This window comes from Onychomys torridus, chromosome 14 (assembly GCF_903995425.1).
Source record: "Onychomys torridus chromosome 14, mOncTor1.1, whole genome shotgun sequence".
Taxonomy (NCBI): domain Eukaryota; kingdom Metazoa; phylum Chordata; class Mammalia; order Rodentia; family Cricetidae; genus Onychomys; species Onychomys torridus.
In genome coordinates, this window is record NC_050456.1 from 34511497 (window position 1) to 34583585 (window position 72089).

Consider the following 72089-nt stretch of genomic DNA (forward strand, 5'->3'; position numbering starts at 1 on the left):
TCATTTAGCTGAGGATTAGTATCTTTGGTGTATGAAGAATTCAGACACTGATATCAAAGGAGAAAGCCATATATTTAATAAATGGCAAATGAACTACAGATACTTTTGAAATGAAGAAGTGAAAATGATCAATACATACATTAAAATGTGTTCAAAAAATGTGAAGGTGTGGGAAAAGAAGCCATACACATTTTTGGTGCAAGTGTACATTTTTTCAGACATAATGAAAATCAGTGTAAAGCCTCCTAAAATGGTTAAAATCAGACTAGCACATGTTCCAGCAGTTCCACCTCTGGATCGACGCTCAAAGTATTTGAAGTCATCTTATCACAGAGTTCTCTGCACACCCAGCATCATCACTGTGCTATTCAAAATAATTCACTGTTAATTATGAAGAACATAATTATAACTACTCTAAGACCACATTTAACGTTCAATGTAACTCTGAAAAAAAATTTACTGGATCAAGGCTATGACTTTGATGTAAATATGATTATGTGAATGCATATCTTCAGTTCTTCTACAGATAGCAAATCAATTATTTTGTTTTGTAAAAGCTGTAATGTTTTATTTTGTAAAGTCAGTTGGGCTACGTTGATAATGGGCCTATAACACGTGAAAAGTGAGAAAGCACATCCTATTCCTTCTACAGTTGTTTTGCTTATCAATGTCTCTGAATGTTTTGATACTGACCACTTATTCATTAAAATTACAGAGACACTGCAACACGGTAGCATGCACACCTCCCAGCTCCTGCAGTTTTCCTTTCTTCAGCTTCATTTATCTTCGGTAAATGAAGGATCTGAAAACAGAAAAGGAAAATTCTAGAAATAAAAATATAGTAGGAATTTTAAAGGTACTTGTTAATAAAACTCAAACCCGAGGCTGGTTATTGGGGTGATTGCTGGAAGATCAGAGAAACAGAACAAGCCACAGTTTTCTCACCTCACCAGTTCCTCAGCTGGTCTTGTTTCCTCAGACTGCAAGCTTCTGAATCCTCATCCCAATGGCTCTCAGCTGAACTGTGCTCGAAAGCCTGAATGCTTAACCAGCTGAATGCTTTACTCACTACATGCTTTTTTCTCCCCTAATTCCTGGTCCTCACGCCTTATATACTTTTCTCTTTTTGCCCCCACTCCCTGGGATTAAAGGTTGTGTTTCTGGGATTAAAGGCGTGGGTCACCATGCTTAGCTGTTTCTAAAGTGGCCTTGAACTCAGATCCAGCTAGCTCTGCCTCCCAAGTGCTGGGATTAAAGGCATGCACCACCACCGCCCAACTTCTGCTATAGCTTACTCTTCCCATTTTTCTAGCCACCATTTTTGGCTTTGTTCTAGTGGCTGTCTGTTCTCTGACCCCAGATATGTTTATTTTGGGAAACACACACTATTTCAGGGAACACAATACCCACCACATAAAAAATTATGTTTTGAGCTATTCTTTTTAGTTTGATGAAATTTCTCATTTTCTCACTCAATCTTGTCAGTTGTTAATCATCCTTTCCATTCTTCTTTTTTTTTTTTTTATACTATCCAATTGTCTCTTAGCTACCCTTTTGTTGCTGTGAAGAGACACTATGACCAAGGCAACTTGCAAAAGAAAACATTTAATTGGGTAATTGAGAGGGCTTGGTTACAATTTCAGAGGGTGAGTCTATGATGACCATCATAGCAGAAAGCATGGCAGCAGGCAGGCAGGCATGACACCAGAGCAGTAGCTGGATGCTTGCACCTTATCCACAAGCATGTAGCAAAAAGAAAGAGACTGGGCCTGGCATGGGCTCTTAAAAACTTCAAAGTCCACACACAGTGACACATCTCCTCTGAGGGGGCCACCCTTTCTAATACTTCCAAAACTGTTCCACCAACTAGGGACCACACACTCTAACATATGAACTTATGACGGCCATTCCTATTTAAATCACCAAGCTGCTATGTAGCCCTTTTGGTTATTGATTTGGTGTCCTGTTGCTCTGTGCTATGCCATATAACCCCTCTTTCTCACCATGGCCCAAAAGGTAGAGAGTAGTGATGCCGGCAGTTCTGACAAACTTCAGAAGTGGTAAGGAATTCTCTTTTTGTGAAAAGCTAAAAATACTTGATCTGATAGGAGGGGGAGAGGAATGCTGAGGGTGCCATGATTTGGCATTCATTAAATTGTGAAGAAGGAAAACTGGGGATTGTAGTGCATAGTGGGTCAGTTCGCCTGTGTCGTACAAAACATGCCTCTGTTTCGATGAGCTGGAGGAGTCCTCATGTATCCTTCCAGCCTGGTCTTCCTATCTCATTTCCTACCGCAGGTACTGTAAATATCACTCAAGCACAGCTGAACGTCTGGGTACAGAAAGTTTCTTGATTGGTTGCTAAACACCTCATTTTCAACTTCCTTTGCAGGTTGGGTGTCAGTCTTCCCTTAGTCTTGCAGCTTTGCGTAAGCCCAAGTCTTCCATGGGAATCATTTCACTTGAACCCCATTTTACATCATTTTTCTTCTGTATTGCTGTCACAGGTAATTGACTATGTTATTTCCCTCCTTGAGATGTGACAATGACTTAGGATCCAATGGAAGATGAAACTATTCACTAATACACATGATATTTGCTAGTCAGCATTCTTCTTACTCAACTACTGACACCCCTCTTTCCTCTTAATGCTTCTCCAAGCCACTGTGTTCCACAAACTGCTGTCATTGGGATTAGACACACTCAGTGAAGCCACTTTACATCTTTATTTTACATAGCTGCCCTCTATCTTTATATCCTAACTATATCACACTAGTCAGCTGGTACCTGCTTTGCTTGCAACATTTTATTTTCACTTGACATTATCCTATTTTGTACTGGGTAGTTGTAGTCTTCCTTTCCACACTGTTGATAGACATACTTTTGTATTGATCTAGTACTAGCTACCTTTCTGCTGCTATGGTAAAATGTCATGACCAAATCATCTCACATGAGAGTTTATTTGGGCTTATAGTTCTATAGAGACACTAGTCCATTGCTGTAAGGAGGTGGCAGAAATGACCTCAGGAGTAGGAAGCTGAGAGGTCATGTCTTTTAAATGAAAACCAGAAGTAGAGAGAGTGAACTAGGTATGGGGAAATTTTTAAATACCCCAAACTAACTCTAGTGACATACTTCCTCCAGTAAACTAAATTTCCTAAACCTTCACCCCCCCAAAGTAACACCAACTGGGGACCAAGTATTCAAATATCTATCCTGTGGGGACAATCTTAATCAAACCACTAAAGATCTACTTCTATTTCACAGCCCTCTTCCTACTTTATTCTGTCTCCCCTGTCTGGAATTACAAATAAAGCTACAAAGATGACTGGTACATGCCCAGTTCTCTCCAGGGAAAACAAATGGTTCTCTAGACTTTATTCTTCACAGCAATCCATTACTCAATTTTTGAAAGAAACCAGTTGGCTGTCCTGTAACTTAACTCGATTCTAACGCTATCCTAGATAGCATCCGATTCCACGGTTAAAGACTCAGTGTCGAAAGATTCTCTTCCACTGCAGGTGCTAACCATAAGCCAAATTGAAACTTCTGCTTCTAACTGCTCTGCTGTGTAAATCAAGGCTCCTCTTCAGCACTACTCACAGAGCTCAGGGAGACATTCACTTTGCTTACTGATTTTTTTCCTGAAGGATATTGATAACAGATGAAGAGAAACAGAGGCTGAGTTTGGGGGAAAAGAAACAAGGAGCTTCCACACCTTTCCTGGCTAACTATCCTTTCAGAACCTCCATTTGCTCATCAACCTGGAAGCTCTCCAATTCCATACTTACTGGTTTAAATGGTGTATTCACTATGTAGGAAGAATTGATTAAATAATTAACTAATGGTTCTCAACTTAATCTTTAGTGTCTTTCCTCTCCCAGCAGTGGGTTAGCCACAGTCTCAACTCTCTAATCACATGAATGGTTCCCTTGGCAACCATCCTTCAAATCCTAACACATAAAAAGACACTCCTATTCTAAAATTCTGGGAGATATGTGCCAGGAATAAGGGTGTATGAGGACCAAATATATATTTCTTCTTATTTCACACACACACACACACACACACACACACACACACACACACACACACGTGTCTAAAGTAGTCATTAAATGGAGTAAAAAGGGTGAGATAAGGTTAGAAACCAATTAAAAAGTGGTATAATAGAAATGAGTAAACAAATGATAATAAATAGTCATAATAAATGTTCATCAGGTCCTGTTAACTACCCTCCATGCCATTATATTTAAATGGTCTACCATAGAAAGCATGATGTTTGTTTTGTCAGGAACAGAGACTGAATCCCAGGCTCCATGCTGAGATTATCCTCTGTAGCTTCTGTAGATCAAACAGATGGCCTTGATTCTGCCTTGCCACATGTCTGAGTCAGTGTCACAGAGCAGATCAAGTGCAGCAGTTCTACATATTCATTGTACCATGGGATATGTGACCTGTCACTTTCTGGACAAAGCTTGAGTGATCACATATAGCCGAAAAATGTTAAGTGAATAGTTAGGAAAATTTACTTCTACCAGCATCTGACAATATGCCATCAAATGACTAAGGTTAGTATCGTTTTGCTGACCTTAAAAATATTGAGTTTAAGGTTATTAATGGTTACATTTTAAGAAGAATTATGTATTTGGATTTTTCAAAAAATGCAATTGCATTTGTTTTATGTTTTGTTCTATATAATCCAAGGTGACAGTCAATAAGATATTTCTAATAAATTTTTAGAATTGTTCTAGTGAGGAAACTCAACCAATTATTTATAATGAGTATTGTTTTATTTGTCAGTATAAAGCAGCTTCATTTAGCATTGTAAAATTATAGCTTGAAAATAGTTTTGTTCCTATCTTTACTCTTTGATATTCAAAACATGAAGTGCAACTGTGACTTCCCAAGCAAGCTATTTTTTAAACATAAACATAAATTCTCAAGTCTCTTTGTTTGTAGCATTGAGTCAAGTTCATGATTAATAAGTGTGGGTGTGAGGCACGGAAAAGAGACATCATTAGGTTAGAGGGTCACACCATGACATCATATGGTTTTAATTTTCAGTGAACTTGGTCCCAAGTAGTTATTAGTCATATGAACTAATGTAATGAGGCAAGGATCGAGATAGGTATTGATTGGTCTAAAATACTTTTCTAAGATATGACTCATTGCTTTATCTCAAGGATCTAAAAGAACATTCAAATTAGTCATATTTACAAAGATGACTGCCTGTAGTGCTAAATTTCATATTGACAACTGTAACACAAAGGTCATGTATTATTTTAAAAACAAAACATGTCCTGTACCATGGAAAATATTCCTTCTTTGGAGAACAATGGTTACCAGTAGTATTAACTATTTATATAAAGCTGCTTTATCTACTAGTAATATATCCTATGGCATTTTCATTAAGTACCAACTGATGTTTCATTGTAGCAAGTAAAATGAAAATTTTTTTTAAATTTCATGAATTTCCCTGTGATATTCTTTTTTTTATTGTCTAATGTTATTTTTTTCTTTTTTATTAAGAAATTTTTTCCATTCATTTTACACACCAGTTAAAGATCCCCCTCTTCCCTCCTCCTGGTCTTCCAGCAACCCCCTCCTAACCCACCCCACACTCCCCTCCACAAGAAGGCAAGGCCTCCCATGAGGAGGCATACCCAGAAGAGGCGAGTCCAAGCCCTTCCACCTGCCTCAAGGCTGCATGAGGTGTCCCATCATAGGTAGTAGGTTCCAAAAAGCCCTCTCATGCACCAGGGATGGGTTCTAATCCCATAGCCAGGGGGCCTGCCAAGCAGATAAAGCTACACAACTGCCTCGCCATTCAGAGGGCCTAGCCCAGTCCCATGCAAGCTCCACAGCCTTTGATCCAACTTTCATGAGTTCTCATTAGTTTGGTTTGGTTGTCTCTGCAGGTTTCCCCATTATGATCTTGATGCACTTGCTCATAGAATCCCTCTTCTCTGTCTTTGACTGGACTGCTAGAGCTCTGTCTGGTGCCTGGCTGTGGATCTGCATCTGCTTCCAATAGTTGCTGGAGAAAAGTTTTGTGATGACAGTTAGGGTATTCACCCATCTGATCACTGGGTTAAGCCAGATCAGTTCAGGCACCCTCTCCACTATTTCTAGTAGTCTAAGTTGGGGTCATCCCTGGGGATTCCTAGGACCTTCCCTAGCACCTGGTTTCTCTCTATCCCCATCATGTCTCCCTCTATCATGGAATCTATTTCACTGCTTTCCCATTCCATCCCTGTTCCATCTCATTCCCTTATGTTCTCATCCCCCATCCCCTACCCTCCATTGCCCACAATTCATCCCCAGTTTACTCATGGAGATTTCATCTATTCCCCTTTCCCAGCCTGATCCATGCATCCCACTTTGGGTCTTCCTTGTTAGCTAGCTTCTCTGGAGTTGTAGGTGGTAGTCTGGTGTGGTTTTGGTGGTGTAATGGTGATCATATGCCTTCCCTGTGATATTCTTTTGCAAGCTTGAATAAGTCATGTCCCTATAGTTATATAAATGTTATTACTTCCTTATGCTTTTTCTAATGATAAGGTTATTGCAAATACGTAGTGCAAGATCACAGAGAATTAAATATACTGTATGCTGGTGAAGCAGGGATTATTAAAGCAGACACAGTACATGGTAGGCTAAGAGACAAAAGTTGCTTAATTATTTAATTATGCTATTTCATTCTGCATGGCTGAACTTTTTTTTCTTAATTTTTTTATAATTTTTGAGGTTATAATACATATAATTACAACATTTCTCCTTGCCTTCTTCCTTCTAAACCTTCCCATATATGACTCCCTATTCTCCTTCAAATTCATGGCCTCTTTGTTTTTCATGAATTGTTATTGCATGCATAGATGTATATACTTATATATTTCTAAGTACAGCCTGTTCAGTAAGTATGTTACTTATATGTATGTTTCTATGGTTGATTTTTAAGACTAAGTGGTAAAAGAGGCCATGCCAAATAAGAGAATCCTCTATTGTTTGTCTATTATGGTTTAAGTGGCATCCAGCTTGAAAGCAGAAATATGGATGAGATAACAAAAAATGAATTCATTAAGCTGGCTAATGTTCTGTCCTTGGCCTAGACCCATGATTCTGAAAGTTGGCTGCATGTCAATGTCATCTGAGGAGTATTTACTGCTACTAGCCTCCATGCCTAGACATTATTTTATTTTGTCTTTGGATTCCTGATTCTAACATGCAGCCAGGACTCAAAACCGTTGGCTATGTCCCACATGTTAGAAAGAATCACAGATTTTGGAGAGTCTGAAAGAGTCTATTAGAACCTCAACCATAAAGATGATTTAGGAAGGTCAGCGGGGCCCTGGAAAAATAGGCTGCTAAGAGAAAAAAATATTTATGTGAAATCCAGTGTGATATACATTAATGAACAGTATTTTCATATTTTCCCTATGCCTTTCCCCTGTATACTCTGGCTTGGAAGGAAGAGGAGACTCAGGGATGCTGCTGTGACCTTTTGACTTTGTCGTATTCCCATTCTTGTCTGAGGAACACTGCTGCTGATGCTGGAGACAGGGTTAAAGTGATCTTCTACTCCCTTGCTCTGATTTTTGATCTGCTGCTTCCTGCTCCTTCTACTCTCTGGAAAGCCTACACTCACTCCTTCACTCACCACAAAACAAGGCTGTTGTCACTGAACTCACCCCTGTGTCCTCAGTAATAGATTTTGAGTCATCTCCCATATTCAATAGATACTTAGTCATTTTAACTGGATGGATAAAATGAAGAAGGATCTTTCACTAAACATGTTGTAGGTAGCATACAGCAGCATTAAAGTGACTGTAAAGGTGTTGGACTAGTAATATAATTTCTAAAGAGTATTCAGGGAGGTGGTCTAGAAGTGATGTAAATATAGTACTAACATAAGAAATGCTCAAAAACAATAAAATTAATGATAAAAGAACAAATATGTACAATTATATGAATAATTTTGTTTAAATTTTTCCTTTATTTTTTTCTCTCTTTTTTTAAAATTTTTTTCTCATTTATTTTCTTAAAAGATAATTTATATATTCTACTGTTTTATGGTGGATGCAGTTTGTGCTGCTTAATTTTAACTGTTTTCTTAATACAACCTTGAATTTGCAGAAGGGAGTATGCTAATGAGGGTTTGTCTAGATCATGCTGGACGATAGGCAAGTCTGTTGAGTGTTGTTTTGATTACTAATTGGCCCATCCCGCTTGTTGGACTGAATTAGAGTAGAGAGGGCTAGTTGAGTACTGAGCAAGCAGGAAGCATGCATGCCATCACTTCTTTCTGCTCTTGACTCTAGATGTTATGTGGCCAGTGCTTTGCATCCCTGCCTTGACCTCCCTTTAGTATCAGATAAACTGTCATCTGGAATTGTAGGCCAAGAAAACCCTTTCCTCCTCTATGGTGCTTTTGGTCAGGGTATTTTACCACAACAACAGCAACAGAACTAGAGCAGCATTCTAGATATTGAAGCTTGAGAAATAGAAAGAGCGTAGATACTGGAAAAGAGGAAGGGAATACTGTTTTGGGCCTCTTTTTCCTTCACATTCGAAGTCATTGTAGGTCAGAATGAAAAGTGTAGCATTGTCTGGTGAGCAGCACATTCTCCAAGACAGAGAACAGGAGAAGAAAACAGGTGTGGCATATATGCTTAAGATGCTGCTTAAGGGAAGTCTGCAAAGCTAACATCAGAGCTCAGATTTGAAAGTCAAAAATGAGCCAGCCACTTGCAGATCTAAGAGTAGAAAATTACAGGTCAATGAAACTGACAGTACAGATTTCCTAATATGAGTCAGTAGTGTCATGTTCTGTGAATAGTAAAAGCCTCATGTAACAACATAAGGAACAAGGAGAGAAAAGTAGAAAATGAAATTAGAAGATAATCAGGGACCAGTGTAGCTAGAGTTTTCCTGCCTGGCCCACACTCAGGACAAATCTCTCTCACCCACCAGGCTCATAGATGCTCAGACCCAACCAAGTAAACACACAGAAATTTATATTGCTTACAAACTGTATGGCCGTGGCAGGCTTCTCGCTATATAGTTCTTACATCTTAAATTAACCCATTTCTATAAATCTGTACCTTGCCACATGGCTCGTGGCTTACCAGTACCTTACATCTTTCTTGTCATGGTGGTGGCTGGCAGTGTATCTCCGCCTTCCTGTTCCCAGAGTTCTCTTCTCTGCTTGTCCCACCTATACTTCCTGCCTGGCTACTGGCCAATCAGAATTTTATTTACAAAGAGCGATATCCACAGCAGACCAGTTTATGAAGAGCCTTAGAGGCCATGGTATGCTTAAGTTTTATTCTAAACAAGCTATGCGATCATTAAAGTAGTGATGCTTCCAGAAGCTGCAATGTTTATATTTAACCGTATAACAAAACATGACCTGGTTGGTGTAGAGAATAGATTTTCACCATTGCTGGAGTGAGGCGTGAACAAGCCAGTATTAAAGTGAAGGCAAGGGGACCTGATGAAGTTGTGCATGCCAGGATGTGTGAATATGGGTCAAGACCAACTAGTAAGCATAGAAAAGTGGCTGAAAGAACACATTTGATGCTGAACTTAGCCCTGGTGTTTGTAACGAAGTAGGGTTCAGTTGAGAATGTAAACAGTTCAGACCCACTGCCTATACTGAGTCTTTAATCATTGTGTGAAGTATGTAGCTACCTTTGTTGCATCCCAAGAGTTGCCAGTGCACAGGTTCGGGTGATGATTGTAAGCACTTCCCAGATTACAGCCTTGGCTACAGCTTTCAGGAGAGTTTTCTTAAGTGTCAAGCATCTCAACAGCCCCTGAAAGGGTAACTGGAGTGTGAAAGTTTGCAAAAGCTTGGAAGCACCAAAGAACCTGGGAGAGTTTGGTAGAGTGAGAAGACAGGTGTGTAGGGGTTAGTACAGGGGAATAGCGAGGGAGAAACATGGAAAAGAAGCTTTGTTTATTTTGTGAAGAAGGCTGAATGCCACAGAGTCCACATTTTGTAAATTTATAGAAGTAAAAATGGTTGAGAACATATTTTGTGATATGATACCAGGAGTGGCCACACACACACACACACACACACACACACACACACACACACTTACTTACAACAAATGAAAATCTTTAAATTCTCTAATAATGAATAGAAATATTATTTAATAAATATTGAAAAATTAAGAAATACAAGGAATATAACAACATATTATTATAAGTATACTCTAGGGCTTTGAAAATAAGGAGAAATAACTCCTGTCTTTGTTTGAATATAAGAATGTTGGGTAAAATCCTGGGAGAAATTCATATATACATATATACACATATATATGTACCCACATGTATACATAGAGAGACAGACAGAAAGCGAAGCATAAAGATGACATACACACAGAGGGAGAGGAATAAGGAAACAAAGAGGGGAGAGAAAGACGAGAAGAGGGAGAGAGGAAGAGAGAAGGAGAGAGAGAGACAAAGATAGAGACGTAGGGAGAGAATATCCCTAATATTACATAATTGTCAGTTTAAAAATAATGTGCTGGGTAATTATTTGGAAATCATATTTTCAGTAATTTTAGATTTCACCCATATTCCAGTGTCATTACAATACTCAACAATAGAAAGCAATGCTATATTAATGGAAGAATCTTGAATATTCTGATAAAATGAAATATCAACTGTTACATTGATAGGGAGGGCATTTACCAGTCAAATATTATGTTGATTATTTTGCCATGAATCTCACACTTGGTCTATGATAATTATAGGCAGTTGGAGTCTTATAGTCAAATAATGTATTTTTCTTCATGCAGTCCTGGAGTTCTTGCTCTGGATTTTAATTACTCACTAAGTAAACTTCTTAGAAATGAAAGCCATCCACTAAGTTTTTTCTACAGTTGTGAACAGAATTACAGCTGCAGTAATTACAGCCTGGAAGAGTGTTTTTTCACACATTGTCTACAACATCTGCATCCTTAGAAATATCTTTTGCATTAGGGGATATAATAACAATAATATAAGATTTTTTACTATTGAAGTTAAATTTTTCTAAAGACATAGAAAACCACTCTCATATTTGTAACTGGATTTTAATAAAACAGTGATTCATTGGATATGATATATATATATCAACAAGTAAGGCTTGTTTACTTGTTTAGTGTTTCGTACAAGATTCTTTATCAAAGGGTATATTGGTTAATGAATACTTTTGCTACAAGGGTAAGGATCTTGGTTAATTAAGACATGGCATTGCTTTAAAGCTCACTTCACAAACAATTACTTCTTATTCACCATAACCAGCAGGCTGTGTCTCAAGTCAGTTTCCAGGTGAGGGAAAGCAAACACCGCCAGTGTCTGTCTCATTATGTGTTTTTAAACACAGACTACGTTAACAAACCAAAGTTATCACTGTTGGTGTCTGTGAAGCACACGGTTTCAACCTAATTAAATTACTTTTAAAGTTGAGAAAAGATCTTGAAGTCATGGCTTGCAGCAAATTAATAATGCTTAATTTAGCCCCATCTCTTTAACCATTACAGAATATAGAATAAACATAGGTGTTTGCTTGTTTATGTGGATGAGATTTATAAGTCAATCACCATTGTGTCTTAATGTTACAAAATATCACAGGGCATAAAACAGTCCCTATAATAAAATGCAATGAAATAGAGAGTTGATACCATTCTATTTTTCTTGTGTTTAGTGGTATTTCCCCCCCAGAACTGGGAAGCTATTGAGAATGTTAAAACTCAGACACCAGTGGAGACCCTCCATAACAGGTAAGAATACCTTTCAATCAACACTTAAATAAATTAATTCATCCTTCATTAGCTGAAATTGTGACTCATAGTAACACCCAATGTTCATTCATCAGTTTTTTTTTGGTTAATAATTATTCATCAACATAATCCTTAATTCATCCTATTGTTCTGCAACTATTAAGCATAGTTTCATGTCAAGAGAGACAATTTATGCTATAAGCAAATATACAAAGACAATACATTTGATTTTCCCTTAAGGAATCAAGCAGCTTCAAAAATTAGACTATGGACTACATTATAATAGTCACCAACAACAGAAAACCCCACAACACCAAATAGTAAACACAAAATATTATTACTCTTAAGCTTCTGAATTGTATTAACTATTTTCAGAAAATTCAAAATTATTTTTAATAAATTTTTCAAAAATAAACTTTTCAGTTAAACAATATGTAGTTACTAAATGTTTAGAGTGAACATTTTGGAGCTATTAATAATATTATAAATCCTTTTTATTTTTTCCTCTCACCTTTCATAATGTAATTATCAAGCAATGGCAGAATCTACCATGCATACCACACCCTAGAAAATGGTGAAATTACAAATATGAACTAGATGTGTTATTTCCCTGTTCATATGCTACTGGAAAATGTTAAATCTTGTCATCTGCTGTAAATATTCTTGGGAACAAAATACTAGGGAAAATTAATTCCTGTGGATCTGGAAATGCAATTGGGACAGACGCTGTCAAAGAGAAGTACATATGTTGATGTGATGCATCAGACTTCATCAACGATGTCAAGTAGGCCTTCTAAAGTAACCCTTGCTAAGCAAGATACAATTGTACTTAATATCTGAGTGTGGGAAACAGGAAAATAAAGAATGTGGAAGATGATTCCAGGCATGAAAATGATCTTGTACAAAAATGAAGAGTTGTGGCAATAAGAAAGCAAACCTCTGAAAGACTAATGAACCTATAGAGAAATGAGCCATGTAGGTATAGAATTCTGGGGCAAATAATTGGGGTTTCACCCAATTTTTTAAGAAAAGCTACTGAAAGCAAAGAAATGAATTAGCTGTATTTGTGTTTCAGAAAAACCATTCCTGAAAGCAAAATAAGAAAATTGGTTAACAGTTAAATGTGGATGCAGACATAAAGCTAATAAAAGGTTTCAAGAAAGGAGAAACAGCACTTTTTTTAGAATGTTAGTGAATCAGGTAGAGAGAGGTGTGCATAATTGAGATATCTGAGTGAAGGAACATCAATGGAACCTAGTGATGAATACATACAGAGGCAATGAAGACCCCATTATGTCTAACTTACTTAGCAGATTTATAATGTGCTGTAAAATGGTGTTTGGCCAGTGGCCAGGCAGGAAGTATAGGCGAGACAAGAGAGAAGAGAATTCTGGGAAGTAAAGGCTGGGTGGAGAAATACTGCTAGCCAGCCGCCATGACAAGGAGGATGTAAGGTACTGGTAAGCCACGAGCCACGTGGCAAAGTATAGATTAATAGAAATGGGTTAATTTAAGATAGAAGAAGTAGATAACAAAAAGCTTGCCACAGCCACACAGTTTGTAAACAATGTAAGTTTCTGTGTGTTTACTTGGTTGGGTCTGAGCAACTGTGGGCCTGGCAGGTTAGAGAGATTTGTCCTGACTGTGGGCCAGGCAGGAAAACTCTAACTACAAATGGCGCCCAACGTGTTGGCAAGAGTTGCCACCTAAATCCTGAGAAAAAAGATTCTAAAGTGGAGTTAAAAACAGATTCCTAGTTGTCTCTCTCAAGTTAGCGGCAGCCGGCCAATTTGAGCTAGTATGGCAGGTTCCTGGTGTGTGCGTCTGACCTGCAGTGTAGCGGGAATGAGGAGTCTACAAGCGGCACTTTACTCTGCTGCATGGTAGATTTAGCCTTTGCTAGTTTAAAAAAAGAAAAAAAAAGGTTTATGGGCTATGCGCTGCTTTGATAGAACTGCTTCTGATAGTTGATGGTACACATGGCTCCAGACCCAGAGCTGGCGGTAAACTGTACCACCACCATGTTGGGAAGCTGAGGTGGGCGGAGCCAGCAGCCACAGCAGCTTTTCAGTCTTACAAAGATGGATATTCCACAGAGAATCTGGTTTGTCTTGTCTTTGGGATTTTTAACTACAGAAAAAGATTTGATCATAAAAGCTGTTGAGTTAAACAAATATGTAAATTTTAAAGGTACCTTGACTTCAAAATTTGGATATAAGGATATGTTGCTTTGGAAAAGAGCCTCTGCTTTTGTTTCCACAAAAAGCCAGAGGCTGTGGATTTGTTCCAGATTAAGATACATCAGGTTTGATCAGCCAAGACCACCTGAAAAGTCTCCGATGACACCATGGCTCAGATAACCCAACATCTAGAATGGTTTCAAGGTAACTGGCTCAGAGGTTTATCCTCACGGACTACTTCATAAGCCTAAAATTTTCTTTATGTCCCCATAAGATACAGCCCCCCCCCCTCCAGCAGGAAGTAGTAAGAGAAACTACACCCAATTTCCCAAAATTATCAAGCTGGCTTTGGAGATGGAATTGGCTCACTCCTTCTCTAAACCTAGACATATTGCTAAAAGAAAAGGTTAAGAGATTCTTGTGTCCCAAATCAGAAGAGCCCTCTGGTGTGGGACAGAAAAAAAACCAATATTTTTATTTAAAACAGGTTGATTATAAATATGATCTCTTTCTAAAGAAAAGGGGATATAATATAGATATAATAGGATGAAAGGGCAAATAAATGAACTTGCTTTTAAAGAACAACAACTTGTTTAAAATGTTTTACATTGGTATAAATTTTAGTCTATTGAAACAAACTTAAAGTTAATTTTGTTATGCTGTATATATATTTCTACTCTCGTTTGAGGTATTATGTTTATGCAACTCATTTAAATTGTAATGGGTAATTAAAAAAGATTAATAATTAGCCATCTATGATAGTCAAACTTGTATGTAACATGTTAGTTAAGTCTTCTAGATATACACAGAGATATTTCAGATAGATAGGTAAACTTCAAATACTTCAAAGACCTACAGAATATGGCATTTAAAATATTTTTAAAATTTAGACCTTCTGGACAGTGAGACATGTCTGCTCTTGGCAGCACCAATTTACTTCAGAGAAGGGGATAGGCACTGAAGACACTTCATATCAAGTTTATCTTCACCTTGGCAAAAATAGCCATTTGGGCAAGAAACTGTTCTTGCCTGGACTGCTTGATCGACTGGACATGCAGGACCCATAGAAAGGTGACCACTGAACTTTGCTTGACAAAATGGTCCTTCAGGTTCCTACTTCACAGTGCAAACTGCCAGACATTCTACAGGACACTAAAAGAAGTGACTAAGAGACTCTGTGGGCTGAAGACAAATGCCCCAACTTTACAAAGGAACATTAGGTGATTGTCCAGGCTGTCAGCTGTCTCTGTCTACCCTGCAAGACTCCCAAAAGTTGCTTATATCCTTCTCCCATTTCTCAGGTAATATTATTTCCTTCTGAGGTCTTTGATGTGGTTTAAGACTAGATAGTTATAATTTTCTCAGTTATGATAAAAGATAAGTTAGATATAAAACCTTAGACTCACAAACATAAGATAGATAGGATATCTTCTTTAATATTGTAACAGTAATTCTTGCTTGATAATTGTTTTGTTATATGTAATTTTACTATGTAAAAGTTAAAACCTTCCTTAAAAAAGAAAAGAAAAGGGAAAGTGCTGTGGATATCACTCTGTATAAATAAAATGGTGATTGGCCAGTGGCCAGGCAGGAAGTATAGGCGAGACAAGAGAGAAGAGAATTCTGGGAAGTAAAGGCTGGGTGGAGAGATACTGCCAGCCAGCCGCCATGACAAGGAGGATGTAAGGTACTGGTAAGCCACAAGCCATGTGGCAAAGTATAAATTAATAGAAATGGGTTAATTTAAGATAGAAGAAGTAGATAACAAGAAGCCTGCCACAGCCATACAGTTTGTAAACAATGTAAGTTTCTGTGTGTTTACTTGGTTGGGTCTGAGCGACTGTGGGCCTGGCAGGTTAGAGAGATTTGTCCTGACTGTGGGCCAGGCAGGAAAACTCTAATTACAATAATGACATTAATTAAAAACATATATATTGGATTCAGCTGTGGTACTTACACCCTAGGATGGTGCTCATCCTAGCACTTCTGAGGTATAAGAAGGGATACCAGGAGAACAAAGACATCCTTTACTGCATTGAGAGTTCAATGCCAGCATGGGCCACATGGGAGCCTGTGGAGGGCCACAGAGACTCCATAATGTGGCCTTATTCCATCTTGACTCAAGGTAAGAGAGTGTGAGCTTGTTTTGCCCCACAAGGCTGCATAATAGGATGTTTTGGCCAAAGGTGTGGTTGCCGGGTGACTTATATTTCAAGGCCTAATTACAGAATGTTTTGCTGTAAGGCATGGCTACTAGATGTTTTAAGAATTAAGGAAGTGTTTACACTTATCTGTACTTTGTACCTTGAATCATAGTGTCCTTGAGAGAGGGAGCTCTTTTGCCTCTCCCCTTGATGGTCTATAAAAAGCCCATGAGGAATAAACTGGGGTGACAGTAGTATTGACCCAGAGACCTCCCAATGCTATTCTATGTCTCTGTCTTCTTTCTTTTTTCATATCTATTATTTTTTAATCCTTACTCCTCCATTCCACACTGTTCAATAGTCAGGTAGGACCCAGCAGGAACACATTTCAAAGACATAAAACCAAGTGAGTAAATAACTAAATATTGGTAGAGGACTGAGTATAGCAAAACATTCATAGACTATTTATGAGTGCAGCTTTTGAGAAGTTATATCTCACAGATAATACCCACACACATCCCACAGGGAAGGTTTACTTCTTCATTCAAATTATGTGCAAAGACTTCATGAAGAAAACCAGAACTAGATTTTAAATTCATGAGTGGTTTGCACATAAAAAATAATTAAAGTCATAGACACAGATGATATTTGTTCAAGAGGGAAGGTGAAGAGAAATAACAAGATTTAGAATTAGGACTTGTACTAAAAAATATGACCTTAAAAAACTCACATTCTAAAAAGAAAAGAGCATACACACATTCAAATACAATTTTGGCATGGATCTCAAGGTGACCATTGCTACTTGACAAAGTTCCATACTTTTCCAGCACCTTTTTACTTTTATTTTTAATAATTCTCACTATTAATGCCTGTCCCTTTGGGAAATTTTTGTGTGTGCTATAGTAAAAGATGTGTACAGTGGTAGCCTCTCTAAACAAAAATAATTCTTTGGAAAAAGTCCCTGCCACACCACTGTGGAACCAGAAATTCCATTGTGCCCTTCTAATTATACCAAGAATAGAGATTTACCAGACACATTTGAAACCAAGGATGAAATACCCACAATTCAGATCCAGAGCCTGAGGCCATTAAGGGCAAGAGTTTAGTTAATAAACACAGAGAAATGGGAAAGGTATGGTATAATGGGAAAAGAGTAAGACATCAGGATCTTCCCTGACTCATGTAGTAAGACTAAGAAATTGTAATGCAGTGTCTGCTCCCTAGAAGTCCTTTTCCCAAGGTCAGGCATTTGCATAAGGGTCTCCAGTCCCTTGGCAGTGGCTTGAGGAAAGATCCTTCTTGATAAAGCCATCCTTCTTATCTCTAGCAAGAGGAATTTGTGGGCCTCCATTAACACATAACCAGTGTCTGTTGTCAAGGTCAATGCTAGATTCTCAAGCCCTAATCTCAAGCCACAGACCAGCTCACATGCCTCTTCTCTCCCATTTAATCCTGTGTGCAACTATACAGTGTAAAAGGTGTAGTCTTTTTTCAGTTAAACACTGCTAGCAGCCATGCAGATTCATCCTCAGTTTGTGTCCAACCCCCACCCCCCATACATGCTCTTTGGGACCTGAACACTCACCCTTCCAACCCTTGAGGAAGTAGGTCTCCAGCACAATTTTTTAATGTCTGTAAATTCCTTTTATGTGATCAAGGACAACTACACAGCTGGTGTTGTGTAACCTTGGACAGTGATCTGTCCAAAGAAACAGAAAAACATCTAAGAGCCATCAACGCCAGGAAGAATGAGATAGTCTCTGTGGGAAGGGAAAATATTTGAATTAGAGGAAGCAGAAAGATATCTAAGGTGTGAGGACTAGGAACTAGAGGCTTTTAAGAAGTTCAGCTGAGATCCACTCTGGTGAAGATTCCCAGTCTGAGGAAATAAGATCAGCTTATGAGTTGGCAAGCGGGGATTGGCTGTGGCTTGTTCTGTCTCTCTGATCTTTCAGAATTTACCCCAATAGCTGGCTCTGGATTTTTTTTATTAATAACACCTTTTAAAATTTGTGTTACCAAATTGTTTGTTTCTGATCTACTCATAAAATGACATAAGTGAAAATAGAGAATCAATAAAATGAATTTTCTTGTAAGGAGAATTGGAAGATGAGGGAGAAGCTAGCTGTCAGATACAGATTTTTTTTTCCAAATGCACCTGACCGCTTTCCCTAAGGCCTTAGGAAGTGGATAGTCCTCAGTCAGGAATGAGTGGTAGAATTGAGGTGGGTTTGTATGCTATGGGAGTGTTTTAAGCAGCAAAGAACTTACTTTATTATTTTTTTCCATGTGTCTCTGACTCTATTATGACTGTGTGCCTTGACTTTGTCTTCCATAGGCAAACACACTTTTGATATAGATATAATAGGATGAAAGGGTAAATTAATGAACTTACTTCTAAAAGAGCAACAACTCATTTAAAATGTTTTACATTGGTATAGATTTTAGTCTATTGATACAAACTTAAAGTTAATTTTATTATACTGCGTATATATTTCTACTCGTGTTTAAGGTATTATGTTTGTATAGCTCATTTTAAATTGTAATGGATAATTAAAAATAGATTAATAATTAGTCATCTATGATAATCATACTCGTAGCCATGTTACTTAAGTCTTCTACATATAGATAGATATATTTCAGATAGATAGGTAATCTTCAAATACTTCAAAGACCTACAGAATATGGCATTTAAAATACTTTTAAAATTTAGACTTTCTGGACAGTGAGACATGTCTGCTCCTGGCAGCACCGTTTTACTTCAGAGAGGAAGATGGACATTGAAGACACTTCATATGGAGTTTATCTTCACCTTGGCAAAAATAGCCATTTGGGCAAGAAACTGTTCTTGCCTGGACTGCTTGATCGACTGGACGTGCAGGACCCATAGAAAGGTGACCATTGAACTTTGCTTGACAAAATGGTCCTTCAGGTTCCTGCTTCGCAGAGGAAACTGCCAGGCATTCTACAGGACACTGAGAGAAGTGACCAAGAGACTCTAGCCCTGTGGGCTAAAAACAGATGCCCCAACTTTACAAAGGAACATTAGGTGACTGTCCAGGCTGCCAGCTGTCTCTGTCTACTCTTGCAAGACTCCTGAAAAATGTTTACATCCTTCTCCCGGTTCTCAGGTAATATTATATCCTTCTGAGGTCTTTGATGTGGTTGAAGACTAGATAGTTATAATTTCCTCAATTATGATAAAAGATAAGTTAGATATAAAACCTTAGACTCACAAATATAAGATAGATAGGATATCGTCTTTAATATTATAACTGTAATTCTTGCTTGATAATTGTTTTGTTATATGTAATTGTACTATGTAAAAGTTAAAACCTTCCTTTAAAAAAAAGAAAGAAAAGGGGAAGTGCTGTGGATATCACTCTGTGTAAATAAAGTTCTGATTGGCCAGTGGCCAGGCAGGAAGTATAGGCGGGACAAGAGAGAAGAGAATGCTGGGAAGTAGAAGCTTGGAGGGAGACACTGCCAGCTGCCGCCATGAGAAACAACATGTAAAGACACCGGTAAGCCACAAGCCATGTGGCAAAGTATAGACTAACAGAAATGGGTTAATTTAAGATAGAAAAAGTAGATAGTAAGAAGCCTGCCACAGCCATACAGTTTGTAAACAATGTAAGTTTCTGTGTGCTTTCTTGGTTGGGCCTGAGCGACTGTGGGACTGGCGGGTAAGAGAGATTTGTCCTGACTGGGCCAGGCAGGAAAACTCTAACTACACACTTTACAAAGTATTTTTTACATTTATTGTAAGGCATCCATTTTTATAACGTGAAGTACCTTGAGTCTTCTTAACATACAAACTATGTATCAATATACCTAGTTCTTGTCAACAGTGCTCCCAATCTGGCTTCAAACTCACTCTATAGCCAAGGATGGCCCAAACTCTGAAGCCCCCTTGCTTTCACCTCCTGAGCTCTGCAAAGACCAATTTATGTGGTGCTGGAGGTCAAACCCAAAGCTTCATCTATGCTGGGCAAGCAATCTACTACCTGAGCTACATCTTCCATCCTAAACTCTTCATTTAAAAAATAGTAAAGACAAAGAAACACATAAATGAGAAAATTTTTGATTAATTTTTGGAAAGTTTATGAAAACAAATATCCCCATTTATTAAACATTTATCACAAACTAAGTATTTAATTGATTCCGTAACCATTAATTAGCTTAATGCGTGATGCATGGTTATATCATTTTTATCATTCTCAGTGTGTATATGCAAAGCTGACTTGTTAATTCACTTGATCAATAACACTGCACCCAGAGGGTAGAACAAGGTTTCTTTCTTTCTTTCCCTAATATTTTTTTTTATATTTTAGTTAAAATATAATTGCCTCATTTACTCCATTCTCTTTCCTTCCCCGCTCCAATCCCTTCCATGTGTCCCTCGGTCCTCTGGCTCTTACAGTCTACCTCTGGTGATGTCCCTAAGTCTTAGGGGTGAGACCTGTATTGTGTCTCCGGGGGCTGGATGTCCCATGAGAAGTTGTTTTCTGTATTTTGACCAGTTGCAGGTTTCTGTGATGGTTTCCAACTCCAGGAAAAGAAAAGTTGTTTTGCTGAGGGGTGGGAGTATGCTTATCTGTGGGTATAACAACAAGCATTCCAAGTGCAGTTAGAAATTACTCAGGTCTAGTGAAAAGATGATAGAATATTTATTACTAAGATTTCAGTGCAAAACCTAAACAGAACCAAACCACTCCTCAGGAGCACCATGGTCAGAGTGTGTTTGTTTTTCTGCAAATTTCAGGACATTTTAAGTACAATTTTATTACATTTATTTCTGTATTGTGTGTATGTGTTTGTTTGTTTGTGTGTGTGTGTGTGTGTGTGTGTGTGTGTGTGTGTGTGTGTGTGTCTCAGACGTAAGGTCCTGGGATGACTATGCATCTTGCCAGCACACATGCAGTTTTGTAGTTGGGGGAATGGATAGGAATTCTAACAGCACCCACATGTGCAATATGGCACATATATGCAGCAAGTGCCTTTACATGCCATCATGCTGGCCCAGGAGTTGACCAGGAGTTGATTTTTTGATCCTTCCTCTGATAATTTTAACATTTTTTTAAATTTAATTTTCTGTAATAGAAATGCATTCCAGGAGTAACTTGCCTTTCTCATGGGGTCTTTAAGAGACTTACATATTACTGTCCCCTCCATCTCAAACAGACACCACACACTCACATACACACACAACCATGAATAAATCTGTCCCTTTAAATATTAATGAATATTGATTTTTTTCCCATTTTAGTATGTGTGTGGTGTATGTTTGTTTATATATACATATATGTGTGCCTAACATCTACATGCCCTGGGGAGGTCAGAGGCTGCTGGTAGGTATCTTCCTCAGCTGCAGTCTGACTTAGTCTTTGAGTATGTCTCTCACAGAAGCTGGACCTCATCAATTGCTGGGATAGGCTGGCCAGCCAGCTGGAGTTACAGACAAGCCACTAATTTGTGCTCAAGTTGTCCTCATGTATGCATGGCAGACATGTCCTGACTGAACACTCTCCTCAGACTCTTAGTGTATTTTTAATAAAAATTTCATGATAAAGTGGGAGTTATAGGCCTTTTTTGGCTATAGAACTCCCTCAAACCTCCTCTAAATGACAGATGATATTTGAGTTAACATTTTAACACAGAAACTAAAAGCATTTTTTTCTATTCATTTTCCATCTATCTTTCCAAAGCCTTTTTTTCTAGTTCCCTTCACCCATCCCTTTTTAGTTTTAGCTATCACAGATTATGTTTCTTCTTCATGAAGACTAATCCTTTCTCTTCCCTCTGTGTTCTCCCATTTTCAGTTTAAAATGCCTGTCAAAAACTAATTTTACTCAAAATGTAATTTCCTGTGGGGGGTGTGAAAGAAGTAATGGCATATTTGTTTTCTTTTATTGAAAAATTTTAATTTCATATGTGGTAGTAATTATGCCTAATTTGTAAACATTTGGACTTCTTATGAATAAATGTATTCTACTATGAAAACAACTAGAATCATGGTGTTATATCATGAATTATGAGGTGAAACTGTAAGTATAAATTTAGGCTACATGATGAATTTCAGATTTTGAATGAATACCCAAAATAATTATTTGACTTTTGCTCTGGGAAATCAGGAGCTGAGTAACTCGTGATTCTTTTTCAACAACAGTCTTGTGCTTGGCTTCCTTTTAGAATTCCTTACCGAATATTTCTGGAGGTGGAGAAACACATTCTTTGAATAACTTTGTAGCTTTATTTTATTTATAATACCTTCACTATATAATTTTTTAGGGAACTCCTTTGAATAATTGTATTTGTAAGGACACTGTAAAGATGGAGGTAAAAATCCTAATGAAATATGAAATATGTCTGACTTTCTGTACTCTCTCTATATATAGAAAGGTCCAAAAATTATGAAAAGGACTAACAGGCAAATATCCATTTAATAATTAAAAGGACAAAACTAAAAAGAAGGTGCTCAGAAATTCTAATCAGCAGATATCAGTTCATAATTACTACAAGTAATTTCAAGTATTAACTGAAAAGACCAAAAATAAAAATTAACTGAGCATAAACGATTTAAACCTCTTCCTCTGCTTAAAACTGAATAGAACTAATGAAGCTGCATCCTAAAGCTGTTCCTGATACGGCCACAGAGCTTATATGCTAGAGAAAGCTGAGAATTTTTACACAGATGGTCTTCCACACAACCTGCCGAATTTACCCAGCCTACAGGAGTTCTGGGAAGTTCCCTTTGCCAGTAGGCAAATATAGTACCTTTCAAATCTGGATAACCCAAACTCGAAGATTTCATATTCTCAAGTTGCTTCTCTATGATAAAAATCCTAACAAGAACATAATATGATATAGTTAAGATAAAAATGATTTGTGACCCATACCACTATATTTAAAATATAGCCTGTGATGGTTAGTGTCTAACAACTTAACATAAATATACAATATATGTGGAAAAGGAAATTCTGGTTCAGAAACAGCCTCCATCACATTGGATTGTGGTCAGGTATAAGGCATTTTCTGATCTGCTACTTGATGTGGCAGGGCCCAGCCAACTGTGAGTAGTTCCATTCCCAGGCAGGTCTGTTGGAATACGTTGCTGGCTGGTTACGGGTTGCAGTCTGCCATAGCCTAGCGGCTTTCTCTCTAAGCTTGGCAATATGGAAACTCCCTCCCCAACTAGCAAGGCTTCCTATTCTCTACCTGCCCGTATCTGGAGAATGTGCCTGGGCCTGGAGGACTGACCTCATCTCAACTCTGTCTCTAAGCCAGATGCCTGATTCATCTTTAGCTTGGCCCTCGGCATAAATCCCTGCTAAGTAGACTTTTGCCAGGAACTCTGCTGTAGGACCCTACTGCTACATACTAAGCTTTGTGATAGTATATCACTTAATGCAAATTACGGTTTGTCCCCAGGTTCCCCAATCTTATATATTCCTTATATTCTGGAATAAAGTTGAGCTGATTCAGCAAAGTATGTCTCCCAGAGTCATCCCTCTGCCCGTGCTCATGGGCCATGTACAAAACTTTGTCTCCCCTTCTGCCTCTTTCCTGTCTCAGACTGATGGCCAATAGGCCAAGAGGGAAAGAGGACACCTACACATGTCAACCTTGACTGTAGAGGAAAGCTAGCTGAGCAGACCAGGTGGAACAATGCAGAAAGCAACATTCCTCCATAGCCTTGCTTCAGTTTCTTCCTTTGCTTCCTTCGATGACAGATGACACCCTGTAAGATGGAATAAATCCCTTTGACCCAATTGGTCGTGGTAAGTGTTTTGTTCCAGCAACACAAAGTAAACTAATACAGAAGTTGGTACAAGAGAACGGTGTTGTTGCTGTGATGGATCGATCATGTTTTGCAAAGGATTATGGGAGTGCTTGTAACTTTGAGCTGGAAATGTTATTGAGTGTCCAGAGCTTAACGAGCTCTTCTGTGGGATCTTGGAGAAAGGAATGGTGAGAGAAGTACAGGGGATGGGAACCTAGTTTGTGAAGTTTCAGGGGGAAGTTTGAAAGACTCTCGAAGACTCTATCATTGTTGTTCATAAGAAAATTTTTTAAATGAAACCCTTGGTTTACTAGGACAATGTATGCTGGTGTGTTGGAGCTGAAAAATCAAATGTAATTAATAAGAGACCAGCATCATTGATGTGAAATCTTCTGGGAAGTATTGCCTCAGGATCAGAACACAAGGGATATTCCAGCAGGTGTGGGGGGTGGGGAGGAGTAAAGCTGAGTCAGCTGGTAGCCAAGCTTGGGACTGTGTCATGGTCTCCCAGATGGTATTGGTTTTGAAGGCATGAAGGAGTCATGGAGAACAACCAAGGATTAGCACTGTGAGAGGCCAAGAGAGGTCACTGGTAAAGGTGCAGCCTCGGTTGCAGTTGAGACCCCAGGATACTGGCAATGTCAGGTGTGTAGTGAACTGACCTAAGACTTTCAGACGAGCTATGTGCTGTGTGTGGCAGAGTTCCGGAAGTAGAGTTGTATACTTCTTGGACTTCAGTGAGTTCCTGATGCTGGACACTGAGCTAGGACATTGTATTCACTCTACTGATGTTGGATTCTGCTTTGATATTATTATTTTTAAATCCTTGTTCTTCCTTCTGTGAGTAAGCAAGTATGCGACATGTTTAGGATTTTACAGGAGCCGACTGTTAAGAGACTTTAGATTTTTAAATGGGTATTGGGTTTTTCAAATGAATATAGAGTCATACATGAAGTTATGGTATTTGAGCTTATGATGATTCAGACAGGACCCATGGACTATTTGACATAAAGTCCAGGACCAGGCATGGGAAACCACAGTTCAAATTGTTGGTTGTGGGAGTTCAAGTGACTCCCAAAACAATATAGACTATGGCTGTTGTCCTTGACTGCCTCTCAGACATGGAATGCAAGTCTCTATTGCTGAAGAAACAGTTCTCTTCAGACCCAGGACTTAGAAGATTCCAGCTGGATCTAAACTGAAAGACTCCTTCCTGAGGTCTGCCTTTCTTAGCAACAGAGAGTACCAAATTTTGTAGACTGTCAGACTCAGCAGTGTACAAGTGAACAGCCCGGGGAAATGGGAGAAGAATGAAGGCTCTTTAGGGAATGGAGAAAGACATAAATAGGCGGGGGAGAGGGTAACATAATGATAAGGTGTCTGAAAGTCTTAAGGAGCCATGCTATTGACTAGCTATGACAAAAACCCTAAAGTACACATAATTTTGTGAATAAACATACATACATAATTTTAATGAACTTTTCTCATCTGGCATGACAGTGCTTCCTCTAAGAGCCAAAGAATAACAAAACTCGAACACCAGACATAAGAAACCCTGTTTTTGAGTTGTTGGTCAGGGTTGTCCATGAGACTCCCAAAATATTACAGGCTATTGCTAGTACCTCTGGTTACCCCCACCCTCTAAAGGTGGAAGGTAAGTCTCTATTGCTTAAGACACCATGTACTTCAGACACAGGATCCATAAGCTCCTGAGAAGGAATTGACATGAAAACCTCCTTCCTGAGGACTGATTGTCATATTATCAAAAGTGCCCTATGAGCTTCCAAAAACAGGAAACAACCAATAGTCTTACCCTGCTATGATACCTATGACCCACAATACTGTCATGTATGCCTTGGCAGTAACTGACAGCTGTTTGGACTAAAGACCCACTCAACAAGAGGCAAACCTAGCCAGCTGCACAGTGCTTGTGAAGTCATAGATCATGGAGAAGAACTTACACCCATCACTTTACCAAATCAACACGATCCCCACCAACAATCTGAGCATTGGTGCTTATATCCACAGATAAGTGGAGTTGCCAACCTTTATCACGGAAACTTCTTTTGCCATAGATGGAGAGTTGTGGGTCCCAATCCAAAAGGATATATTTACAAAACACTCCTGTACCTAAGGCTCAGGGAAGAAGCAATAATTTTAAGTGCTAAAGGACCAGGGAGTTTTCTGTGAGATTGCGTCTCCTAGTAATGTCAGAAACTATACAAGTGAAGTCTCACCAACATGTCTGCCTAAATGTGAGCTGAACAAGGAAAATAACAGAGATGCCAAAAGTGGATGGGAGAAATCCCATGAGGCCTCAATCCTACAGGTAGCTAAACAATCCTGAGTATTAGAGAAATAATCTTCTCATAGAAAGAACACACTAAGTGGTTATCCAATGCCAAATGATCATCCCTTAAAACATACATATGGCTGACATTAGAGAGACTAAGCTATTTATCTTAGGAAAATATATGCATATGTATATATATGTGTGTGTGTGTGTGTCTGTGTGTGTGTCTTGTGTGCATGTAAAAACAATTAATAACATGGATTTGAAAAGCAAGGAGGAGTTTCTATGAGGTCTTAGAGGAATGAAAGGGCAGAAGAAATAATATAATCATTTTGCAATTCAAAAAGAAAAGAAAAAAGATATTATGGCACTTTTAAAGTTGAACTGTATTTTGTATTATGATAATATTAATGTGGTCTTGGGGATCAACAAGAAAGGAAAGGTTATGGTTTAAAGTAGTGTTTTTCATGAGTCAAAGTATATGAGGATCCCTGTAAAATGATTTAAGATATGTTGAAAACACTAATCAAGAGGAATTGGTGTCATGTTCATAAACAAGGTCATAGTATGTACTTCAGTCTCAAGAAAAAAGTAGATAACCTACTGCTATTAGTATGCTAAATGAGCATAGCAATAAAATTGACTCTGAATGACATATTCTTATACCCATAGATAAGTGTCTCACTCAAAGCTTATCAGAGAAGCTTCTTCTTGTAGTAGATGAGAATTAACACAGAGACTTACAACTGGATAACGTGCAGAGAGTGAAAGACTTTGGAGGACTCAGCCCTAAATGAGATGTCTTTATCAAACCCACCCCATCAACATTCAGAGATCTATGTAGAACAGGTGGCAAAAAGATTGTAAGAGCCAGAGGTGGTGGAGACGTCAAGGAAACAGTGCCTTCCAGACACACCAGGACTGACACACATATGTACTCACAGAGACTGTGGCAGCATGCACAAGATCTGCAGAGGTCTAGTTCGGATGGGATTCCAGCACTGAGTGAGGGAAATGGACATAGTGTTCTACTCCAAACCAAGAAGCTACTTGCAAATGCTACTTGCTGGGAAAGGAAAACGTTATTTTCTCCAATGGAGTGGCATTAGGTGGTTAAACTGCATTCCAGGGCAAGTCCCAAGCTCAGGAATAGTGGATCACACAAAATGAATTCCATAGGATTTTGGATGTGTGAGGAAGGGTCATTTGTTTTGTTTTGGCATTTTGGGGGATCTGATTAGTATTTTCTTTGCTTGTTTCTTTTTTGTTTGATTGTTTTGTATTGTTTTTGAAAGATACAGAGAGAAAGAACATGAAGTTGAGTTACTAGGAAGGTGGAGAGGATCATGGAGCTGTTAGGGCTTAGAGAAAGTTTAGGTACTCACTAGCATTAACTGACTCTCCATGTTTTTGATGCTACTGAATTAAAAAAAATAAATCCTGGCTTTAGATAAGAGGAAACCATTGTTAAAGGTTACAGGAGGAGGAGAAAACTATTGTTAAGAAGCAGGCCAACCCTATGCAAATTGTCTCAATGTGTAAGCAGGGAAGTGGTCTCTATCCTAAGGAGAAAGAACAAGGCTGTCCATAACCAGGTGTTGAGTGGTCCTGGTTTCAATCACATGATCAGACACTTAAACAGAAAATGTCTTTCACTGAAATAGCTGATTCCAGTCAAGGCCTTTAAGAACAGATGAGTCAACATTAAAATGCTTATTTAAACTTAATGACAGGCCAGTTTTAGGGGCAAAGGTGAAAGTGAGAAGCCTGGTTAAAGTATCGTCAGTCAAAATCGGTAAGCACTTTGCCCAAAGTGCAATGGGGACAAGCAGAAGATAGGAACTTGGAGAATATGGTGTTTCTTCCCTTAGTAAACCAGGGACAGGTTTGAGTCTTATATAGGTGGTGGACAGAGGTGGAGAGCTTTTGCACTTGAGTTCAAGGTGTGGAGGCTATTTCCAGAAGGTTGAAATCTATCCTGGGGTGAAGTTCAATGTTGTTAGTGCTTTCTAATAAGAATCTTTTAAAACATGTTTTGGGTTGCATTTAGAAATACAGCAGCCAGCACAGACTGCCAGTGGATCCGATCCCAGACCACATTAAGCCAGTGAATTCTCAACACCCCATACATTATGAGCTGTGGATATCTGCAGCAGATGGGTAGGCTGAGGAGGAGGCTCAGACTTTGTGGCACAAGAATTTTCAGTGTATGAAATATTGTCACTTTATTGTAAAATATCAAAGTTCAAAAATTTATGATTGCTTTGGGAAGGGTTTCTGTGGGCATCCTGATATAAGTGGTTAGAACATAGTTTTGGCAATAATTGTAAGAAGTATTAAATATTTTATGAGAAATACATTAGTGTAAATCACCATTTTAAAAAGTGAAACATGAATCACTACCCAAAGAATTGGACTTTGGAGCAAGAAATTCTGATTTATTATCACTGTTGATACTATGTATGTAAATGCCATTTCTCAGAAGCATAAAACTCTGAGTATAAAATATTGGTTAGTGTAAGCAGTATAATATATATATTTCAAGCTGTGGTAGTTTCATTAATCATATATTTTAAGAATTTCAAGCTTATTTTTATGAGGTATTGCATCCCATGTGGCATTGATATGCATGCCTAATTTATGGCTTGGCAAGTGAATTATCCTAGACTCTTTTATGTTCTTGATGTATTGATTTTCAGTTGTGATAGATCATTTTAGATTGTACGTCTTTACTCATAGTGATTTATCCTCAGAATCACACAGACTGTGGAGCAAGCTGATGCAGCCTCTGAGCACTTCCTGTGGACTATAAATAGAGTTGTTAACTGGAATTCTCTGCCCAAGTAGGAAAGCATATTTAGCAAGTTGAGAGGAATAACTTCCATCCAGGATCTAATTAGTTGCTGAATGGGTGCCATAAAAAGTATTTTCATTACACTATGTATTTTACTTCCATGGATAATCTTGTAGCACACTGTATTTTTTATATACATAGGCAATGAAGCGTAATGTCAAAGAAAGAGACCAAAGTCATCAATTTGCCCAAAAAAACTGATTATATGACTATTGATTGTCTTTTAATCTTTATCAGCTCCAGTACATTCCTACTGATTGACTTGAATTTTAATAACCCCCTTTTCTTATATTCTTCTTATATTTCTATTGATCAAGATTCCAATGAAAAGAAATGTGTAATGCCTAGATACCTAAAGTCTAATGACTAGAGGTAAAGATATCATTCAGAAGAATCAGACAAATGAAAAAAGGTTTCTTTAAAGGATTCAGACACCATTTTTTGAATTTTTGTTAGACTATAAACTGCACAATATTAAGGTCACTCTGAAAAAGCACATCATTTGTCATTGCCCACAATGGACATAAAACACTCATGTTTAACAGAATGCTCCTGTTTCCACAAGCATTACCAAGACATTCTAAGCATTTGGTAAATATTATTGAGTGTGGAGCATGTGAATTAGTAGAACTAAATTTTCAACTGTGTATTTACTATGTTATAATGACCATAAATCTGAGACGCATGATTCTTCAGTATTTCCTAGCAGTTTGGACTTAGAAAAGTGACTTTACTATGTGTGTATGTATTCATATGTAGGAGCAAGAGCACATGTGCACCATGTCATATGTGTGGAGATCTAGTTTCCAGCTCATCTGAAATTTCAGATACAGTGTCTTCAAGAATTAAATGAATTGATAAAGGTAAAGCACTTAACAGCCTTCTCTAGTAAGTTATACTCCCACTAAAAGCACTTGCTGTTTTATGTACATTGTTTAATATTCTTCTCTTAAAGTTCATGATTTTTTTGCATCAGTATGTTGACTAGCTTGATAATAAGCTCTTAAAATTTAGTCAAACTTAGATTTGATTCAGTGAAGTTTGTCTGATGAATTTGACAAATGCCTGTCAGACTTTTTTTTTTAATCTCATTTTGCTTCAGAATACAGTGTATCTGTGATCGTTTTTGTTTTTTCTCTTTTTTTTTTTGTTGCTTCCCTTTTTATTTTAGATTTTATTTCTTTATTTTTTTTCTTTTGAGGCAAAGTGTCAGTTTTGTAGTCCAGGCTAGTCTCAGCCTCACCATGTAGGACAGGCGGGCATCAAACTCCTTGCTCTCATCCTGTCTTAACCTTCCGAGTGCTGGGGTTACAGAACAGGTCCGGTGTTCCACAGTGGTCCTTTTTCATTTGTGTAAATGAAGTAGCTTAAATGAAACATGAGGTTTTAATTTTAATACAGTTCTTTTGACATGAATTTCAATATATTCCAATGTAAGAAAACTCATTTTATGATATGAGAAATCTGATGATCCTATGATTTTTTTTTTCCAGAAGAAATACATTTACTGAAATGATCAAAAAGAAAAAAAAAATGTTCAAGGAAACAGCATGTTAATTAGATGAGGCCTAGGTATCATATGACCATATTTTTCGGAAATAAAACATAATTCTTATTTTTCATATGTATATAACTGAATTGTTGATTAAAACATGTTGATGGCGCATGCCTTTAATTGGGAGGCAGAAGCAGGTGGATCTCTGTGAGTTCGAGGCCAGCCTGGTCTACAAAGCGAGTTCCAGGAAAGGTGCAAAGCTACACAGAGAAACCCTGTCTCAAAAAGCCAAAATAAAATAAAATAAAATAAAATAAAATAAAATAAAATAAAATAAAATAAAATAAAATAAAAAACATAATAAGTCAAGTAAGTAGCTCAAAGTTATTTGTAGCAAAAAGTACTGAAAACAGGATAAACTGTTAAAATATGATGGAGACCCTCAGCTGTTGCTGAAACTGCCACTAGATGTCACACAGGTCTCACTCTGCCTCCTTGCAAAGGGGCTGTGCATTTTGCTAGACACTATCTCCTTAACAATATAAACTGCAGGCCATTGATAGATGTCTTAAAAGGGAACCATTTGTGACTCTCTATATAGAACCTTCTTATTGGAGTAATAAGGAACTTAATAAGACATCTAAAATATTCTTTTTTAATTTTATAATTTAATTTAATTTTACATATCAGCCATGGATTCCCCTGTCCTCCCTCATCCCGCCCCCCTCCCCATTCCCATCTCCTCCAGGGCAAAGACTCCCCTGAGGATTCAGCTCAGCCTGGTAGATTCAGGCCAGGCAGGTCCAGTCCTCTCCTCCCAGGCTGAGCAAAGTGTCCCTGCATAGGCCCCAGGTTCCAAACAGCCAGCTCATGCACTAAGGACAGGTCCTGGTCCTACTGCCTGGAGGCCTCCCAAACAGTCCAAACTATTCAACTGTCTCACTTATCCAGAGGGCCTGATCCAGCTGGGGGCTCCACAGCTTTTGGTTCATAGTTCATGTGTTTCCACTAGTTTGGCTATTTGTCCCTGTGCTTTTTCTAATCATGGTCTCAACAATTCTTGCTCATACAATCCCTCTTCTTCCTCTCCAATTGGACTCCCGGAGCTCCACCTGTGGGCCTGGCCGAGACAACTCGGAGAAAAAGCAGAATAGTAGCTTGTTTAAAAATTAACTTTCGGATCACTAGTTTTCAACTCCTATTGAAAAGAATCTATACTCATACCTTGAGATTGATTATAGAATTTTTTTCTGAAAATGTTGGCAAAATTCAGGGCAGCTAAATGACACAGGACCTCTTTTCATTTGTTAGGTTATGCTCACATCTTACTTAATGTACCATAAATCTCACAGCAATTTATGCTATCAAAATATTTTGATATTTTGTAATCTGTAAGTAGTTCATGTGAGAATACCATGTGATATTAGGTATTTGAAAAACGTATTAACTTCTTATTGCAAAATGAAAAAGTTCTGGCCATTCTCATAGTATCTGTGTCAACAGACGAGGGGAAGCCTTGAATCCACTCCTGGTCACTCAAGGAAAACTTGGGAGTGTGGTGCTCCCTAGGAAGTATGATGCTCCCTAGGAAGTATGATGCTCCCTAGGGTGTATGATTCTGGGAATAGACTAAACTTGTCCTCACCCCTTTTCTTCAAGTCTTTCCCTCTCAGAAGTAATTATAGCTGTCTTGTGCTAAAAAAAGTCAGTGCAATTTCTTCACTTTTGAAGTGCTTCCATCATTAATTGTATTACCACTGAATATCCCTAAAGCAGCTGTAGGATAAAGTACTACAAACTTAAACTTTGATTAAAGATTCCTTGGTGTTCCCAAGCTTCATTCCTCTGAAGTCCACACCATTCCCTGCTTTCCCCCTTTGACCTCACCCCTTCCATTCACATCTCCAACCTATTATTTTGATTGGCTCTATATATTTCTTGTTAATTTCTGGTATGGAATCAATAACATGGCAGTTTTCATATCAGCTTCTTGAAACACAGTTCTCACTTGAACCTGACACTCAATGTTTTTCCAAAAGGAAAATGGGATGATTTTTATTCTGAGTGAAGCTTTTGATGTGCTGTGAAAATTTCATTCCGTTTCCTGTGTTCACACAGCACACACTATCGGAATTGTAGCACTCAAGCAGTAAACCTGTGGGTTGTGTGTAGAAGGTTTCCCAGCCTTACAGCAAGAAAATAAAGCCTTCACATTTTCATAGCATGGATATTGTTTTCTAATGTTATAAATTCGGATTCAGAGAATTAATTCAACTCTCTTTCATTGAATTCTCTATGATAACTTTGAATTATCATGAGTGCTTTGTTTCCTCTCCACATGATTACCTTTTTTCATAATGTTGGGAATTTTATTAATAGCTATCAAACTGTTATCTGCTCATAAATAGGTTTAAATACAAAACTGAATATATGTATATGCATATGGAATTATAATAAAACATATTAACAATACTCTTCTTTTGTTTAAGGTGAGGATGAATGGTTTGCCATATGAAATGTCATTGCTTCTATTTTCAAATTATTTGGAAGTTTGTCTTCATTGCTCTACAAAGGTGTAACCCAAATAATATACATATTTGTCATGTCTTGGGTTCTCCTGCATCAGTAATAAATTGTGGTAAAATGAGGTTTAATATCATTTTTAACTCAGAGTGTTTCTATAAAAATTGTTTAATCAAAGGTAATAATTGGTTTGTAGGAAGTAATCTGAACATAACAAACACACCTAGAGTGTATGTATGTCTAAATACCACACCTTTATTTCTTATGGAACTAAAACTCAAATTTCTTTATCGAGTAATAGAAAAGAGTTTTCTAAAAACTGTCATTATGCTTTAGATTCCAATATTGGGATGTACATCAGTAGTATGTGAAAACCTTCTAAAAAATTCTCCCTGGTAAGGCAGTATGTGCCTGTCATGCCAGCACTCATGAGGCTGACACGGGGAAGATTAGGAGTTTGAAGTCAGTATAGATTACCAGGCAAGGTCTGTGCTAGCCATGGCTGCCCAACACTTTGACCAAACAACAACAAAATTACTGATAACATAGCCACTCTGCTCTGCTGATCAAAGTGCCTGAGGATAGCCGCCTGGTACACACACACACACACACACACACACACACACACACAGTGCATACGCCTGTATATGTGTGTATGCATATATGTGTATGTACATATGCATACACACATATACATACAGGTATATATACACATGCTTCTACATCCACTCATGAGTGTTCACACATGTATCCCAGACATTTCTCCTGGAGTTATTTCTAAATACCAGGTTAAATATGCTACATTTCTGATTGAGCAGACATGAATATGTAAATCTTATACCACTTTTCTTAATCTGAACAAGGTTAAAATCAATAATAATATTAGTGCTGTCATATATGGTAAAATCAAGGAAAAGTAATGGGCATATTTGTTGCAAAAAGCCTGTGTTAATGATTTTTTCCTGCTAATGATACCAAAAAAATGTTGAAATTAAAAGCATCTTGAAATTATTCTTGACCTATTTTTTTTTTCTGTAGGGGCATTAATGATTTCATTCTTTTTGCAGAAAGTATTGATCAGAAAAAAACATTTTCAGATCAATTAGCTTAGTGGTAGTCTATTTCAGATCACTTACATAAATATGAATAATTTCTACTTCCTTAGCTACTAATTGAAAAAGAAATCCCATCCCATGAACTGTTTGGATAAAGCTCCTTAAATCAGAATATATGCTGACCTAAAGATAAAAAAAAAAAAATACTCAAAATTCATCTCAGTCTTTGCTCATTCAGAGAATAAGAGCTTGGTCAATGGAGATAAATCCAAAACAAACTCTCCATTGATGTTTACTTATCTGCTATGAAGGAGGAATTGGCAGGCAGATTTTTAAGTCACTTGTGGTTAAACATGTCATGCTCAGCTTTGGGGGAAGGAATAATCATTCAGCATTTCACTTGCCAATCATAATGTTTTAGCACACAATTCTAGAGCCAAATTTGATGATGTCCTGTGAGTATGTGGATTCTAACTTGCACAGAACTGATTATTATGGATTTGTGCTAAGAATATTTTTGTTAAAACAGTATCTGGGTGATTTCTGAATTGGGAGAAGAAACATTTTCTAAGCACAAATTGTTCAAATGGTATTCATATTTCTTCTAGGGAGGAAGTGTTATTGATTAACCAACAGTACCCTGCATAGATGGGATTTCAGTATTAAGGTGGTGATAGATGACAGGCATGATGCTAAGAGCTATTGAGGAAGGTTACATTCCCTGCAGGTATGGTAAGGGCTTTTTGGTCTCCTATGAAGCTATCAGCAACCTGAAGCTCTTTAAACTTTGAAGGTTTGATAAGGGCAATTGAAAGAATATGAACCAAGTTTAGCACTGTTCCATTTAAGCAAAGAGGGATTAATTAAATTTAGTTCAAAAATCTTCAGCTGTTATATTCAGACTTCACTGTGGCTAGAGAAGGCATGTAACAGGACAAGTGTTGTTTCTTAAACTGGAAGGGAGTGGAAATGAGAGATAAGTTAGTCAAAGATTACCACATGTGATATATGGCTAACCACTGCAGGATGGGAGTTCCAGGAATTCAGAAGGGTCAGTGCACATGTACATACATATATAAATGCACACACATATACATATAGGTATATATGTGTGTGTGTGTGTGTGTGTGTGTGTGTGTGTGTGTGTGTGTTTCTTTCTTACTGGGACTTGGCAATGGGCTTTTTGTTTGTTTGTTTGTTTTTTTAGAGAAAAAAGATGCTTTCCTACTTATTTCATCCCAGCTCACCATTTTCTTTTGAGAGTCAAGCTCTACCAAAACATCTCAGAATGATCCAACACTGAGTAGATTTAAAATAAAAAAGAAAAACCCAGAGAAAACTAATTTTAAAGACTATCATATGTTTAGTCACCTGTAGTTTACTTAAATATTGGCATAACAAAGAATTTTTCAAAAGCTAAGTGTGTGGCACATTCTTCTAATCCCAGCACTTGTGAAGCTGAGTCCTAAGGATTGTAAGTTTGGAGCCAGTCTGGACCACAGTTAAAACCTTGTCTCAAAAATAAATAAACAACAAAAAGAAAACATCCCAATTATATTGAATTGCAATAATGGTTGAAAATTTAATGAATTGATATTTAGGTAATATTTAATTCTAAATGAACAAACTTTCATGCATTTTTCCAAAACATTTTAAACAAATCAATAATTTATATTAAAATTCTGAACCCAAATTTATATTTTCTATGCAGTATCATTTTAATCTTGTGGTATTTGTATGTCTACTAGCACTCTAGCATTGCATTGTTCATTGCTACACTTGTGATGTAATCGTCTTAGCAAAAATGAACATGGGAATATCAACTTTAATAACTATTTTATTGCAGAAAAAGTATTGTAAAAAGCACTTCCATATAAAGTTATTTTAAATTCAAGCATAGGAAAATAATTTTAGAAAGTATACATGTCTCCGATAAGTTTCAATTTGGGAGATCTGTCCAGAGGTGAAAGTGGGGTGTTGAAGTCTCCCACTATTAATGTGTGGGGTTTTATATGTGATTTAAGCTTGAGTAACTTCAACACCCCACTTTGACCTCTGGACAGATCTGCCAAATTGAAACTTAACAGAGAAATAAAGGACTTAACTGATGTTATTATTCAATTGGACTTGATATCTACAGAACATTCCATCCAAACAAAAAAGAATATACCTTCTTCTCAGCACCCCAAGGAACCTTCTCTAAAATCAACCACATACTTGGCCACAAAGCAAATCTCAACAGATACAAAACAATTGGAATAACCTCCTGCATTCTATCAGACCACCATGGCATAAAGTTAGATTTCAACAACAACAAAAACTACAGAAAACCAGGTATATTAGTCAAGGCTGGCATCCATGGTCTCTTAGTGTCTGCATTATATCTGTCCAGGTCCTTCTGGCTTTCAAAGTCTCCATTGAGAAATCCGGTGTTATTCTGATGGGTTTGCCTTTGTAAGTCACTTGGCCTTTTTCCTTTGCTGCCCTTAATATTCTTTCTTTATTCTGTACATTTAGTTGTTTAATTATTATGTGTCGAGGGGACATTTTTGGGGGTCTAGTCTGTTTGGTGTTCTATAGGCTTCTTGTATCTTCATATGCATTTCCTTCTTTAATATGGGAAAGTTTTCTTCTATGATCTTGTTAAATATATTTTTCTGTGCCTTTGAGTTGGTATTCCTCTCCTTCCTCTGTCCCTATTATTCATAGGTTTGGTCTTTTCATAGTGTCTGGCAATGGTCGAGAGAAAGCCTGATCTGACCTAGTCTGGTGATCAGATGGACAAACAACCTAACTGTCGTGCTTGAACTCTCATCCAATAACTGAAGGAAGTGAATGCAGAGATCCTCGGCCAGGTCCCAGGTGGAGCTCCAGGAGTCCAATTGTCAAGAAAGAGAAGGGACTGTAAGAGTGTGAATTGTTGAGACCAAGATTGGAAAAGCACAGGGACAAATAGCCAAACGAATGGAAACACATGAATCATGAACCAAACGCTGTGGAGCCCCCAGCTGGAGCAGGCTCTCTGAATAAGTGAGACAATTGAATAGCTTGAAGTGTTTGGGAGGCACCCAGGCAGTGACACCCAGACCTGTCCTTAGTGCACAAGCTGGCTATTTGGAACCTTTGGCTTACAAAGGGAACTTTGCTCAGCCTGGAAGGAGAAGACTGGACCTGCCTGTACTGAATCTACCAGGTTGAGCTCAATCCCCAGGGGAGTCTTGGCCCTGGAGGAGATGGGAATGGCAGGGAGGGTCTAGGGGGAAGGTGGAGGTGGAAGGGGGAGGACAGGGGAACCCATGGCTGATGTGTAAAATTAAACACAAATATAATTTTTAAAAAAGTAAAAAAAAAAAAAAAGCACCAAAAAAACCTAAAGAAAACCTACAATCTCATGGAAACTGAATAATGTTTAACTGAATCACCAATGGCTTAAGGAAGAAATAAAGAAAGAAATTAGAGACTTCTTAGAGATCAATGAAAGTGAATACACCACATACCCAAACTTATGAGACACTATGAAAGCAGTGCTAAGAGGGAAATTCATAGCACTGAATGCCCACATAAAGAAGTTGGAGAAATATTATACTACTGACTTAACAGTACACCTAAAAGCTCTAGAACAAGAAGAAGCAAAGTCTCCCGGGAAGAGTAGATGCTAGGAAATTATCAATTTGAAGAGCTGAAATCAATGAAATAGAAACAAAGAGAACAATACAAAAAATTAATGAAACAAAGAGTTGGTTCTTTGAGAACATCAACAAGATAGACAAGCCCTTATCCAAACTAACCAAAATACAGAGAGAGAGCATTCAAATTCACAAAATCAGAAATGAAAAGGGGGACATAACAACAGACAATGAAGAAATCCAGAGAATCATCAAGTCATACTTCAAAAACCTCTACACCACAAAACTAGAAAATCTAAAAGAAATGGATAATTTTCTGGATAGGTACCACATACCTAAGTTAAATCAAGACCAGATAAACCATTTAAATAGTCCAATAAACCCTAAGGAAATAGAATCAGTCATTAAAAGTCTCCCAACCAAAAAAAGCCCAGGACCACATGGTTTCAGTGCAGAATTCTACCAGATCTTCAAAGAAGACTTAATACCAATACTCTTTAAATTGTTCCACAGAATATAAGCAAAAGGAATATTACTAAACTCCTTCTATGAGGCTACAATTACCCTGATTCCTAAACCAAACAAAGATGCAACAAAGAAAGAGAACTACAGAACGATCTCCCTCATGAACATTGATGTAAAATACTCAATAAAATACTGGCAAACAGATTCCAAGAACAAATCAAAACAATAATCCACCATGATCAAGTAGTCTTCATCCCAGGGATGCAAGGGTGGTTCAACATACGAAAGTCTATCAATGTAATACACCAAATAAACAAACTCAAAGAAAAAAAACCACATGATCATCTCACTAGACGCAGAAAAGGCATTTGACAAATCCAACACCCCTTCATGATAAAGGTCTTGGAGTGATCAGGAATACAGGGAACATACCTAAACATAATAAAGGCAATCTACAGTAAGCCAACAGCCAACATCAAATTAAATGAAGAGAAACACAAAGCAATACCACTAAAATCAGGAACAAGGCAGGGCTCTCCCCTCTCACCATAATTTTTCAATATAGTACTTGAAGTTCTAGCCAGAGCAATAAGACAAAATAAGGAGATTAAGGGGATACAAATTGGAAAGGAAGAAGTAAAGCTTTCCCTATTTGCAGATGACATGATAGTGTAAATGAGTGACCCCAAAAATTCAACCAAGGAACTGATACAGCTTATAAACATCCTCAGCAACATAGCAAGATACAAGATCAACTCAAAAAAATCAGTATCCCTCCTATATACAATAGACAAACAGGCTGAGAAGGAAATCAGAGATACATCACCCTTTACAATAGCCACAAATGATATAAAATACCTTGGGGTTACTCTAACTAAGCATGTGAAGGACCTATATGACAAGAACTTTAAAAAGAAATTGAAGAAGATGTCAGAAAATGGAAAGATCTCCCATGCTCATGGATAGGCAGGATTAACATAGTAAAAATGGTGATCTTACCAAAAGCAATCTACAGATTCAACACAATCCCCATCAAAATACCAACACAATTCTTCACAGACCTGGAAAGAATAATACTCAACTGCATATGGAAAAACAAAAAACCTAGGATAGCCAAAAGAATCCTGTACAATAAAACAACCTCTGGAGGCATCACAATCCCCGACCTCAAGCTCTACTATAGAGCTACCATAATAAAAACAGCTTGGTACTGGCATAAAAACCAACATGTGGATCAATGGAATCGAATTGAAGACCCTGACATTAACCTGCACACCTATGAACATATAATTTTTGACAAAGAAGCCAAAAATGTACAATGGAAAAAAGAAAGCATCTTCAACAAATGGTGCTGGTATAACTGGATGTCAATGTGTAGAAGGCTGCAAACAGATCCATATCTGTCACCATGCACAAAACTTAAGTCCAAGTGGATCAAAGACCTCATCATAAATCCAGTTACTCTGAACCTGATAGAAGAGAAAGTAGGAAGTAGTCTTGAACACATTGGCACCAGAGATCACTTTCTAAATATAACACTAGTAGCACAGACACTTAGAGAAACAATCAATCAATGGGACCTGTTGAAACTGAGAAGCTTTTGTAGAGCAAAGGACACCATCAACAAGACAAAGTGACAGCCTACAGAATGGGAAAAGGTCTTCACTAACCCCACATCTAACAGCAGGCTGATATCCAGAATATATAAAGAACTCAAGAAATTAGACATCAAAATGCCCAACAGTTCAATTAAGAAATGGGCTATAGAACTAAACAGAGAATTCTCAACAGAAGAAGCTCAAATGGCTGAAAGACATTTAAGGAATTGCTCAACATCCCTAATTATCCAGGAAATGCAAATCAAAATTACTCTGAGATACCACCTTACACCTGTCAGCTTATGTTGGAGAGGATGTGGAGCAAGGAGACCTCTCCTCCACTGCTGGTGGGAATGCAAGCTTGTACAGCCACTTTGGAAATCAAGATGGTGCTTCTTTAGAAATTTGGGAATCCATCTCCCCCAAGACCAAGATGTAGCACTCTTGGGCATATACCCAAGGAATGCTCAATCATACCACAAGGGCATTTGCTCAGCTAGGTTCATATCAGCATTGTTTGTAATAGCCAGAACCTGGAAACAACCTAGATGCTCTTCAACTGAAGAATGGATAAAGAAAATATGGTACATATACACAATGGAGTACTACTCAGCAGAGAAAAACAATGACATCATGAGGTTTGCAGGCAAATGGATGGATCTAGAAAAAAATCATCCTGAGTGAGGTAACCCAGACTCAAAAAGACAAACATGATATGTACTCACTCATAGTAGGATACTAGATGTAAAACAAAGATGACTAGACTGCTACTCACAACTCCGGGGAGACTACCTAGAAAACAGGACCCTAAGAAAGAGACAAGGATCATCCAATGATGGAGAAATGAGATCTACATGAATAACCTGGACATGAGTGGGGGTAATGAAGGGCAAGGTTCGAGGGAAAGAGAGCTTAGGGGAGCAGGAGATCCCAGCTGGTTCAAGAACAGAAAGGGAGAACAAGGAATAACAGACCATGATGAATGAAGACCACATGAGAACAGGAAGAAGCAAAATGATAGAGAGGCACCCAGAAACTCACAATGATACATCCACTGTAGACTACTGGCAATGGTCGAGAGAAAGCCTGAACTGACCTAGTCTGGTGATCAGATGGCCAAACACCCTAACTGTCATGCTGGAGCTCTCCTCCAATAACTGATGGAAGTGGATCCAGAGATCCTCGGCCAGGCCCCAGATGGAGCTCCAGGAGTCCAATTGGTGAGAAAGAGAAGGGATTGTATGAGCGAGAATTGTTGAGACCAAGATTGGAAAAAGCACAGGGACAAATAGCCAAACTAATGGAAACATATGAACTATGAACCAAAAGCTGTGGAGCCCCCAACTGGATCAGGTCCTCTGGATAAGTGAGACAATTGAATAGCTTGAACTGTTTGGGAGGCATCCAGGCAGTGGGACCCAGACCTGTCCTTAGTGCATGAGCTAGCTGTTTGGAACCTTAGGCTTACACAGGGACACTTTGCTCAGCCTGGAAGGAGGGGACTGGATCTGCCTGTACTGAATCCACCAGGTTTAAATGAATCCCTAGGGGAGTCTTGGCCCTGGAGGAGATGGGAATGGGTGGGAGGGGATGGGGGGAAGATGGGGGTAGGAACGAGAGAGGGGAGGACAGGGAAACCCATGGCTGATGTGGGAAATTAAAACATAAATGTCCATATAAAAAAATAAAATAAAATTTGAAAAAAAATATATACTTGTACTATTCTGAAAATAAAATAATTATAGGACAATAATGTATTCATATTCACATATATGGATTAAATTTTAGCATAAATTTGATATCATTTATGTAAGAAAAATACCAATGTTGAAAATTTAATAAAAGTCTCAGATAATAATGATAGAAAACACGACAACATTCTTTTCAACATTATTTCATTCCCATTTGTTTTTTACTTCTATTTTCAGTGTTGTCTAATGAAAACTCTTTTTCAAATATTTCCAAGATCTAGACATAGAGGTTTATGACTTTAAACATTGCATTCCAGAGGCAAAGGCTGGTGGGACTCCGTGAATTCAAGATCAGCCTGATCTACAAAGTGAGTTCCAGGCCAGCCAGGGATACACTATGAGGCTATGCTTAAAAAATAATAATGAAAAATACAAAGAAAGAAAGAAAGAAAGAAAGAGAGAGAGAGAGAGAGAGAGAGAGAGAGAGAGAGAGAGAGAAAGAAAGAAAGGAAAGAAAGAAAGAAAGAAAGAAAGAAAGAAAGAAAGAAAGAAAGAAAGAAATCCCTATTTAAAAATGTTATTGAGCCTGTTGGTGGTGGCACATGCCTTTAATCATTGCACTCTGGAGGCTGAGCCAGACAAGAGGTAACTCCTCTCCTACCCAGAGTTCTGCCTCTGGGACACAGGCCCTGGGACACAGCCATTTCCCTGGAATTCCCACCCAACTGTGCCCCAGTTGCTGGCCAGCAGGGATGAAACCTCTCCTTGGCCAGGCTCCCCCACCAAAGTCCCCCTTTGGACCCGGATATTTGTGAGTTAGAGGCCATCCTAATCTACAGAGCGAGATCCAGGACAGGCACCAAAACTACATGGAGAAACTGTCTTGAAAAACAAAAAACAAAAACAAAAATATAAAACAACAAAAAAATGCTATTGAAAATACTTACTTACAGTTTTCATTTAAGTGTATAGTAATAAAGAGTCATTTCATATTTAACTTAATTTAAATTTAAGTGACATGGCCTAAATATACCCCTTATCTTTACTATGTAATAGACTGGCTTCCTCCTAAAACTATGCCCAAACTACCTGTTAGTGACTATCGTCTACTTGACTAATTTAGAAGTATTTAAGAAGTATGCAGCACATTCTAGGTATATCTTGGAGGAACTATCCATAGATGAGACATCTCGGATGACAGGTAGCTTCATCCTATAAAATAAAAGGATAAAATGAGAAAGCTTGCATTAACAAGTACTCCCTTTGTTCTTGCCCTCTGGGATTTGAGCTGACCAGGATGGACTGAAACTTCTGACTTCATAATCCAGAATAAATATGTCATCTTTAAAACTGTTTCTGTTGTGTGTTCAGTCTCAGTGATGAGAAGGCTAATGGAAAATTGGTACCAGGAGAATGGGGATATTGTTGTAACTAAACATCATGATGTGGTTAATCCTTTGAAATCAGTTTATAAAAGTAATATAGAAGAATTTAGAGATGTAGTTTAGAAAAGCTGTGGAGCAGCTTAATGAGCAGTTCTTGTGGGAACCAGAAGATTGGAATACCAACAGGAATTGGTAAATATTATAATCACAATGATTCAGATGGGAATAGAGACTATTAGCATTTGAACTAGAGATCATTTGTATTGCATTGCAAGGGAGTCAACAACAACAACAAAAAAAACCCATTTGTTTATACTTTGTTCATTCCCTATCACATTGTAGGAATCTTGGAATAAATGTAACAAATCAATAATTTTACAGAGACTAATTTCAAGATAGAGCAACATTCAAGTATGCTTTTTAGTATGTATTTTATTAGTTCTTTAGAATTCCATCCAATGTGTTTTAATCATATTCACTCCCCATCCCCCCAGTTCTTCTCAGATCCTAGTACCTTCCACAATAATTTTATTTGTGTCCTTTATTTAAATCTATCATGTTCAATGTGTAATGTTCAAATATTTATGTATGTCTGGCCTTCCACTTGAGCCTGGCCAACTTAGAAGGTTTAAGAGCTACACACTTAAAAAGAAACTGACTCTCCCACTTCCAGAAACTAAAAATTGCTTGTCGCTTCTCATCTAGGGGAGGAATTTTGTGTCCAACTCCCCTCTACATGCTGTAATTTGGTCTAGCTTGAACATGCACAGATCTTGTGCCTACTATCACAACCACTGTGAGTTCATATGTGCTGAGTCTTGCTGTGTCCAGAAGAAATAATTTCCTCTAGTCTTTCTATTGCATCTGGCTCTTACAATATTTCCACCTTGTTTCCACAATGATCCTTGAGCCTTGGTAGAAGGCTGAAGTGTATATGTTCCTTTTAAGGGTGAGCATTCTGCACTATCTTATTCTCTGTACCTTGGCCAGTTGTGGGTCTCTGTTAATTGCCATCTACTGTAAATGGAAGCTTATCTAATGAGCATTGAGATATGCTTTAATTTGCTGATATAAGAATAAATCATTAGGAAATGGTTTAATGCTGTATTAATTTAGCAGAATAATAGTAGTGGGTTCTCCCTTAGGATGAAGAATCTATCAACCACAGGCTCTTGACCTGATAATTGTGCCAGATATTGTTTTCATTTTGGGGAAAAGAACTCATAACCATATAGGAACTGGCTTGTTCCCATGATATCTATGTCTTTACTACACCAATGGGCATGTCTTACCAGGCCATTAATTATTAGAGTTCACAGTATTCATAGCTGGGTAAAAGTAATTATCACTTTTCTCCTGTATTGGCATGCACAGTACCTTCAAGAATTACAAAAGCTAGGTAGTAGATATGAAGCTTCCATGCTAGTACCAGCTTTACCCAACTATCTGATCTTCAACAATAGGGTTATATTTGACATCACACAATGGAGCACAACCAATAGCACTGTCAATGCCTGAAAAGTGTGTGGGTCTATGAGACCTTATTGGTCTGCAACTCTAAAAAATAATAATAATAATAACCCATTCCTGATGCTGGACTTTCATTTGTTAGGTTGTGGTGTCTAGTATGGAAGTTGTCAACTTATTATATAGTATTTACATTATAACTTTGTGTGTGTGTGTGTGTGTGTGTGTGTGTGTGTGTGTGTGTGTGTAAGTGTCTATTGAAACTCTAGGCTACCACCCCAATTAAACGTTTTCTTTGTAAGAGTTGCCGTAGTCATGGTGTCTCTTCACAGCAATAAAAACCTAACTAAAGATAGAAGTGAATGTTAAGTCTATGCCCCTGGATCTTATAAGCACGTAACTTTATTGTTGTTGTTGTTAATTATTTTACAGAAGGCTCACAGCAAAGAGTTTGCCTTGTGTGTCAAAGGAAACTTATATTTGTTGATGTCTTTGGTGGTTTGGATGAGAACTGTTCCCACCGGTGGCAGGATTTGAACACCTGGTCCTCAGCTGGTGGTCCTGTTTGGGAAGAGTTGGGTGGTGCAGCCTTGTTGTGGGAAGCACATCACTGGGGGCAGGATTTGATGTTAAAAGCCTCACATGATTTCCAGTTTGATCTCTGTGTTGTTTACAGTAAAGGACGTGAGCACTCAGCAGCCTGCTCCAGCCATGATAGAATTGTAAGCCTAAGTCATTTCTGTCCTCTATAAGTTGCCTGTCATGGTGTCTTATCAAAACCAACAGAAGAGTAACTAATATGCTGTCTTTATTTGGAGATCACGTAGCTTTAGGATAGAGGTATGTTTGGGCCAAGATGATGATGGGTAGATTTATGCTAGCTAACTTCCAGTATCAGTTTGGTTAGAATAAGAAGCACTGAGGCAACTGCTAATACATCCCGCTGTGGCTGTTGCCAGTGAGGATTAACCAAAGGAGTGGGGATGACTATCCCTGAACCCGAGAGGCATCTTCCCCGAAACTGGGAATAGTAGGTGGAAACAGAGATGGCTTGATGTCTTAGACATTCTCTCTCTTTCTTCATGCCCTCTACAGGGTGAGCTCTTCTGCTGTATCTTTTCCCATGATTTACTTAAGACTGTGAATCCACCAGTCAAACAAAGTACAGCTATCAATCAGAGCATACACATCAGAGTCATCTCTCAGAGTACATCTTTCTTCATTTAAATTGTTCCTCTCAAAATGGTGAGATGGTTCAGCTAGTAAAGGGACTTGCCATTAAACCTGATAGCCTGAGCTAAACCCCAGCACCCGCATGGCAGGAGGGGTTAGACCTCCCACATGCATATCACACACACACACACACACACACACACACACACACACACACACACACATGCAGTTTCTTTCAGTTATCTAGTCACACTGATGAAACTGTCAACATGGTCTTTTTTTCTCAAGTACTTAGTTTGGAAAATTGATAGTTTGAAGTTCTTCCTCTGTCATTTTGAGGTATGCTTTTTGAATGCCTTCTTCTAGTATTATAGCTCAGGATTATATTTGTCAAAGATCAGTGAGTTTGCTTATTCAAAATGTGATCACTGTGGTAGAAAACCTTGACATCTCATAGTTCTGCAGAAAGCATCTTGCTTCAAGTTGTGAAAACTGCCCATCTCTTCAGTAAAACCAATCAATGAAAACAGATGGCTATGGTTTCTCTACTCTGATTTTTAAAAAGTTTTCTCTACTGAGACTGGGGATACCTCAACACAATAGATAAAAGTACTTACCAAATAAGATAAGGATCTGAGATGTTGTCTCCTGCATCTACTTTAAAGCCTGGTGTAGGAGTGCATGCTAGTAATCCCATGGCAGAGAAGGTGAAGAGGGAGATGGGTTCCTGGGGCTCTTTAGCCAACTAGCCAGGCCTAATTGGTGAGCTCCAGATCCCAGTGGAAGAATCCGTCTCAGGACAAGAACAACAGTGTGAACAGCTCCTGAAGAATATCTGATGTTGTGCTCTGGTTTCTCTATGTATACATTCATAATTTCTCTCACACAGTCTCCTGTGTTTTATTTGAGAATAGCCCCATATTGCTGACACATTAGCATTTGAAAACACACCAACCTTTCTCCCATGGAGCATTTTTAATTTAATATCTTTAATATGTAGGGCTTTGAGGACCATTCCTAAACCAAGTACAACATAATGCTTTTCCCAGGAGTGGTTCTGAACTCTCTGCTTGTCAGCACATATCTCAGATTTAGGAGAAAGGACTAAGAAGCCACAGAGCCAAGTAATTACAAGAGAAATCATAAAATCATGGCACAAGGAAAGAAGATTCAAAATAAATTTGAATATAAAATCATGGCAATGCTGCTGTGTGGCTCTAGTATATTCTCTGAGGTAGTTAGGGAAGCATTCTAAGAAATGGAACTTGGGTAAAGCAGGTACTCCCTCCAGCTATCCTTGGCTGATGAGTTCCTCTTGGAATGCTCCTTCCCTTACTCTATTGACCTGGATACTCTGCCTCAGCTTCGAAGATTTCCTCAAGGAAATCTTCCTTTGGCAAGAAAATAATGGTTGATGCTCCCTTTGAACCTGTGTAGTGCCTTTGCTTGCCATATTGCACCATGATACCTTGTTCAGAAGTTTATTCAACTACATGTGATGAGGAAAGAATACCATATGGGGGCAGAATGAGAATGGGGTGTGGTGTATCATAGAGCCACTGACTCCTGACAGTTGTTACTTGAGGTAAGAGCGTGGGAGTTCTGTACATGTATAGAGGATAGCTGTCAGCATTTTGGGCCTTGGACTAGAGAATGGCTTTGGGCCAGTCAGAGAGCTAAGGAGCTCTCCAGAGATCTGTAACATAGAACTACTTTTAGCCAGCCACAAACTCCCAACAGCTTTCTTAATATTAAAGTGGAAACTGGTTGACAGCGTCTGTAACAGGAATTCTGCATCACTTTAATATTTTCCATTCTTTGACTCAACTCAGTATGACTGAATATGGATTATATATTAAGGCTTAATTATTAGGTAAAAGTTTCCAGTTAAAGAGGTTCTCATTTAGAAGAAATGTTCCAAAATTGTATTCAGTCTCAAAATTTGATCTGTCTCAATGCATCTTAACTTTGGAAGGGGTGGTATTGAGGTGTGATACAAACAAGGGAAGAAGAAAAAAATGGAGGAATTAAAGAATCTAAAATGGAAAAACCAGAGTTTTAAGACTTAGTGGTAATGAACTTGAGGACACCTAAGAATAGACACACACCTGCATGCCTGGGAAGGCTCAGGAGAGGGGAAGTTTCTGTTTTTGTTTGCCTTTTAATATTTTCTCTGCCTCTGTGGAAAGTTGTAACTAGAAAAGAGGGCAGCGGGGCGAGCTCTGGCCCAGTCAGCATCCATGGCTGGAGACTCTCAAGCCTTTGGGGTCCAGGATATCATGGTGCTGACTGTATATAAAACTGGAAATCAGAAAAATTTAGAGTATTGTTTTATTTAAAAACAATATTGACCAATTCACCATATATTTTTTTTATAAAGACACCATATTTTCCCATATGGGAAAAGTCAAGTCATATCTCAATGCTTTGTGGGGTTTTCTCTGTGTTACTGTGCTGGTTTTCATACATCTTTTGACAGAAGACAGCTAGACTTGCATTCTGCCTTTGCTTAAAGTATTCAGTCATACTGTGCTTTGACTGTGGGAAACCCAAGCTTAAGCAGATCTGTTGCTGGAAAGGGAGGATTTCCCAGAAGCCTCCAAAGGGACTCCTGGGCCCCAGGCAATTACTCAGACCACACTTTGAAAACTGCCTGCTGGATTATCCTAAAGTCTCCAAATCTCAGAAGCTTAGGAGAAGTGCCCCCAGATCTCAGGGACTTACTAAAGGCTAGGCTTGCTTCTGGTTCACCTAGCATCTCAGCCTGGTCCCTCTGGAGCAAGGCTCTCCAAGGTTCTACTGGGGACACAACAGCTGGCTAGCCAGCCTCTCTCAGAATTGCTGTTACCGTGGGAAAATGTAACAAGGATGAAGCTGTGCTCTGTTGATATCTATTTACTCTCCATCACACAGAACCTGCTTTAATCAGGCAGCAAGTTCATACCTCGTCCAAGAAGGGACACACAATACTAGTGAACAGATGGCCACTGACACCCATGGATGGCAGAAAATGCTGGTGGAAATAAGCTCCATACTGTCTTTTGGCAAATCTCTTATGGAAATAGCTATAAAATAGTTATCCATTCTATTGGAACTAGTTTCTATATTTTCTTCTTCATCTGTTATATAATTTAGAGGTGTTACCAAATTCAAGTATCTCCATGTACACGCATTATGTATGTCATTAATTGTTTTTAAAATTAAGCATACATTTTTATAATGAGTATAATCTTTTGGGAAAATATCAGATGCCAGAATTGAGACTAACAACTTATAATTTACAAGACCATGTTCCTGGCCATTTGCTGGGCACCAGTTGTGTGTTCATGTAGGGAACTGGTTTTACAAACAACCTGAGGGAATTCCTAGATTGATTTCTGTATGTGCATATGTGTACTCATTAAATTTAGGACAGTTCAAACACACATCCAGAAAGGAGTTAACTTTAATTACTTAATACTCAGTAATAACTCCAACTACATAGGTACTATTACATTTAAAGAGAATAATGGCTTTTCTTTGGAAAAGACAGTAGTGATCATTTATATGATGCTCTACTCAATTGTAGATTTCCACTGCTGCTACAGCAAGTTGTTCTACACATTGACTTAAACAGCACATGTTATTATTTTTGGTCAGATATCCCAAAGGATTTTCTTTTCATATATAGGATTGAATCAAGGAACCAACAGAGATGGGTTCCTTTTGGAGTGTGTAGGATGCAAAGCTTTTCTTTTGTCAGATTTTGGAGGATGCTTGCTTTCTTTAGTTCTTGGCTTCTTCCCCTGTCTTCACAGCCCATCTCTCCAACACTCCCACCTGCCACCATAAGGATCTATCTCTGACACGCTGCCTCCAGCTTCTAGGATCACTCTGATTGCATTGCACCACCCCAGTGGTCCAGACATGCTTTCTTTATGGAGAACCATAACTTAATCACATCAGCAAAATCTCTATTTGTATTTAAGGTTACTTATTCTCAGATTTTAAAATGGATCTCTTTTGGGGAAGGGCTTTATTACTCTATCTTTTATTCTTAAAGGGTTAAGGAAGATATATATAAGTTTTTCTGATTACTTGTATAATCATACGGAGATGCATATTTTAACTGAAATGAAAAATGTGCTTTTTTATAACCATCAAAACTGCCAGGTCCTGGTAAATATCCTTCCTCATTCTTGCCTGCAGATCACATCATCCAGGAAGATTAATAGCTGCTGCAATTTCATCTAATGTGCTTCAGGTGCTGGGGCAGTGCAAATCAAAAGCCCAAACCTCTCCTCAGTTTCCTAGAACTCCTTTCATAGATAGCCAAGCAGAAAAATGTATACTTTATCATGAATGGCAGGGGTTCTCAAAGCCAGGCTAGGAAAGAGCACAATTTAGCCACTCAGACCTTTGCCTATTTAAGTCATAGGATGGGCTGAGGTCATGCAATCATCTCAGTGATGTCGTTCTGTTTGTTACTCTGTACCACACATCATGCATTACCATGGGCTGATCATTCTTGCCAGGAAAAAGTGAAATCTAAGATAATGTCACTGCACAGCTACATACCAGAGGATATGGCAATTGATCCCCTTGTTGTTTTCCTTAAAAGACAGTGGTAATATCCATAGTCATTTTCTAGACATCAACTGTGCATTCGGGTGCTATGCTTGAGACTTCACTAGAAGGAAATGAGTCACCAATTACATTGCCTTTGAAATAACCACTTTGTCATTTCATAGACATTGTAAAGTCTTTTCCAAGGGGAGCATTTTAACATGTTTTCACTTTTTGGTTTATGTTACTATTGATCTTTCTCACTCACATTGAATCAGTGGTGATAACATTTATGGAATCCTAATTTTCCACACTATACATAGACTGCTCTTCTATATGCTTTTATTTGACGCTCTTATAAAGCACTTTTGATTGACACTATGCATATATAATCATGTATAATGTATTATTGTGCTCAGCTACTTTTGTCTTTATGTTCAGATGAAGTTTTGCTAACAGCTATCCTGGGTATGGATGGAAGATTTCTATTGGTAAACTCTACATTTTTTCTTGTTTTTTTAAAGGATTTTAGTGAATAAATTGGACTTTTATAGATTGTTTTATAACATACATGTAGAGGATTTTCATACAGTACATATGTGCTATTTAGTGTGTGGTCTCTATCCATCAATAGGGCAAGAATTGTATCTCCAGAATGAGAGATTGCTCTAATATCATGCAAACAATTCATCTGAAGATTAAAATATGCACTTATATTGTCAAACAGTTCATGCGTTACCACCAGATGGAGGGGAACATTTGAGTAATGCTACTCTATAGCACAATAAATAAAACAATAACTTCTTTGAAACCCATTTCCCCAAACTCACTGCAAACTATTCAAACACTTCAGACTTTACCATACTCAATTTTCCTAATCAGTCTTAAAGTTTTTGCAACTCCGTGATCTCTCTTCAAATTTTAAATTCGTTGTTTTGTGTTCTTTGATCAACTTCTTAGTGTAACCTTATATTCAGAGAAAATTATTGGTAAATGTTATATTCTCCTCCAAATGCATTTAAGTTCTTAAAATATTGTCATAATATAAGCTCATATACAAGATATGACAATGAAGATGTAAAGTAGGTTTGTCTGTTTCCAAAGCTTATGATCAAGGACCCTTCCTACAACAGCATTTACACCTTAGACACATTTTAAGGACTTCATTTTTGTTTTATTTAGCTTTTCTTTCCTTACATTTTAATACATAATCATAGATATTACAAATACCAAGCTAAAACACCTTTTAATACTAAAGCTTGAAATTATATGTTTGGTGGGCAATTAATACCAATTGATACCAGATTCTTTTTAGAAAAATAAAAAAGATAATGCTAAAAAAAGAAATAAACAGCAATTAAGTGTTGGCCACATAAATATAGGCAGTTGATGATACTGAGAAGATCTTACACCCATCACTGAGAGAAGTCAGGGCAGGAACTGGAGGCAGGATCTGAAGCAGAGACCACAGAGAAATGCTGCTTACTGGTTTGCTCCCCATGGCTTACTCAGCCTGCTTTCTTATACAACCCTGAAACCACTGGCCCAGTATTGTTTTCTCAGTTCTTCTATATCAACCATTAATCAAGAAAATGCACTTCAGATATACCTATAGGCCAGTCTGATAAAAAAACAATTTCTCACTTGAAGATCATTCTCCCAAAATGATCTTAGGTTATGGTTATGTTTAGTGGACAGAAAACTAACCAACATATGCCCTTGGTAACATTTTATGACCTTGTTTATGAATGTAACATGTCAGACCCCACATGCATACATGGATCCTGTAGAAGCATTATTCAATGTTATTGAGATATTTCAATAAATAGCATGGCCAGATAAACTTTCACAATTCGAGTCACACAAGGAAAGCCACAGTTATTCAAGTCTGGAAAAAATAATTTGTTCTTTTAATATTTTATCTGCTTGTATGACTGACCTGGACTGTACCTACAATTTCATTTTCCAAATTAGTAAAGAGAATGCTTGCAGTTCTCCTGATTGCAAGAGTATATTGTACACCTGAGGCAATGTGATTTGGCTATTGTTTGCACATTTTTCCTTTTGTTTTGGTATCTTCAAAGCAGGCCAAAGGGAAGTTGACAAGAAAGCACTGCAAAAAGCTGAAAAAACAAACAAAAAATAAGTGGTAAATCCCTCTATGTGTGGATGCTGCATGGAAGGGCATCAGAGAGCTCATCTATGAAGTATATGTGCCCAGGTTTCTGTGTATGAACATCCTCTGGGCTATAGAACCATTTGTTTGGGGAAAACAGACTTAGCTCTTATTATGTACCCTGAGTCCCTGGAGCCTGTTTGATTATTGATCCTTTGTGAATGACAGATTAGTGCTTGTTGAACTAAGTTTCTTCACTATACTCTTCAGTATATTCTCAGAAATATCCAAGTGGAAGTCCCCATTGAAATTTTTGTTATAGTTAGGAGATATGGCCCTAATGTTTAAATTTTCTGTGTTCCACTCTATTAAAATGTCTCACTTTATATCATATGCTATGATGACATGTAAGTCTAAGTAGCACAAGCATCAGCGAACTGAGGCATAGCTAGGATAAAATTATTTACTTCCTTTCATTTAAAGAGCATCACAAAGAGTTTGAAGGACACTCTGGCATATGACCCTTGGGAACACAGATTCCCATCTTCAACATTTCTTTTTTTTCCATCCATGTTGCCAGTAAAGTTGTAAAATGTCTTCTGTGCCCAGAGGTACCACGTCACACTTCAAAAGCAGAAGAGAGGAGAGAGAGGAGAAAGAGAGCGATGCCAGCAGTCACATGTACAAATGTACAGCTCCACATCATTGCCCACAGCAACCTGAGGAGTCCTCATTATCTTTCAGGGATCTGGAATCATGTAAAATAGGATCGTTGGCTTCATCACAGAAAATCATTTCAGGATGAACCAGCGTGAGGCACTCTCTGGGCTTATTAAAAATGGATTTAAAAAAAAGACACATTCTAGAGCACAAGTGACTCTCAAATAAGAATCACAATTAAGTCTCATGTTACTCTATAAAGTATTTTAGGAGTTATGGGGATTTTATTATCCAGTGGATTTCTAATGGAATCCCTACTCACCTATCCTTTTTTCAATACCTGAGATCATGAGATGGAGGTGTGATCCCTCCAAGCGGGGTTTAGAGTCTGATATAGTAAAACCAGGAGCCACAGGGATTTCTGGTCAGAGTCCTAGAGAATTACAGGTTTATAACCTGGAGAAGAGAAAGGCCTTAGCAAATGTGTGGACACTCCAGATTTCAACCAGTTTTCTGGTGAAGGGGTTTAGTTCCCTTCTCATGTTCCCATAATTTTTCCTGACTCTTTTTGCTTCCATGGAGATTTCTCAGACTTACAAGGGTATCATTTTTTTTTTAAAAAAAAGTTTCTCAGAAGCTTCATGTTTTATTTCCTGTCTCTGTCTCATTGGCAGAGCTGGTGATCTAGCAAGATGTAAGGGTTTCATTGCTGGAGGAAGTCAGAACATCAAGAATGCCTGCCACTAACTTATGCCAATTAATTCTTTCTTACTTTAGAAGACACTTACATTTTTTCTGTTTAAATCGGTGTCACCTTCATAGTTCATGCTAACTTGATGCTTGATCCTAAGGTATTTAGCAGATGGTTAATGCTTTTACTTCACTAAGACAAGTAATTTCTCATTTCTACTGATAATTTATTAAGGCATAAAATATTGATGAGATTTTGGAATGGCTATGTAGATAATTCTGGAATAAAAACATTATTTGTCTAGGTTGTGATAAAATACATGAACAGTTTTTAATTTTGATGGCAAATATAGATATCAAGTATTATGCATATTGTATTGTGATAGAAATCATCTTTATATTTATATTCAAAATTAGCTATGTATTCATGTGGAATAGTTAATAGGATCAAAGAATGATCTCTCTAGGTTTATAACCCAACAGAAGGAATGTACCAGATTCAACTGCCCCACCACAAATATTAGCAGAAAGGAATCCTATGATGACCTCCAGTTCCTTTTAACTAGAAGTTAATTAGATGCTTACTTCAGTGACAAAAAGAATTTGGACAATGATCTGAGTTCCAAGAGTTTAAGAGATGCAGGCTTAATCATGGCACTCAATAGAGAAATAGAAAAGCTTAGACCCTTTCTATGGTGTAGTTCTATCTGGAACTTCCTTAAGAAGGGCTAAGAAGGAGATTTAATGAGCCCTGATGCAATCTCCCAGAACTTAGAGGTTATGAGCATGAAGCCTGCAAAACAGCTCTCTCTAGTATCCACACCAGCCTGAAGAATTTCAAAGTATATCTTTTGCTTCTGAGTTGTTTTTCTCAGAAGGTTTTGCATCCAATTTAGTAAGAATCCCCATACAATGAGATCAATGATGTGTTCTCTGTTTGGGAAGATTTGAAATGTTTTCATCTGTAGTCCTGTTGCCCTGAGGTCATCACTTCCTCTGAATTATGAATATATACTGTCAGTTACTTCAGAGACCTTTCAATAAATTATGTTTACCAGTGTGAAAACAGTGAATTTATTCTGAGATAATGTGATATTCTGTCTTTACTATCCCTTAACTGGCTCAAAGCAAACAATGTTGCCTCAACTTTTTGCTAAGGATATATAGAAATGTGATCTGAAAGAGTCCTGGTTTGAAAATTGGAATTACGTCTACATAGCCAAAATTGCACTAATAAACTAAAGGCAAGGAAAGTAGCCAAGTCACCTGTAGAACTGGCATCAGGGTATACGCATACTTTATCTAATTGCTCTTAAAACTGATCTAGGAAAAATATCTACCAGGGCATGCTGTTCTGCCTTGACATCCTTCCAGCAAAATCACCACCCATTGCTCCTTGCTCTGATACGCAGGAAGAGTTGGCCTGTGGTCTTCAAAAAAAAAAAAAAAAGTGAAAATTATAGCAATATCATACAGGTTACACTGGCTAAAGTTTCTTTTTTATCTTAAAATAATTTCAAACAGTTTTAAAATATAGAGAAAGTTGTAAAACAGCTACATTGAACACCCCTACCCCCTGAAACATGAGGGAATTAATTGCCAAGATCATGGCTCAGAGCTCTTTACTCTCAAATTACGTGAGTGTGTACTTCCTGAAAGAAAGGGAACAGGGTTGCCAAAAGGACCACAAAATAACCATCGAAGCAGGAAATGAACACTAATGCTTTGCTGCATACACTACAGACTTTATCAGTTTCTGCTAATAGTCCCATTAAATAACTTTTGTAAGAAAATAATGATGATGGGCAAGAATCCAACTGGGATTTATAGATAACATTCAGTGTTTCACTTTTCTTTAACTTCTTGCTGTCTCAACAGTTCTGTCTTTCCTTAATTTTCACAACTTTGGCACTTTCAAAGATTTTATTTTGAAATAATTATTCACTGGACTACCCTTCAAGTGAGTGTACGTGGTGCTCCTGGAAGATTAGATGGAGGTCTTGAGTCTTTGATAATGGTTTTCTAGAATGATGCTGAGCTCTGCTCATGGCTCCCCTCAGGTGGCACATGCTTTCCATTTCTCAATTACTTGATTTAATTGGTAATTATTTCTTCTCTTACCAACTCAGTCCTCTCCTTTTTAATGGGTATTTTGTGGGGATGAAGTTTGAGAAGATGAATATATCCTATTTCCTGTTTAAGTCTCAATGACTAAGTTGTATGTATATTGTTTCTTGACTGAAATACTTTTTTGCTATGTTTGTTGTTAAATGGGCTTTTGTTGTCTCACATTATTGCTTTTTGTATTTGTTAATATTTTCCCTAAAGCCTCTTTATCCACCCCCCCCATTCTAAAGTCATGAATTCAAAAAGATGTCTCCTTTTCACATTAACATTTCAAATACCTTTTCCAGTGCATACTTGATTCATAACTTACTTATCATTATATTTATAATTCCTCCCTTGATAGCAACAAATATACTAGTATCTCCCCCTTCCCTATATTAATTATTTAATCAGTACCTTCTTTATTTAGCCATGCTCTACTGTCATTGTGGCCATTGTCTTTGCACAAGTAACTTGTTCCTCAACTTGGGCTCGGACTACCAACTAGAATGTACTCTTACCACTCTCCATCTCTGTCTGAGCCTTGCTCAGGCTTGGGGACCCTACACTGTCTGGCTCCATTGTCTGTGCTCAGGCTCTGGCTGCACATACACACTATCTGACACATACCCTCCCAGATGACACTGTCCAGCCGTTATATATGTGTCACTGCCTCATGTCCAAAATAGACTCTTCTCTTGCTCAGACCACACATGAATTTCAGGCTGGTTGTGACTAGAGCAACAAGAAAAAGTTGTTGGGAAAAAGAAAGATCATCCAGGAGGGGAACTATATGAATATTTGAGGCTTTTGAGAGAACAGCCATGTTCTGGTGCAGTGTGCATCTTTCTGATGCCAGTTGATGTCACTTGTTTCAACTCTTCAAATGCAAAATGGAATTTCAGCTTTCAGAAAGCAGTGGCTATGTCAAAAGTGGTAGTTTTGTAATGAACTGGGGAATATTTGGAAAAGAAAGATTTAAATCTCTTTAAGAGTTGGGAAGTTTACATTCGTCTTCAGTAGTTCCCAACCTTCCTAAGGCTGCACCCTCTAATATGGTTCTTCACGTGGTGACCCCCAACTATACAATTACTTCTTTGCTACGTCATAACTGTAATTTTGCTACTGTTGTGAACTGTAATATAAGTATCTGATATGCAACCCCCAGCATTATAGGATTGTTATTGTTGTTGTTTGGGTTGATATGTTGATCATTGCTATTCAATTGTTCACTAGAGTGGTCCATGTGGTAGATGTTAGTCCGTTACTAAAAGCCAAAGATGACACTGAGCATATTGGCAATGACAGCTCACATCCGCCTCTGCAAATCCTGGACTGACAGAGATTTGTGCATATTTTCAATTTCAAATTCTCACATAATTGGATCAAAATCCACATATTTTAGGCAAATGCAGTCAACGTTCTTTCACAGTCAATATTTATGATGCTAAGCTAGTGTCAAAATGACTCCAAATGCTCATCTTTTGGCAAAATATTATATGTAACAAGCTCAAAATTAGGTACAGACATAATTACTGTATTGAGGAAGTGAAAGCATCTGAGAATTGTTAGTTCATGATTTTCAGGAAGTACACAAATTCTGACACATGCACCCCAGTGATGCCAAGTAGACAGCTCACAACCCGGTAATGTCAGTAGCTTATAACCTCTAATTTGGTAAATACTATTTATAAAACTTTTACTTTCCTAGGATTATTTTTATGTGTATTTTACCTCTACAAAGTTTATTTTGATATGCATATCACTTGAAAAGATATTCCACATAATTTAGCTAGTTCAGGAAGAGTAATATTCATAATAATTAATCTGTTCAAGTGAAAATGTACTCCTTTAGCACATTAGAGGAATGACTATGTATGTGTACACACCTCAGCTTCTATTACCAAGATGGCCCACCACAGGATGCTCCTCAGTATGGAAATGATCCATAACAGAGAAAAGACTGAGTCAACCTAAAGCCACAGTGTTTAGATAAACTGATCTATGTCCAACAGTACTCACTGTAAGGGCTTCTGCAGCAAACCTTCCTTTTCCATTGGAAAAACCATCATCTTGTTTTATCAAGTATGTTCTGTTGAGTATATAAAATAAAATTTATTTTAAAATTATTATTTAACTTGTTTCTTTTTAATTTTTTAACAAAATAAAATATAGTAAGATAAAACCAAAACTCCCATATCAAAGTTGTACAAGGCAACCTAACCAACCAAAGGGAAAGAGCACCAAGAGAAGTCACAAGAATCAGAGAGACACTCATTCACACATTCAGGAGTCCCATAACAATACTAAATTCAATGCTATAATATACATGCAAAAGACCAGGTGAAGACCCATGTAGGCCCTGTTCTTGCTGCTTCAGATTCTGTGAGTTCATATGAGCTTTGATCAGTTGATTGAGAAGGGCTTGGTTCTCTTGGTGTCTTCCATCCTCTCTGGCTCTTGCACTCTCTCTACCTCCTCTTTTGTGGGGTCCCCTGAAGGGGGAACATATGGAGAAGTTCACATATTTAGAGCTGTATGTTCCACTGTCTCACTTGGTGTAAGGTCTAGCTATGACTCTTGGATTTATTCCCATCTACAGAAGGAAGCTTCTGTGATGATGGCTGAGTAAGGCACTGATCTATGAGTATCGCAGAATATCTTTAGAGGTCATTTTAAAACCACTTTTTACTTTTTAAAGACTAGTAGTATTTGGTTTTACACTAGGTCTCTGGGCTATCTAGTCTCTGGTTATTGGTCACCCAAGTACTACTGAGTATGGGTTCCATGTCATGGATGGGCCTTAAGTCAAATCAGACATTGGTTGGTTGCTCCCACAAGCTTTGTACCACCATTACACTAACATATTTTGTAAGCAGGACAGATTGTAGAAAGAAAAAAAAAAGGTTTGTGGCTGGCTTGCTAACCTTCCCTTGGTGACCTTCAATTCATATCAAAGACACTAGAACATGGAAGTTAAGGTTCTATGTAGGCACCAGCTCGACCTCTCCTTGTTCAATAGTTGTGTGGGTGTTGTCTTCAGCAATGGACTTTGCAGTCAGTTTGCAAAGAGCAACTTATTGTCTCAGAAAAGGTCTGGGTTGTTTGGAGACTTCCATGGGACTCCTTTGACCAACAACTTAATTGTATGTAACCCAGTCCCAATACTAGAATCTTCCTTTGGTGACAAGAGATGGCCTTTTGATCCTTCCATTCCTTACCCTTCACTGTCTCCAGAACACCCATAAAATCTATTCTGTTTTACCCTTCTGGAGAGATCCACATGTTCTGCCTTGTCCCTTCCTCTATATCTAACCTGTCTATCTGGGTCTTCAGATTATAGGCTGATTATCAATTATTTAATGGCTAATACCTACATATAAGTGAATATATACCATATAGATCTTTCTAGGTCTGAGTTACCTCCCTCAGGATGATTTTTTTTTCTAGTTCCCACCATTTGCTAAGCCATCATTTTCTGTTTGATTTAATGCTTAATTTTATGATGAAGAAAGTTAAGTAGAATGGTTTTTCTACTTAAAGTTTTGTCTAAGAAATATTTGTACAACTGTGATGAATAGCTACAATCAATAAGCTATACAGATAAAACTGGATGACAGTTTTGAAACTAAAGGTACAACTTCCTTACAATCATCAAGCCCTAGTCTTTTTTTGATGGGAAACTTTTAATGACTTCTATTTCACTAGGGTTTATAGATCTGTTGAAATTGCATATTTGATCTTGATTTAACTTTGGTGAATGTCATCTATTGAGAAAATTATCCATTTGTTTTAGATTTCCAAATTTGGTGGAGTACATGCTTTGAAGGTATGTCCTTATGTTTCTCTGGATTTCCTCAGTGTCGCTTCTTATTGCTTCCTTTTTCTTTCTGATTTTGTTAATTTGGATAGTCTCTCTCCACCTTTTTGTTAGTTTGGATAAGGGTTTGTCCTTTTTGTTGATTTTCTCAAAGAATCAAATCTTTGTTTCATTGATTCTTTGTATTGTTTTACTTGGTTCTATTTTATTGGTTTCAGCCCTGAGTTTGATTTCTTTCTTGCTGTCTACTCCTGATGGGTGTACTTACTTCTTTTAGCCTTCAGATAGATATGCTGTTAAGTTGCTACTGTGGGGTCTCTCTAATATTTTTAGGTAGGCACTTAAATGATATAAACTGGCCTCTTAGAACCTCTTTCAACATGTCCCATAACTTTGGTATTTTGTGTATTAATTATCATTGAATTCTGGAAAGTTTTTAATTACTTTCTTTATTTCTGACTTGACCTATTTTTTCATTCAGTAGACAGTTGCTCAGCTTCCAGGGGTTTATAAACTTTCTGTTATTTCTATTGTTGATAACCAGCTTTAATCCATGGTGGTCTGATAAAATGCAGGGGGTTATTTCATTTTTCTTCTAACTGTGGAGCATTGCTTTGTATATGTATATGTGGTCAGTTTTGGAGGTGGTTCCATGGAGTGCTGAGAAGAAGGTATATGCTTTTGTGTAAATTTAGTCTGTAAATATCTGATATGTTCATTTGATTTAAGATTTCTGTTGTTTTCAGTATTTATATCTTTGTTTAGTTTTTGTATGGATGACCTGTGCATTGGTGAGAGCAGGGTATTAGAGACTCCCTCTATTAATGTGTGAGCATCTGAATGTGATGTAAGCTGTAGTAGTATTTCTTTTACAAACTTGGGTACCCTTGTATTTGGGGCGCAAAGATTAAGAATTAAAATGTCATCTTGGTGGATTTTTCTCTTGATAAGTATGTAGTGACCTTCCCTATCTCTTTTGATTCATTTTGGTTTAAGGTTTATTTTGTTAGATATTAAAATGGCTACACCAACTTGCTTCTTAGATTCATTTGCTTAGAATATCTTTTTGAAACCCTTTACCCAAGGTAAAGTCTATCCTTGAGGTTGAGGTATGTTTCTTAGATACAGCAGAAGGATCAATCCTCTTTTTGCATCCATTTTGTTAGTCAGTATCTTTTTTTTCTGGAGCTGAGGACTGATAGAGAAAATATGGTACATATACACAATGGAGTACTATTCAGCAGAGAAAAACAATGACATCATGAGATTTGCAGGCAAATGGATGGATCTAGAAAAAAATCATCCTGAGTGAGGTAACCCAGACTCAGAAGGACAAACATGGTATGTACTCACTCATAGGAGGATACTAGATGTAAAACAAAGATGACTAGACTGCTACACAACTCCAAGGATGCTACCTAGAAAACGGGACTCTAGGAAAGACACAGGGATCACCCAATGACAGAGAAATGGATGAGATCTACATAAACAACCTGGACCACAGTGGGAGTAATGAAGGACAAGGTTTGAAGGGAAGAAAGTTTAGGGGAGCAGGAGATCCCAGCTGGATCAAGAACAGAGAGGGTGAACAAGGAATAACAGACCATGATAAATGAAGACCACATGAGAACAGGAATAGGCAGAGTGCTGGAGAGGTCCCCAGAAATCCACAATGATGCATCTTCTGTAGACTGCTGGCAGTGTTTGAGAGGAAACCTGATCTGACCTAGTCTGGTGATCAGATGGCCAAACACTCTAACAGTTGTGCTGGAACTCTCATCCAATAACTGATGGAAGTGGATGCAGAGATCCTCAGCCAGGCCCCAAGTGGAGCTCCAGGTGTCCAATTGTCGAGAAAGAGGAGGGACTTTAAGAACGTGAATTGTTGAGACCAAGATTGCAAAAAGTACAGGGACAATTAGCCAAACAAATGGAAGCACATGAATTATGAAACAAAGGCTGTGAAGCCCCAAGCTGGAGCAGGCCCTCTGGATAAGTGAGACAATTAAATAGCTTGAACTGTTTGGGAGGCATCCAGGCTGTGTGACCAGGACCTGTCCTTAGTGCATGAGCTGGCTGTTTGGAACCTGAGGCTTACACAGGGATACTTTGCTCAGCCTAGAAGGAGGAGACTGGACCTGCCTGTACTGAATCCACCATGTTTAAATGAATCCCCAGGGGAGTCTTGGCCCTGGAGGAGGTGGGAATGGAGGGGAAGGGATGGGGGGAAGGTGGGGGTGGGGGCAGGAGGGGGGAGGACAGGGGAAACCCATGGCTGATGTGTAAAATTAAAACACAAATATAATAATAATAATAATAAATTCCTAAATTTTTAGTTTCCAGAATTTGCTCAGCTTGGGTTTCCTCCATCAAGTCTACTTCTAAGTTCAGGTATTGAATAATTTTATTCATTGCCTTGCATTGTTCGCATTTTCCTGAATTTATTTAAGGGATTTATTCATTTCCTGTTTGAAGACCTCTTATCATCTTCATGGGGTCTGATTTATGGTATTTTACTTATGCTTCAGCTATGTTGTAATATTCTGGGTCTTTAGTGGTAGGATTGCTGGGGCCTAGTGGAGACATATTCTTCTGGCTATTATCGATTGTTTTTATTACTGTGGCATCTAGACATCTGGAATTTGGATGACTATAGGTCTAGGTGCTGATTCCTGGTTTTGTCTTTGTTGGGTGGGTGTTTTGTCCTTAGTTTTTTGTTTTTTTGTTTGTTTGTTTGTTTGTCTTTTTCTGTGTGTGTGTATTTTTTTTAAGAGAGTGTGATGGCTATGTGTTGTCTGGTAGGAAAATTTCTGTGTACTGATAGGTGTGGCCCTTTGTGATTCTGGGTAAAACGTTTTTCTGGGTTTTGGGATCTACCATGTAGAAATAAGTATACTATAACAGCCAAGGGGGTTGACAGGAGTAAGAACAGCAGAATGTTCAATCACAATCTCCTTATTTAGTCTCCATGGAATGGAATGGACAGTCAAGATAAGACAGGCAACCCCAGAAAATATGCTGTAGTGGTAGGGGTGAGACTGGGAGATTGAATATGTTTCCTTGACCTTCTCAGCTGGTGTGTTTTCAGGGAACGCCTGCTGGTGTTGGGGGCTGGAATAAGGAGATGCAGTGGGAAAAGGAAGGTTGGAGGGAAGATCTTTCTGATCCGTTGGGGATGGGGAAATAGTGGAATAGGGGAACCGAGGAACTGGTGACTGCAGCAGGTGTTCTGTTACAGAGCTCAGTGTGAGCCTGGGGGAGTGGGACTGCAGGACCATAGGGAGAGGTGACCTGCAGCCAATAGGTCTGTCCCTGGTAAGAGTGGCTTGTGGGTCAGCAGGGGCTGCCTGATGGAGCTGGGGACTCGGAAAAAGCAGTAAGTTGTGGGAGGGAGGATAACTGGGAGGATCTGTGTGTTCCACTGGAGACCAGAGCAGCAGACAGGGAAGGCTTCAGTAAGTGTTCTGTTGCAGAGCTGAAAGTCAGACTAAAGGTTTGAGTCTGGAGGAAGCAAGAGAGAGATGAAGATCTGCAGTCAGCCTATCTGGTTCCCTGGCAGGAGTTTAAATTTTTTTTATATATTTTGATCATATTCTTTCCCCCCTCCCAACTCCTCCTAGATACCTTCCTCCCTAGCCACTCAACTTTGTGTTCTTTCTGTTTCTATCTCAAAAACAAAATATCCCCCAAATGAAAATCTAAACAAACAGAAATTTCAGTAAGACAAAATAGCCAATCAAAATAAAGGAAAAGCACATACAAAAAAACCAGGGAGTCTCTTGGTCCTGAATCAGATTTGGAGTGTGCTGATAAACAGTGTCACTCCATTGTAGAAACTGATTTTCCCTTTTCCAGAAAGTACAATTCCAAATAGCATTTGGTTAGGTTTGGAGCTTTGTGTTCAGTTCCCATTTTCAATTCTGTGACTTTTGTCTGGTTTGAACTCTGCCGCTCTCCTTCATGCTGCCACTGACTCTGTGAGTTCTATGTGTATCAGTACCGTTGGATCTGGAAGTTGCTATTTCCATGGGATCACCCACCACCTCTGGCTCTTGCAACCTTTCTGCCTCTTTTTCTGCATAGATCTCTGAGCCTTGAGGGAGGGGTTTGATAAAGACATCCCATTTAGGGATGGGGTTTTTGAACTCTCTGTCTGTCTCTGTGTCTCTGTCTCTGTCTCTGTCTTTCTGTCTGTCTCTCTGTCTCTGTCTCTGCCTCCTTCTCTCTGTCTTTCTGTCTGTCTCTCTGTCTCTGTCTCTGTCTCTCTCTCTCTGTCTCTCTCTCTCTGTCTCTCTCTCTCTGTCTCTCTCTCTCTGTCTCTCTCTCTCTCTCTCTCTCTCTCTCTCTCTCTCCCTGTAGCTGGAGAGTTTCTCTCCAGCTCCCACCAAGCCCCCGGCAGTCTTGCAGCCCACTTATAAAATAAACACAGAAGCTTATATTATTTAAACTGTTTGGCCTAATGGCTCAGGTTTCTTGCTATCTAGTTCCTCTATCTCAAATTAACCCATATCTAATAGTCTATAAGTTGCCACACGGCTCATGGCTTACTGGTACCTTACATCTCACTTGTCATGGCAGCTGGCAGCATCTCTCTGACTCTGTCTTCCTGCCCCCCCAATTCTCTGTTTGTTCCGCCTATACTTCCTGCCTGGCTGCTGGCCAATCAGCATTTTATTTATCAATCAATGTATATTTACAGCATACAGGACATCCCACAGCATCTCTCTCTCTCTCTCTCTCTCTCTCTCTCTCTCTCTCTCTCTCTCTCTCTCTCTCTCTCTCTCTCTCTCTCTCTGTCTCTCTCTCTCTCTCCCCATTGCCTGGTTATGGTCTCTGTGTTAGTCACCATCATCTGCAAAAAGAAGCATCTCTGATGAGGGTTGAGCAATGCATTGATCTGTAGGTATAGTAATACAAATATATTTGACATATAATCTTTTTAAGCGCTGAGATTCATTTATTTTGATTTCAAACATAAACAGCAACATGTGTCATCTATTAATATCCAAGAGAAATTTAATGTCAGCTTGATCTTAGGAGATGGTTTGAACACCTGTTAGTAGACTGGGTTTTTGATTTCTTTGTTGTTACTTTTGTCTCTTTCAATGTATGAGTTTTGTGTTTATTGTGTTTACTCCTTTTAGCACTAATTTTAAAACTGACTCATCATAGAATTGCTGTCAGAGTTATCCAGATGAGTAAAAAGTACCTAAACAAAGGCGTTTAAACCTCCCCCCAAATTGACATGCAAGACACTCTCATAGCATAGCAGCAAAATCATTTCCAAACCTCCTAAATCCTATATGACTTTAGTAAAGTTTCATTCTTGTTTGTTTCTCTGTTGTAATAGTTTAAAATTATTTTATAACAAGAATTGCTTATACCATACCTTGGTTTTGTATGGAAAGAGGGTGGACTTGGGAGAAGTTGGGAGAGAGCTGAATATGGTCAGAACTCATTGAACAACATCCTCAAAGAACTCATTTTAAAAAGAGTTGATTTATTTAATTAAAAAAAGTTTAGAAGTTGTGAAGATGTAGCTAGGTAATAACAAAATACCTAATAAGATTCCCTAGAAATCCTAATGGTGGCGCTTTCAATAAGTAGGAAAAAGTGGGGTGAAATTGTGAGGTAACTTGGAGCTAAAGTGAATGTGTTCATACCTTCAAGCTCTAAAGCCAAATTAAGGATATTCTCATGAAGAACTCCAAGAAAATAGAAAGTGTGAGTTATGGACATCATTTAATTACAGGCTTGTCCTCTGAAATCACACTGATTTATCTTTTTTGAGTCCTGGCTCATAGGCTGAAAAAGACAAATAGCTCAGAGCTTTCTTGCTACAGCTCCTCATGGAGGTTGGCACACTCTCCTATGTTGTAGGAAACAAGGAAAAGTTATTTAAAACTGAATCATTTCCTACTACATGAGCCAACTAAGGAAATGTCATTTAAACATGTCATATGAAGCAGCAACATCTTCTCTCGTCAATAATAATTTCCCCAAAATAAAACTGACAACATCTGGTCTTGATTTGATTCCTAGCTTTTCAGAAATACTTACTTTTATGATAATTAATATTTTTAAAAACTAGTTATATTATATATATTTGTGTGTGTGTGTGTGTGTGTGTGTGTGTGTATGTGTGTGTGTGTGTGTACTGTTAAGGTATGCACATGGAAATGAGAGGAAATTTGCTGAAGCCAGTTCTTGCCTATGCCATATTCATAAATACATCAGGGATGGAATTCAGGTGCCTAGGTTGACAACAAGTACCTTTCCCACTGAGACATGTAGATGTAACCATCTTGTTAAATAAGGAACACAGAACCAGTTGCAGAGTTAAAAACCACGAGGTCAGAGCAAGAGCAGAAAACCTTACCCTTCACTGCTTCTGCTGTCCTTCCTATCTACAAGAGACCTACTTCTGTGTGTCCTGTCTTTTTATAGACTTTCTGTTCTGTTTTCTCATTGGTTGTATACCCAGCCACATGACCTCCTCATCACTGCCTGTTTGTACAGACCTCCAGGTCTTCTATGGTTGGTATTGAGATTAAAGGCGTGTGTCTGCCATGTTGGCTATGTCCTTGAACACACAGAGATCTACCTAGCTCTGCCTCCCAAGTGCTGGGATTAAAGGCGTGCACCACTACCACCCAGCTTCTGCTCTGGCTTGCTCTGACCTCAAGGCAACTTTATTAACATACAAATAAAATCACATTTCAATACAAATAAAATATCACTATAGAGACACCTCATTGAACTAGAACTAAGATTTTTAATTCAAATGAAATCTAGTAGAATATGCATCACCCAATGAAATTTTACTAAAAGTATATGTATTTGCTAAAATAATAGAAATTAATTGGAATCTTTACTTACAGAATCTCATTTATTTTTTGTACTGATTAATTAAAAATGTATACTTCAATGTTGTCTTCTAATTCTGTGTTACTAATGGATGTTTTATGAGTGTTTTCATATACCAGTGTTGTTGATGGCTGATCACACTCTTTTTGTTCCCTACCAACTGAGCAGATCTATGTACTTCATTATGTCTACAGTTAAGAATCCATGAAACTAATCAACCAACCTATAATCCATGAAAGTAAAAATAAGTATATTTATTTAAAATATTAATTTAGTATTTGTTATATATTTTACTTGTATGAAGTACAATGGTATTTAAGAGATATTCCTTTCCTTTAAGAAATGGAAATACCACTGCAAATTTAAGAGTAGAAAGGACTAAAAATACCAAATACTTAAAAATATCTCAAAGGCAGAGGGTTATAAAGTTTAATGTTGGGAAAGTCAAAGAGAAAAGAGAAAAACACGTGGGAGTTGGATTTGTCAATTTTTTCTGTCTGTATCACCTTGTTTTTCTGATGATCATTCCATATTTCTAAACTTGAATGACGTTTTTAATGGGAACAGTGGAGAAACAAACCTCTCATTCTAACCAAATGACCCTCCAGAGTCAAAATGTAAGGGCATTTGTAGCCAAAAAATTAATGATGTATCATGTAGGAGTTAGATAGCACAAGGTAGAAGAAATTTAGGTACACTCATAATAGACATGCAGGTGATAGGTACATAGATGGTGGACTGATAGGTCCTATAAACTGAGTACACCAACTAACTAAGATATTTCATGGTATGGGAAGTCATTTTAAGAATGAACAGGGCCTGGACAAGTAACTAACTTTGGGTTTAGAGTAAAAGTAAATTTTGGATACAAAACTTAAAGGGAAAAGTCAGGAATAACAACATAAAGTACCCAGATACAACTTTGTGGGGGTATCTAAGCAAGTTATTAGTTCATATGAGCTTCAGAAAAAGCTATGGACTGGAGGAAAAATATGTTTTCATTATGGTTTCTTACAAATTCAAAGATCTAAGAATATAGTATTTTATCAGCTTATATTAAGAAACAATTTATACTGATAAGAAGTGATTCACAGTCATTTGATGTCAGTTCATCAAATAATAAAAACTTACACATTTATTTAATTAATGAGAAATTTATATACCAATTTTACTAACCAATTGTTATAAGAAAACACTATAGGAAATGGGAAAGTTCAGAGAAAACAAACATGTATGCCCAGTTCAGGCAACATTCACTCCAAGTTGCAGTTAGGTCATGTGACCTGTAATACTGTAATCATAAAACCTTAGATTGCCTAGACAAAAGATAATCAGTGTCTACGACCATACCACCCTGAATGCACCCACTCTCATCTGACCTCAGAAAGCTAAGATACGCAGGTAATTATGTGAAATTTAGTCAGTTTAGTGAGTTTATTTTAGAGGATTATTAAAATGGTTTGTGAGATTTACTAAGTCTTTGATGCTAACATGTAAATTATATTTAAAATTTTATTAAATATACCTAAACAATACAGAATTATATAATGAAGTGGTAAAACTTTTGTCCACAAGTATGTGAACATTAACATTCATAAATTGTATGATCCAGGCTAATTTTCTTTTTTTACCCCAAATACATTTGTTGCATATACAATAGGAAACTAATATTAAGGATGTCTGTGATGTGGTAAGGGAATCACACTTTATACTATGACTCTTGTATTAGTGAAAAATTGAATTTTATGAATTAACCATAAACAACCATAAATCACTAACACATAAATCTCAGCAACAATGTATGCTCTAGAGAGTCTGTAACTGCACTTGTTATGTCTTTTATTGACCATTCACCTCCTTGGTCCTTGACAGACATCAAGCAGTTGTGTTGTTGATGTTAGTGTTAGAGGACAGTAGTTGATACATTTCACTGAAATTTTAGTTTTGCTCTTGCTTCTTTCTTTCTCACTACTCATATGATATTAACGAGGGCTTGGCTTCTGTTCTCTCGGTTTTGATTTAGGGCTAAAGACTGAAAACTAAGCGTCTTATGTTTTTTGAGCAAGAATTTTCACTTTTGCATATAAAGCAAGGTGTTGTGTCCAAACAGAACTCACAGGAGAAGTAATGAATAGGGCTTTGTGAACCATAGTAGGGCAGGTAAAAAACATAGTTAAATCTTCTCAACTTCTGAATGTAGGGCTATGTGCAAATAGAATGGGTATAGGGAATTGGCCTGGTAGGCTTGGGGTTGACAGTGATGCTTTAAATGACAAACAGAGGAGTCACACAGACATGCACCAAAGATATTGCATATAGGTCACTAGCAAGAAGGACCTTATTCATAACTCATCAGAAGTATCCCAGAAAGTATTCAGTTTTCAAATAATTGAACATGAGTCTATTTCAGAATGCTCTATATGAGCATTCAATGTGTATGTGTGTATGTGTGTGTGTGTGTGTGTGTGTGTGTGTGTGTGTGTGTGTGTGTACACATACATATACACTACATTCTCTTTATCCTTTCATTTGTTGATGGACACCTTGGTTGATTCCATATCTTGACTATTGTGAATAATACCATAGTGATGATGAGGATGCAGGTATCTCTTGAGTATTCTGATGGCATCTCCTCTGGAATGTATACCCAAGAATATGGCTTGATCAAATGAGAGTCTATTTAGAATGCTGAGGAACTTCCATATTACTTTCTATAGTGTCTGAACTGATTTGTATTCCCATCAGCATTGTTTGAGTTCCTTTTCTTCACATTCTTGAGATTATTTGTTGTTTTTTATTGTGTGATTGGGAATAGTTATCCTAACTAACTAGGGTGAGGTAGAGCCTCATTATAGTCTTTATTTGCATTACCTGATGACTATAGATAATGGGAATTTTTGCATATTATGCATTTGGATTTCCTCTTTAGGGAAATATGAATTCATATTATTTGATTTACTCACTTTTAATTGGATTAATTATTTTTATGATTATTATTTCTGGGATTTCCTATTCATTTTGAATGTTAATACTCTGCCAGGTGAATAGCTGGTGAACAGGTCTTCACTTGCTGTAGATTGTTCCTCTACTTTGATTGTTTCCTTTGCTATGCAGAGGCTTTTTAATATGATGAAATCCAATGTGTCAATACTTGTTTGTGTTTTCTATGCCTTCAGAGATCTAAGCAAGAAACAGTTGCCTGTGCCAATATTCTGAAATATTTCTCCTATGTTTTCTGATAGCTGTCTCATAGTTTCTCATCTTACATCAAAATCAAATTTTATTCATTTTCAATTAGTTTTAGTACATGGTGAGAGACTGGACCCCAATTTGAGTCTTCTACCTTGGGTTATCTGCCTTATCCAACTTCATTTAGTGAAGAGGCTGTTTTTGTCTCAATGTAATAACTTGGCACTGTTTTCTACAGTTTCTTTAATAAATATATGATAATTTTGTTGTAAGAATCTTTCATCCTCATGGTTGAATTTATTCCTAGATATTTCATTTATTCTAGTAGCTGTTATAAATGGAAATGTTTCCTTCATGTCTTTTCAAAATTTTAATAATAGAAATGCTACTGATATTTGTGTGTTTATGCATCCTACAACCTTGCCAATTTTTAAATTGGTTTATTTGTTTTCTTACTACAAAATCCTTACACTTCATATATAATTTAGATAGTAGCTCCTTGTCAGATGTTTGGTTTGCAAATCTATTCTCCCTCTGTTGATCATTTCTCATGATGTGTTCAAGCTATTTAGTGAGATATAATAACATTTGTGCATTTCAGTTAGGTTAGATTCATGTTAAACAAGTCACCGACCATGCTACTTTTGTATAGAACTTTCTCCCCAATTTTCTCACAGTGATTTTATATTTTAAAATCTGACTTTATTTCATAATATATTCAGAGGTGATGTTTGTATGAAGTACAATACAGAGTCTATGTTTGTATGTAGTACAATACAGAGTCTAATTTCATTCTTCTGCATGTGGTTAGTTTACCCAGGACTATTTATTGCAATCTGGCCTTCTCTGTCACATAGTTTTAATATGCTTTAATATTAATTGACTCCAAGTATGTGGACTTGTTTCTGGAATATCTATTTTGTTTCCATTAGATTATGTATGCATTTAAACATCAGTTTCACATCTTGTTTACTATATTTTAAAAGAATTTGATGTCAGACATGGAGTACTATAACACCTTGACCTTGAGTAATTTTGTTTAAGAAAGCTTTGACTATTTGAGTTTATTTTCTAAAATGTTTACGTGAAATTCTATTATAAGTACTTAATCCAGTTAAAGTATCTTTTGATTTATGATGTAAAAAATATTCATGGACTTGAATAAGTAAGTTCAGAAGTGTTTATATTTTTGGTTTGGTGTTTGGTAGTATTTTGTTTTGATGGGTTGTCTCAAGTAACCCAGGCTAGCCTTGAACTCCTAGCATAGCCAAAGGTGATTTCCTGATTCTAATGTTTCCCAAGCACTAGGATTACAGGTTTAGGCTCCTATTGTAGGCTTCTTATTTATTGAAAATTTATAACAGAGTATGTTTGTATTTGGTGTGGCAAAGAAAAGTAAGCATTGGCTAGAGAGTTCATAATAGGGCACACATTTGTTTTCTCTGCTGCCTTGTTTAGTGGACATGGACTTGATTCTGACATTTAACCTCATTAGCTTGCAGAGAGGTAGTCCTAAAATCTAAACTTAATATAAATTTTTTCTAAATATTGACATATCAGAGACATATTTATTGCCCTTCATTACATTTTTGTCTTATAATTTTGAGAATGTTACCTTTTCAGTTATCCCTAACTCCTAGTTTCAAATGTTTTCTTTAGTAAGTATAAGGATTAGCAGATTAAAATACCTGGTTTCCACTAGCACTGTCTCTATCTGTATGCATAATTCATCCAAAACTAATTGTTTCTGTGCATAATTCTGAACCATCCCAGAGAACAGATGGTTTAGAGGTCAACTGGGAGAAGGCATGTCCTTTAATTTATGAATTATACAATGTTCTTCCTGAGAAAACTATAATGAGCAAGTCCTTTGTATTCATTTTTTGACTGTTAATTTTTTTAAATTTACACTTCACATGGAATAGAAATCTATGACTTTGGCTGTGATCCTTAATTGTTTTATCTTATTTGTCCATCCACAGATTGCTCAGCCCCATGAAAAGAAAAAAAATGCATTTCACTGATAGTTTTTTACCCATGTAAATTATGCTTTTACTTTTGTAGTAGAATGTTTTCTAAGGACTTTTAAAAATAATTTTTAAATTTTTTATTTTGCTGTGTTCTCATAAATTTATTTTCTTTGAATAAAATTTGTTCCTCAGTCTATTTAAATACCATGAATATTAAGATATCTATATATGGTTATTAATTTTTCTAGCTTTAATTTTAGAGCAGTTTGAAACTGGTTAAAAGTATAATAAGGGTAATAATGCATAGAAATCCCACTGTATCCTTCACTTAGTTTCATCAATTTTTAATGCTTTGGTATATTTGCTTAATCATTTCATCTTTACCCTTTAATACTTCTGTGTCTATTTCTAAGCTCTTCTTGTGAATGTTTAAATAATCACAATGCAATTATAAAGTTCATTAAATTTCACATTGAAATGTACTTTAATGTATAATTCACAGGTCTCTGTTACAGCTATCACAGCCTTGTTCTTTCATGGTATTGTTTCTCCCTGTGGGCCAGGGACCCTCTTCATAATCATGTATTGAAATGAGCTGTCATGCCTCTTCCTTCTTTTTTAAT